Below are 72,089 nucleotides of genomic sequence, written 5' to 3'. Positions count from 1 at the left end.
CATGTATTCATTTGTGTCCAGGTATATATATTTACCTCTATATATTATATATACTTATATACATGTATACATTATATTTATATGATATTATAGAGAAAAACCTGGAAAGATGCACATCAAATTAACTTCTTTTCAGGGGCGCCTGAGAGGCTCAGTGGGTTAAGTGTCTGACTCTTGGTTCCGGCTCAGGTTATGATCTCACGGTTCCTGAGATTTAGCCCAGAGCGTTTGGGCCCTGCTTTGACAGTGTGGAGTCTGCTTGGGATTCTCTCAATCTTCGTCTCTCTGCCCCTCCCCTGTTTACTCACACACTCTCTCTTTCTCCTACTCTCTCAAAATAAATAAATAAAAACTCTAAAAAAAATTAACTTCTTTTATTTTTCTTTGTTGATTCTTTAAGATATATTCTTTCAAAACCATAGAGAAACAATAACTACTAACCATAAATGCACTTTTTTTAGTTTTTAAATGTTTGTTTATTTATTTTGAAAGAGAGAGAGACAGCACGAGCAAAAGAGCAGAGAAAGGGAGGGAGAGTGAGAATCCCAAGCAGGCACTGAGCTCTCAGCACAGAGCCTGATGTTGGGCTCAGTTTCACAGTTTGTGAGATTGTGACCTTAACCCAAATCGAGAGTCAGACACTTAACCCACTGAGCCACCCAGGTGTCCCTATATATGCATTTTTAAATGTAGATATATAAATACCACCCCGTCCATAGTGGAAGCATGTATTGGGAAGAAACTAAAGGTGAGGGACCATTTAGTACACTCTCCACATGACAAATAATGGTAACCTGAATTAAGTCCCATTAGGGGAGTTGAAAAGGAGAAAGAAGTAAAAGGTGTGGGAAGACAGTGCCTTAAAAATAAGTTTAATTTAAAATTGGTAATAGTGTTGCACGGGGGTAGACTGTAGCTACACCTGTGGGGAGCACAGCATTATGCATAGAGTTGTTGAATCACTACGGCATTCACTTAAAACTAATGTAACATTGTGTGTCAAAAATACTCAAATTTAAAAAGAAGCGTAAGATATGAAATAAGTTAGCAACTTAAGAATTGAGAAAAATCACAAAATTGCTTTAAGTTGTAGGCCACTGGAACAAAGACTTTTCCATCCAGTTTTGTCTAAGTATGGTATTACATGACTCCTATACCTCAGCTCACTTTTGGTCTCGACACCTCAATTTCCATTTTGGCTAAATGGTGGCCTTTGTCATTGCTGGCAATACCTTAGTTTTCACTGGCTTTGTCCTTATGCCTGAGAACATGTCGTTGAATCAGGGGGTTCAGACCAGTTCATGCCAGTGGTGTATTCTCAGGCTCTTACCCTGTTCCTGTTGGGCCAAACTTAATAAACCTTCATATGCTTTGTTTCCGAAAACTTTTACCTGCATGGTATGGGTTGCATTGTATCTCCCCAAAAGAAATGTTCGAATCACATGAAGGTGACCTCTTTTGGAAATATGGTCTTCGCAGATGTATTCAAGTTGAGAAGAGGCTTAGCCTAGTCCAATGTGACTGGTGTCCTTATAAGGAGAGAGCACTGTGTGAGGACAGAGAAAGGTTTTATTATGACAGAGGCAGAGATCAAGAAGGACCCAGCTGTGCTAATGACTTGATTTTGGATTTCTACCCTCCTGCGCTGGGAGAAAAGACACTTCTGTTGTTTTAAGTTACCCTGTTTGTGGTAATCTGTTGAGGCAGCTTTGGAAAACCAATTCTGCACTATCTAAATTCTAAAGTTATAGAACAAAGGAAAACTAAACACCCCAAATTCCATGAGGAAAAGAATGGTATCTACCTTGTTTATTGCTATTCTTCACACCTGTCATACAATCTATGCTAAATAAAGGTATTTAGGGAGAAAACTGTGCATATCTGTTCTGTATATTCCTTCTATAATAGCTGAGTGGTAGAGAAAAGAGAAGGTTTCCTGAAAACGCTGACATATGTAAACAAAGTGAAGATGAGATAGCGAAATATATGTGATAATGCTAATAATTATTTTATAAAATAGTCAGCATGTTGGGTCAGAGGAAGCATCGTGGAAGCTAATTAATCTTCAACGTTGTATTGAAGAAGTTTCATTTGTTTATGTTTTAGCAGATTATTTATTTGTTCTTTCTGTGTCATATAAAGCTAAACACGGCTACAGAGCAGACAAGGCAAATTCAGCATGAAGTAAAAATTGGATACAGGACAAATAATATAGCTAATGAGAGCAATATAAAACCCAACACAATTACAATAGAAGGTTCTGGAAGGGAATTTTTGAATGTAACAAGCTGCTATTGGCCTTGAATACGAAATCAGAAGTAAGAAAACAAGAAGGACATTTTAGCAAATATAGTCATTTGTGTTCTTTGTTCCAAAATATTGGAGTAGGGAATATGAAGTGAACAATGCTAACATAATTAAAGAAAAAGAATCTCCAGAGTCTGTCACTAGAAACACAAATGAAAGAGAAAACACGAATATAACTGAAAGAGTAGTGCCATTCATAAGGCCAAGAATTATCAATGGGACCTCTGAGAAGGTTGTTGCTTTAAAGTGTGGTAAATGAAAGGGCAGGTGCTAAATTTGGTTTTACATGGTCGAGTGCATGAACTAACAAGTTAAAGGTGTAAAGGAGCCTATATCAGGTTCCCATGGCTGCTTACAAATTACCACTAATTTAATAGATTAAAACAACACACATTTATGCTGTTCCAGGTCTGAAGGTCAGAAGTCTTAATGAGTCTTATGGGGAAAACCAAGCCTCCTTCTGGAGGCTTTTGGGAGAGAATCTGCCTCGTGTCCCTGTCAGCTGCTAAAGGACACTTATGTTCCATGGCCCTTGACCTTTCCTGGCATCACTCCAATCTTTTGCTTCTATGTCAAAGCACATCTCAACTACTGACTGAAATCTCTTATAAGGAGACTTGTGATTATATTGGGCGCACTTGAACTAGATGAATCCTATGATCCTAAGTTCTTTAACTTAATCACATCTCCAAGGTCTCTTTTATCATGGAAGGTAATATGCTCACAGGTGCCAGGGATTGGGATATGGACATTTGGGGACCATTATTCAGCCTACCACAGAGCCCAGTAGATCATTCTAAGTATGAGACTCAAAGTAATTAAATAAGTAATTAAAATACGGTACTGGCTGAAAAAAACAAAGCAAAACACGTAGCTCCAAGAAATGCTAGAAAGCGTTAAAGTTGCAGCCTATAGAAGAAAATGCAGGAAAATGTTTACTTCCTGCTTGTGATTAAATAGAAACATATATTATATTTAAATCCCATTTAGACCACTGACTAGTTGCATTACCTGTAAGAAGTCACCGGTATACATTTCAAATTCCAAAGCTAGAGTTCCCACCTTTTATTTCTAATCACCTCTTTGATGTAACTGGTATTTCTTGAACTATGACAGATTGTAAGGCATCGTGCAGCACACAGGTGAATGACCCGAATCTCAATATACACAGAGGCACAACCTTAAGAAAATTGGATTTCAATGATCACTGACTGGATGGGCACACGTGCCCTGATGCACAAAGGAGGAACTAATTTACCTCTGCTCTCATCGTCCCTCCCCATGCCCTGTAATAATGAATGACATTCGTCATGATGAGGACCGGGGAGGACTCGGTTCCACCACTTACTGTCTTCTGATATCTACTCTCAGACCAAGTCCTGTAAAAGTCACTTACTCTTTATTTCTAGAAGTTCTCTGCATGCATGCATGTGAACTTCCACTATGCTCGTCCAATTGCCGTATTTACCGCTGGAGAGTGGAAAACACTCACACATCCATTTTCGGCCCTGTCCGTCTAAGCTTCTGCAAGTTCAAATCTTATCAAGTGCCTCCTTGCTTAATCACTTCCTTTGCTCTTAAAGACCCAAATGTTGAACACATCCTGCCTGGCCCTCAAGAATCTGACCCTGACCTACATTAGTGGCGTCATGATGTGCAAAATTGTCCTCACTCTCTGTGCTCCAACCACAGAAGATGTTTTCAAGTCCTTGCCCTTCTGGCCCTGCTTCCTCTTCCTGGAATGACTTTCCCCCCTCTTTCTCTAATAAATGCCTCTTCTTCTTTTATAATTCAGTTAAATTATCTCTCCTCAGGGATCTAGTCCTTGACCTCCCCAGAGGAGAATACATAGCCTCAGAGTACCTTTTATCTCTCGTTCGTGGCATTATTGATGACTGCACTTAAATAAATCTATTGTGTCATGAATGGTTTAAGTAATTACACAAATCGTAGACCGTTGGCTCCATTATTCAATGATTGGTAAATATTTTTTTTGGATGACTGAATAGCTTAAAGGATAATTAAAGCCTTTCCAAGTTGATAGATAAGTAAACCATTTCTAGTCAGAGAGGGAACTGTCGGTTGAAGCTTAAGTGTGAAGTCAATAACTCTAGTTAAAAATAACAAAAGGAGAAATGTTGCTCATACACAGAGATATCCCACAGTGGGAAAGTGTGGTCCGAAGAGTATAGTGAAGGAAAAAAAAAGGTCAGGAAGTATGAATTTTACTCAGGATTGTCAATGCACACAAATGTGGCTTTGAGTTCTCCATCTTGGAAAATCACCTGACGAAAGAAATCTTACTCTCTCCAGAGATTTCATTCTTTATTAGCACAGCCGATTCTAGTGAAATTCAAAAGGACTCAAAATACAAACAAAAATAATAAATTTCTTTCATTCAAGGTAAAGGATTAAGAACTAAAAACCTGACATGAAGGAAAGTAACAGAGGCGGGACCAGATGCAGCATAAATGTGCTGTTAACACCTCTTTAAAATCTTTGAGCATCTTGTAAGACTTGATTGAAATATAAAATTAATGGTTTATAAACCTATTATTGAGTTAAATGAAACATCTACTAGCACATTTAAAGCAGTTATTTCCTGATCTCTTCTGAGCTTATTCACCAAAGGAACAGTTGAATGCATTTCTAATCAACTACAAATTCAAATGTGAAATGATCATTTGGTTCATTAAAAAAAAAAAAAAAAAAGTAGTGGGCTTTCCAATTGCATCATTATTGTTACACTTAGATTCCAGGGAGGAAAATACTAGTAACACTCGTTATTCAGTTTCCTTTGCTTATATTTTTGATGGTTGTATTTAAAGGTATAAAATCAAATATGTTTGTATGTTTCACGGAGCTCTGTCTTTGAAAAAGAATAATAGTTTCTCTAAATCTTAGCAGATCAGGTTGATGGAAGATTAAAGACAAACTTCACTTTTTCTGTATTAGTTTTTTTCTTAATATATTTCCAGAGACAATTTGGAAGGAGCGTTGAATAGTAAGTTAGTCATTATACCCATTCTGCAGTAAATGTAGAGAAGGGTATGAGAATACTTATAATAAAGAAGTTTCTAAGAATAATTTCAAAAGGTCAACCGTCAATTTTTTTTGAGGCTGCCTGCTATTATCTACAAAGAAATCACTGAAAGAAAGAAGAAAGAAACAAAGAAAAAGAAAGAAAGAGAATATCGACCAAATTTAAAGCTGTAATTAGCATAAATTATGAAGAATTAAAAATATCAAAAGAAAAAAATAAAATATAATAGTAGGGTTTCTGTATTAAAATGTATAGTCTTGGGGCACCTGGGTGGCTCAGTCAGTTGAGTGTCCAACTTCAGCTCAGGTCATGATCTCTCAGTCTGTGAGTTCAAGCCCCGTATCAGGCAATGTGCTGACCGCTCAGAGCCTGGAGCCTGCATTGGATTCTGTGTCTCCCTCTCTCTCTGACACTCCCAAGCTCATGCTCTGTCTCTCTCTGTCTGTCAAAAATAAATAAACATTAAAAAAATTTTTTTTAAACATATAGTCTTAGGAGAAAATGTATAATTTTATGATTTGAACTATAATCTCAAACTGTGATCACAGATTTTATGATAATAACGGTAATAATTGCTATGTTTTTTCATAACTTTTATGAAAAATTAAGTTATGGTATTTTTATTATGGTATTTTTATTTTTATGTTTCTAAGATAATATATGAATCAATAAATTTAAATCAAAAATATAAATCAATTATACATATATATAATTATATATAAATCAAAATATAAATCAAGATAAATATATGAATCAATAAATTTAAATCAAAAATATAAATCAATCAATCAATAAATCTAAGATAATAAATATATGAATAAATATATGAAGCAAATATTCAGAAAATAAAAATTAAAAACAATGAAATGCAGAAAATAAAAATCAAAAACAGATGAGAAATAAATATATTAAATTAGTAAAAATTTAAAAACTCATTTTGTGTACCTTATGTTTTATTTGCAATGAAAAGCCAAACGTTGCAGAGCCAGCACACGGAGTTGCTAATTCTTGTGTAAGCTCACATGGACAGCGTGCATATTATAAATGACATATACACATATAGTTGCAACTTAAGTTTTAGAGCTGGTACATTTTGACATGAAAAATGTGCACACCAAGGTTGATAACATACACCCCCTATTAAATCAGAACAAAGTATGTTAAACTGAAGAGATTTATCCTTAGAGAAGGAGACTTCAATTCAGTAATTAAAAAGGATAAATCATTTGCATAAGATATTCATTCCATGTAATGTGTAAAAACAGACAGCCTCCAGTAAAACTGTCAAATGAAGCAGGTTTGAAAGTCCTGTGATCTCTGCGTATGTTTAATGCACTCATAATTACTACATAGCAAGGTGTGTGTTAAATATAATAAATGTAAGTCCTGAAAGTGGGCTTGATTTTAGAATTTTATCATAAACTTGGCTCCGTATCACTTAATTTCTTTCTTAAACCAGTCTGGCCTTGACAATCTGTCTCTCTCTCTCTCTGTATATGTATAGCATATGTACAACAACTGTCTATATACACATATACATACATATACATATACATATACATATACATATACATATACATGTATGTATATGAAAGGAGAGGATTCGCAGGATTTAAAGTGTTACCCAACTAGAAAGGATGAAGTGTGTCTAAGATAAAAATCTGTATTGATAATTATTTGTTAAGAGACAACTAGCTTTCACTTAGTCTTGGGATTTTCTATACATCAGATCATGTACTTATCCGTGCTGTGAGTATATAATATTTTTATAATTTTTACTTTACCTCTCCCAATATTCTGTGGGTCCTTTTTAAGCAGTAATTGTCTGCCTCCCAGAGCTAAGCACAAAACCTGGCATATGTTGGATGCATTAAAATGTGTATTAAATTAAATTGAATTAAGTCAAATGAAATCAAATTAAATTGAGTTGAATTAAAGGTACTGGTAACTTTAAAAGTATTATCCGAACAGAAAACTGCATAAAGCTCTAGGACGAGGGACAGAGAGTGAATATAAAAAAGGAGTTGGGTATCAGAACTGGCAAAGTAGAAAAATGTGTGGGGTTAGAAGATTTGTATCAGAAACATGAAAGAAGTAAAATGAAGTTGAAATCGAACTAGGACTTGACACAGAAGTAAGTGTCCTTAGTCTTAAAGTAGACTATTTCAATCTTTGAACCCTGGACAGTATCGATACCAAACTCTGTAGATCCATTGAGCCTGAGTTAAAATTTATATGGCTCCATCTTGCTGTAGGACACAAAGTGGGATAAAAAAGTCTGATGAACATGGGAGGAAACATGTTTTTCTAGCTTAGCCCTTTGATTTCACTTCTGGGAGGTCAACATGATCAGAGAATAAACAAGAAAAGAAAACTCCTCTTGGGGCGCCTGGGTGATTCCGTTGGTTAAGCGCCAGGTCATGATCTCACTCTTTGTGAGTTTGAGCCCCATGTCAGGCAGGCTCTGAGCTGACAGCCCAGAGCCTGGAGCCTGCTTCAAATTCTCTCTCTCTCTCTTTCTCTCTCTCAAAAATAAAATAAACATAGAAAAATTAAAAATAATAAAACAAGGAAAAGAAAACTACTCTAAATTTTCAAGCAGAAGGATTTCAGTAAAGGGTATGGCTTAGATCAGTCATGGGCGAGCTAAAACTCCAAATTAAGGACGAGGTAACCTAAAGATTAACAAACGCAAAAAGCTGCTGCTGATTCTGGGCTGAAAAAACACAGTGACTGGAACTAAGGGAGTAGTTTCAGCATTACTAGAACCAGGAAATGGAATCAGGGCACTTCTGTTCATCAGGACCTGGATATGACAGCTGGCAGAGATGTCATCCAGAACCAAGTGGGAGCTGGTCTTTTCCTGCTTTCTTATAGCCTTCTGTTGTTGCCTTTGACTGTACCTCGCTTTGGAAACCTGGGAAGCACAGCTGCTAAGCTTCAGCCCTCCTGCAATCCAATGATAATGATAATGATAATGATAATGATAATGATAATGATAATGATAATAATACATTTTTGGGGCGTCTGGGTGGCTCAGTCGGTGGAGTGTCCAACTTCAGCTCAGGTCATGATCTCGCAGTTTGTGAGTTCAAGCCCCGCGTCGGGCTCTGTGCTGACAGCTTAGAGCCTGGAGCCTACTTCGGATTCTGTGTCTCTCCATCTCTCGGTCCCTCCCCTGCTCATGCTCTGTCTCTCAATAATAAATAACTGTTAAAAATAATGTTTAAAAAAGCCAGGTAATTTTGGGGCGCCTGGGTGGCTCAGTCGATTAAGCATCTGAATTTGGTTCAGGTCATTATCTCATGGTTTGTGGGTTTGAGCCCTGCATCGGGCTCTGTGCTGATGGCTCATAGCCTAGAGCCTGCTTTGGATTCTGTGTCTCCCTAGCTCTCTGCCCCTCCCCCACTCATGCTCCGTCTCTCTCTCTCTCTGTCAAAAATAAATAAACATTAAGAAAATTAAAAAATAATAATACATTTTTAAAAATAGGGAAAAGGAAAAGATTAGATCTGGGAACACAAAAGCCAAGATTGTGCACGGCCATTTCATATTTTCTCCTTAGCTTCTCTTCTCACTCTTCTCTACATATAAACTCTTATATAAGAGCCTGATACTTCATCTCTCATGATACAGTTATCAATTCAACAGGGAATGTGAACAACCTTTGAACAAATGGGGCTGAGACAATGGGATAGTCACAAGCAAAATAATTAATATGGACCCCTATTTCATATGCACATGAAAATTAACTCCGAATGGATCACTGATTTGAAGATAAGTTCTAAAGTTGTACCATTCTTAGAAAAAAAGTGGAGGAGTAAATCTTTGGGGCCTTGAGTTAGATGTGGATTTCTTAGAAACAATACCAAAAAGCAGAGGCAACCAAAGAAAAAAGTAGATAATTTGGCTTCATCAAAATCAAATACTTTTTTGCTTCAAAGAATACCATCAAGAAAGCATAGTAAAGGCCCATGGAACGAGAGAAAATATTTGTATATCTGAAAAGGGACTCATATTTAGAATACATAAGGGGCTCTTACAACTCAGAAACAGAAAGACAAAAAATGGGCAAAACATTTGAAGATGTAGTCACCTGAAGAAATTATACAAATAAACACAATATACAATGTATAAGCGTGGTATATAGGAAGTACATGGAAAGATGCTCAATATTATTAGTCATTCGGGAAATTCACGTTAAAGCCACAAGGAGATACCACTTCATACCCACTACGATGGCTAAAATCCAAGACCGTCAATAACTAACGTTGGCGAGGATGTGGAAAAATGGGATCCCTCCCATGTTGCTGTTGAAAATATAAAATGGTGCAGAGACTTTTGCAAAAAAAAAAAAAAAAAAAAGGCATTTCCTCAAAGTTTTAAACTAGAGTCACCATAAGATCCACCAGTTCAACTCCTAGTTATACACCCAGGACAATTGGGAACGTATGTCCAGGAGTGGCTGGGTGGTCAGTTAAGAGTCTGACCTCAGCTCAGGTCACGATCTCACAGTTTGTGAGTTCGAGCCTGGAGTTGCTGGTGAGGAGCCTGCCTGGGATTCTCTCTCTCCCTCTCTCTCTCTGCCCCTCCCTCACTTGTGTGCATGCTGTATCTCTTTCTGTCTCTCTCTCTCTCAAAATAAATAAATAAACTTGAAACGTATGTCCACAGAAACGCCTGTACCCTAATGTTCATAGCTGTACTATTATAATAGCCAAAACTGCCTATCAGCTAAGGAATAGATACAATTTGATTTATCCCTACAATGGAACATTATTCAGCCGCAAAAATAAGTGAGGCATTGATACATGCTCTAACATGGATAAACCTTAAAAGTATGCCAAATGATAAAAGTTAGTCAAAAACACAGCAACATTGTATGATTCCATCTATATGCAGTATCTAAAATAGACACATCTATAGAACAGAAACTATACGGTTGCTCCTCTGAAGCAGGGAGGGGAGGGGCACCTGGGGGACTCAGTCAGTTAAGTGTGAGACTCTTGGTTTAGACTCAGGTCATGATCTCACAGTTCATGAGTTCGAGCCCCGTGTAGGGCTCTGTGCTGTCTGTGCTTGGGATTCTCTCTTTCCCCCCATTCTCTCTGACCCTCCCCTGATTTCTCTCTCTCTCTGTCTCTCAAAATAAATAAATGAACTTAAAAAAAAATTAAACGTGGGAAGGGAGAAGTGTTGAGTGGCCATAGGGGCACGTACTACTAACGGGAACAAGGTTTCTTTTGGGGTGTTGACAGACGATAATGATGTTTTATAACACCGCGGATATAAAACCACTAAAAAATGCTGGGCACCTTAAATAGTGAATTTTACAGTAAATGACTCCTACCTCACCAATGCTGTTAAAAAGAGGGCATTTGACTTTGCCTCACAAACAAAACAAATCCTTTTGCATCCCTTACATCAAAAACGGTATGGTTCATGCTTTAGTAACCTAAAATAGTTAAGATCATATTTTGAAAATGTGGAAGAAGCAGATTAAAACAAAATATTGGAGTTTCAGAGTACATACCGCATACAGTGATCAACACGCTCAGGAGAGGTTTGTTTAAATTGTTACCTGTGAGGCTGCTATGAAAATCAGCTAACTTGGGGCATCTGGGTGGCTCAGTCAGTTGGGTGTCTCACTTCAGCTCGGGTCATGATCTCACGGTTCATGAGTTCAAGACCCGCATCGGGCTCTGTGCTGATAGCTCAGAGCCTGGAGCCTGCTTTGGATTCTGTGTCTCCCTCTCTCTCTGCCCCTCCCTCACTCACACTCTGGCCCTATCTCTCCAAAATGGATAAACATTTAAAAAAAAATTTAGAAAATCAGCCAAGTTTGGGGGCGAGGGGGATGTTTACTTGTGTCTGACTCAACATGCAGCACGGCACTGTCCCTTAATCAGATGCCTTTTACCATTTATTGTTATAACCCTTCTCTTCATTTTCTTCATGGTTAAATTGTATGATATGTGTTGTTCTGCTTCATGAAGAACCGTCTGTTGTGTAATTATCACCAGGGGCTAACCATTATCTCAAGGTGCAGAAATTCAGCACTATAGGTAATATGAATGCATAATTTATTATGCCTAGGTACCTAATTGAAAACTCAAATGTATCCAGTAAGAATTATATTGGATCGAGAATTCTCTGCCTTGAGAAATGGCATGTTTCTCTCAAACCTGTGAACAAAACAACTTTTAAACCTCAAAATTTACTGAGATTTTTTTTTTAAATGGCAAATTTTTTGGCTTTGAAACAGTTGCACTCATTTCAGAATAATTAACAACGGGAAAATAATGTCTGTGAAAAAAGAGGAAATATTATATTCATGGGCAAGTAGTCACATGTGACTTTGAAGCTTCATTACTGTCTGGAAAATAGAAAGGGAAATTATAATAATATGTGCCAATGCCAATCAAAACATAGGCAGCAATCCTCACCACAATAGTTTCCTTTTTTCTCTTTCTGAACTGGATAAGCTGGAGGGAAGAAAAAATAATAAAGATAATAGTTAACTACTGAGGATATATTCTGTTATATCGTGCCCCGATTTTAGTTCCTAGACACAGATTTCTGTGCCATAAGCAGATTATGTGTCGATATAAATGTTGTTTTCATTAGGGAATCTCAGATAGATATATGAGCTTTTATTTACAAAATATAAAAGTGATAATAACAGCATATATATTTCCATCTGGTGCATTGTCTTTAAATATTCCTGCTCCCCCAATAATGCAGTGTCCAAAATTCATAAGATCTGTAAAATTAACACTTGAGCATGCTGGCTCCAACTTCTCTTAAAGGTAATGAAACCTACCCTAAATAACAAATTATTCTAAAGTTTTATATTATGGTATTTAATGTACCCAGTAGGAGCCTGGTGTGCTTTTTTTCCTCCTGAATTCTGAAAGCCTCTGTCCAATTGGACCCATCTGGTTCAGGTAGACACCGTCAGCATTCCTTGAAAGACTTCTCTAACCCCAGAGTGCCCACAGATGATAATAGGTTTAAGTGAAAAATGATGCATGATCCACATCATGCCATCCAGGAGGTGCAAATGAAAACAACGATGATGTTGGCATTTGAGTAAATGGCATTTACTCAAAGGTGAAAACTTAAGTCATACAGAAGCCTGCGAGTGGATGTTTATTGCAATTTTATTCATCATTGTCAAACTGAAGATGTCTTTCAGTAGGTGAATGGATAAGTAAACTTTGGTACCACCAGACGGTGGAATATTATTCAGCACTAAAATATGTGAGCTGGCAAGTCACGAAAAGATATGGAGGAAATTTAAATGCATGTTACTAAGTGAAATGAGTCCATCTGGAAAGGCTGCCTACTGTATGACTGTAAAAAGATCATTGGTTGTTGTGGTAGGATTGTGGGGAAATAAACAGGTGGAGCACAGGGGATTTTTAGGGCAGTGAAACTACTATGCACGATACTATAATGATGGATACATGTCATTATACATTTGTCAAAACCCATAGAATATGCAACACCAAGAGCGAACCTTAAGGTAAACTACTGCCTTTGGGTGACAATGATGTATCAATGTGGGTTTATCCACTGTAACAAACATGCCAGTATGGTGACAGATGTTGATAATGGGGAGCCGGGGGGGGGGGGGGGCGCAGGGGTTTGCATGTATGGAGGAATGGGTAGTTGGAAAATCTCTGTACTTTTCTCTCAATTTTGCTGTGAGTCTAGAACTGCTCTAAAAATTGTCCTGAAAAAAAAATGCATACTTTTAAGTATATTCATTTTAAAAATATAAAATTACCAATAACTCACATTGTGCTTTTTTATTATGGACTTTCAATTCAACTTTAAGACTAATTTGTGTAAATGTTAACCAGCTAGAACTGAAGGAGATATTTGTGATCTAGAGGTCCAGTGGTTCTCAGAATATTGTCCTGGGATTATCATCAAGGTCCCCGGGAGTTTGTTGGAACTGTAGAATCTCCCTCACTTCCCCATCCTCTGAAGCAGAAGCTGTGGGTTGGGGTTGAGCAATCTGTGTTTTTATCTTTAAGTTTATTTATTTATTTTAAGATAGAGAGAGACAACACTAGTGAGGAGGGGCAGAGAGCGATGGAGAGAGAGAATCCCGAGCAGGCTTTGCGCTATCAGTGTGGAGACTGACATGGGACCGGATCCCACAAACAGTGAGATCATGACCTGAGCCCAAATCAAGAGTCAAATGCTTAACCAACTGAGCCACTGAGGTGCCCCATGAGCAATGTGTCTTTTCACAAGCCCTCGTGGAATTTCCATGCACAGTGAAGTCTGAGGACCGCTAGTCTAGTTTACGTTGACTTCTCTCTTGTTCACAGCTAGGTTGACTTCTGTCCACTTGGTGCCCCTTTATGGACACCTTTCACAAGAATGAACGTTTGCCTGTGTCAGGAACAAGGAAGCCATATGTTATACTTGACTCTCCACTTACGTCCAGCATTCGTTGAACCTTCACTCAATCTTTTGTTTCATACATTGTATGTGCCACCCTCTCAAAGTGGACACCCAAATACTAAATTTCCACACTTCCTTATTGGTAGTGAGAAGGTACGTTACCTAGTTGTACCAATTAGATTCACTCAAATGGCAACTGGGTATGAGGAGGGGTGGCAGGAGGTGATGGCCACAGACAGGTCGATTGATAGGTGCACAAGCACAATGGTACAATGCCTGGTTCTTTGGGAGCTAGTCTGTAGCCTTGTCAATGCCAAGTGAGAGTGACAGCGTTTTGTTAGAACAGCCTCACAATGTGCTTGGGCACAGATTTTTGACTCCACTGTTCTGGACTGAGTAGCAATGAGCCTGGTTCCCTGCCTTTTCTGGAAATTCTGCAAGCTCACCAATTGCCTTTGGCAAAAACTCGCCTTTCAATCTTGCTAGAGTAGATTTTGTTGTTCCTACTAAGAATACCAAATGAGGAGAATATTTGCTGTCATTTATAGAAAATTCTGTCTTTGGCTGTAAGTGGCGGGTTCGCTTTACAATTGGTATCGGCTGTTTTGTTTCTTTTTTTCTTTTCTGTTTTTTATTGAGGGGTAATGGACGTCAAATATTATATTAGTTTCAGGTGTACAGCATAGTGATTCAACATCCGCTGTATTTTTAAGTTCTGAGTGCTTCTCTTCTCTAAAGCACAACGTAAGTGGCATTCTCACACTGTAGTGATTGCTGTCAGTTGCTCATAACCAAGGAATAGCTTCTGTGTACTTGGAGTGCACTTTGAATTTCTGCTCTTTATCTTCCTCAGCAGTCTGTCATCTCCCTGAACACCACGATTTGTTTCTTCGCATTGTTTATTGTCTTCGCTTCAGTTACTTCCCAATTGTCCTTGAGTGGTACTTCCTTGGTGGGATGGTTTTATGGTTCCTGGTTTTCTGTCAGGAACAGCTTCTAAAATGGGCCTGACCTTGACTCTGCATGAAGTCCATGCACTCTGGATTCTTTCCTACCTATCTAAATGACTCACCCCCCACCCCCCTCCATCCTTGCCTGAAGGTACTGGGAATGCATTGTTTGATCATTTGACATCCATTCTGTGATAACGTGCGATCCCTGGATCTATTGAAAAAACAGGAAGATATGGCAGTTGGAAGGATGTATTATGATTTAAAGTTTAGAAATGTTAAATTTTGTGTTAGAAAATAATTGCCTAGTTTTCTTTTTTGACCCAGATTTTGAGAACATGAGGATGAAAATATTAAGCAATCAAACAAAATAATAAAGGGATGGATAGGACAAGATCAGGGAGAGGTGGTTTCACATTACTCAAGAAAGACAGGAGAATTAAAATGACTTAATTTAATACAACACAGCCATTTTACAAGAGTGTTGGAAGATAAATTTATATTTCAAAGTCTTACTGCATAGATGCAGAAAAAGACGGTCAGTGGATATACAACACTGACTTTAAGAATTTTTGTGAGTGTGTGTGAACGAATAAATAGAAATAGAATGATGATCTTAAGGCATTTGAGTAAAATACAAGACCTAAAAATCTAAATATACATCTGACATTGAGGCAGCCATTAATATTATAAAAGATCCATCTTCAAAGTCAGTTGAAATTACTCTTTACAACAAATCACAACCAAAATACAACAAATAGAACAAAATGCAACAAATAAACCATAATTTATTTACCATCCATTAATCTTCCTGTGGTGAAGGCTAACCATTTTTTGTCTTCACTACTGTATGCTATGGTAAAGAGTTACGAAAGCTTGTTTTTTACCAAAAAAAAAAAAAATGCTCTATTTACTAAATAAATAAATATTATTTAATGTAGAAAAATAAAAACAAGATAAATATTGCTAGTTCTAAGGGAATATTGCATTAAAAATTTTGGAAGCCCTGTGTCTCCCTAATGAGGAATGCTATCCGACCAGCCAAGCTTGCCTCCTGACTTACTAAATAAACAATTAATATGGAATGATTTCCAGTAGTTGAATCTGTCATACTTCTTTTTTCAAAATTGCCAAGTAATAGAAGGTCACCAAACCTTATAAAGTGCTAACTTTTTTAAAGTTTATTTATTTATTTGTTTTGAGAAAGAGGGGAAAAGAGAGGCAGAGAGAGAGAGAGAGAAAATCCCACGCTGTCAGCACAGAGCCCGGTACAGGGCTCGATCCCATGAAAGGTGAGATCATGACCTGAGCCAAAGTTGAGAGGCAGATGCTCAACCGACTGAGCCACCCAGGCCCCCCCTAAGGTGCCAACGTTAATTATTAATTAACTCTACATCATTGTAGATGCATGTGGCCGTATCTTCCTTTTCTTAGGACTCTTTTTTCTTTTACTAAATTATGTATTTCTTTAGGATAAAATTGCACATTTTCAAAGCAGGTATGAGGCTCTTGGCCTAGACTACATAAGGGATAATAGAAGCATGAGCTAGAGCAGCGACATAGAGAGCAGAGATTACTTTTAGAAAGAGGTGGCAGGGGCGTCTGGGTGGCTCAGTTGGTTAAGCACCCGACTTCAGCTCAGGTCATGATCTCACAGTTTGTTAGTTCACGTCTTGGGTCCATCTCTGTGCTGACAGCTCTGAGCCTGGAGTTTGCTTTGGATTCTATGTCTCCCTCTCTCTCTGACCCTTCCCTGCTCATGCTGTGTCTCTCTATCTCTCAGAAATACATAGACATTATTATTATTATTATTTTTAAAGGAAAGAAATTGGTGGTAAAATTGGTAGGACTTTGTGGTCGATTAGGTGAAGCCAGTAAATGCAAAGTCTTCATAAACTTAGATGGGAATAAAAACTACAACAACAACAACAACAATGGCAGTGTCCAAATGAGAAAGAAAAAGCAAAGTGATACCATTTTTACGGTGGAAGAAACTCTATGCTTACATGTTCAGGTTATGGATCTGTTAGAGAGGGAAAGGTCAAGGACAGAGTGATGGCCAATATTTATTGAATATCTTTCTAAGTGCTTTATAAGTCTCTCATTTAATGCTCACCAAATGCCGTATCAGTGAAGTTATATTTTTATCATATTTTACAACTGAAGAAACAGAATTGCAAATAACATGCCCAAGTTCACACAGCTAGTCGTGGTGACGGAATTTGATCTGGATTCTTAACAAACTCACTACTGTGTCCCACTAGAGAAAGAGGAAATAACCAATGAAATCCTAGAGATGTAATTGAGCAAGAACACAGATAATGATTTGTCCTGAAAGGAAGATGCTCTGGGACCAGAGGAAACAGTGCAAAGATAGGACAGATGCAGGTAGGGTCTTAAGAGAGGTTAGACAGGAAGCTAAAGTACTTTGCTGCTAGCTTTCTTTTACTTGATAAAGGAGACAGGAAAGCTGTCCCGCAATTCTAAGTCAGGGTAAATATTGAGGAGATACTCTTTTTTTAAAATGTTTATTTCTTTTTAAGATAGAGAGACAGAGTATGAGTAGGGAGGGGCAGAGAGAGAGGGAGACATAGAATCCGAAGCAGGCTCCAGCTCTGAGCTGTCAGCACAGAGCCCGATGCAGGGCTCGAACCCATGAACCATGAGATCATGACCTGCTGGAAGACTGATGCTTAACCAACTGAGCCACCCAGGCACCCTGATAGGATACTCTTAAAACACGTGCTGAAGAAATAAACTACTTGAGGGGAACCTGGGTGGCTCAGTCGGTTAAGCACGTCTGAATCTTGATTTCAACTCAGGTCATGATCTCATGGTTAGTGGGTTCAAGCCCTGAGTCAGGCTTCATGCTGGCAGTGCGGAATCTGCTTGGGATTCTTTCTTTCCTTATCTCTCCCCCTATCCCGCTTACTCCTGTGTTCTCTCTCTCTCTCTCTCTCTCTCTCTCTCTTTCTCTTTCTCTTTCTCTCTCAATAAAGACTTAAAAAAATAAACTACTCGATCTCTGAGGACAGAACAGAGACTATCATCATATTTCAACTGATTTCATTTTGCAAGAAACCTGAGGAAATCATTACAAAATGACCATATGATAGCATGACTCTATACAAAAAGTAGGAAAAAGGAGGACGCTGATTTATTATTATTATTATTATTATTATTATTATTATTATTATTCAGGCTAGCTCCAAATAACACTGAATGGATGGATTACCTACTTCTGAGCTACATTATGTAAATCTGATTTTTTAAATTTCATAAAACAAAAATCATGTTTTAAAGAATACAAAAAAATAAGAATTAAATTATACCTTCTTATTCTAAGAAGCAAATATAAGTAACTACCGAGAAATATGTTATTTATTACTAATAAATATAATTCCATAAAACTGAAAGGGACTTTGGCATCAGGTGACCCAAATGGTTCACTTCTCAGAAGAGAAAAACTTAAGATCCTATGAAATATATGACTTGACAAAATTGATACAGTTCACTGAGAAAGCCAGGACTTCAATTTCCAGTATCCCTTTTGTATTCAGGGTACAATATCTCTTTTGAATGTGGTCAGAAGAAACGTTATCTCATATTCTCTTTTACTCATACATTCTTAATCTACTGACATAGATGTATAAACTATGCATTGATTCTAAGGGGTGTGTGATAAAGGACGAACATTTACAAAATGCGCCCAGTTTGCCAAGATCATTGCTAAGCGCTTCTATTTGTACTTTACCTTACATAATTACCTTAAGTATTTATCGAGAGATCCATTTATTTTCATGGTTGACAAAACTGTAGCTGAGAGAGGGTAATAACTCACTCTGGGTCATAGATGGTCATTTTCCCCTGACTGCACTGTGAAATACCAGAATGTTTGTATCTTTTAAGTATCTGAATGTTCTTTTTCCCTGTGAGACCTCAGATATTTTTTTTTCACTCTTAAATAATATCATCATGGTTCCAGAAATTTTAACCTTTGATTTGGATAGTGTGGACTGCATACAGTAGTCCTAATGTAACTGTTAAAAAGAAACTCAGTTTAGGGGCACCTGAGTGGCTCAGTTGGTTGAGGGTCCGACCCTTGATTTCCCAGCCCAGGTTGTGAACTCATGGTTTGTGGGTTCGAGCCCCGCTTCTGGCTCTGTGCTGGCAGTGTGGAGCCTGCTTGGGATTCTCTGCCTTTTCTCTCTGCCCCTCATCCCTGTCCCACTCCTGTGTGCCCTCTCTCTCAGTATAAGTAAATAAAAATTTAAAAAAGAAAAGAAAGGAAATTAAGCTTAGTTTCTCTTACTCCTGAGTGCTTCTGGAAGGGCCAGTGGAAGCACAATCTATGGGAAGGAAGCACAGAGGGGAATGTGGTTCTACCGCCTTCTCACAGGACCCCGCTGCCCCTGAACCCACTCACACCAGAAGGATGCCTCTCGCCGTATTTCCTCATAAACTTGCTAGGAAATATAACGTTCCTAGGGAACGTTTGGCATTTCCTGAGTCACTTGTGTAAACTCTAGAATATGTTGTTTCCCAAGTTCTCTGCAAGATGTGTATGGAAACCTCAAAACCCAAGGAAGGATTTCAACATACGTTAGGCAGCCCACATTTGAAAATGTTTGCGATAGTCTACCATAAATTTTCCACTATAAACAAACATCCTTTCATACTCAAACAATGGAAATAACAGGCTCCAGTCCCCCATCCTAGGAAAATATAATTTCCTTTACAAGAATGAAAACAAGTGCATTTTATTACCAAAATGAAGAGCCTCACATCTCTTCAGCCTCTGGATCTGCTTCAAGTTCTGATCTCTAGTAATTATTTCTCCTTCATCTAGTTCAGTCATATTAACACTTTGATACTCTATATCACGAAAGAAATTTGGGATTTAACCACTCCACAAATGTCCTTCATATAATAATTAGGAGACGACAGTGGAAGGATATTAGCTGACATGCATCTATACATATAACACACAGCAAAGAAATGAGAAGAAAAATGGGCAGGAAGTGCCACTGGTATTTCTCCAATAGGTTTATCGGAAAATCATATTTGTTATTAGTAATTTAATTCTTCCACCAACCATCCCATGTTTCCACTTCCTGGACTCTTTTTTTTTTTTTAATTTTTAAATGTTTTATTATTTGTTTTTGAGAGAGAGAGACAGAGTGTGAGCAGGAGAGGGGCAGAGAGAGGAGAGACACAGAATCCAAAGCAGCTCCAGGCTCTGAGCCATCAGCACAGAGCCCAATGCGGGGCTCAAACCCATGAACCGTGAGATCATAACCTGTGCTGAAGTCGGAAGCTCAACTGCCAGAGCCACCCAGGCACCCCTCAACTTCCTGGATTCTTTATCCCTACTGTATCTGAGTGCACTATTTTCCTGTCTGCAGTGGTTGCTGAACTCTTACATTAACTACTAGCATCAAAGATGACAAAAATAAGAGGCATTCCTAGGAATCTCTGATTTCAGGACATAATCCTTTCCAGACCTACTGCACAGCAGCAAACCTATTACTTTGTCACGGGTTGCTTATAGCATGGTGAACAGCTACGGACACCCCAAGAAACAGTGGATCTGGAATAAGTAGACCACGTGTCCAAACTACTTGCAAAACAGTCTGGACTAGCTAAACAGCCTTCTCTTTCTCTTGCCATCACTCAGAGGTAAGCCTTTCTAAATGCCTTGATAAATGGCTTGAAGCAGCACGTCTCAATGGAGATATAATGTTTCTCCAAGATTTAGTGAGATCTGCCAATCTTCATGCATCATTATAAACAGTAAGGATTACGAGAATTTGCATCCTGTCTTTAACTGTGGAGGGTAGACCCGAACAGGTTCCTGAAACTTCAGGTTTTATGCACTCTGGGCCAAGATGGTATACTATAGTGGATCAGTGTAAGATCCTGTAGGGTGCTGAGAAAATCAGAATCCCCGCAGACTCAATTACAGCATGGCCAGCAAGGCACGTCCGCTTTCTACAGGAGCAAAATCGCTACCAAACTGACCTAAGGAACATGTTATTTCTTTACTGAAGACATCAGAGTATCAACAAGCATTTTGAAACTGATGATCAGTTTTAGCTATTGGCTTTTCATATTTTCAAAACTCATTCTCTTTTTTTTTTCCAGATAAGAATATGGCAGATCAAAAGAGCTGTAAAAATGTTTTCATCAAAAACATTTTAGATCAATGCTCTCCATATTATTATTGCAAGATTAGGTTTTTACAAATTCTACCTTCCGTTCAAATTCTATAAAGTATGTATTGTGTATTTAAATAGTCCATGCTCCACTTAATTTTGATATTCATAATTGAACAATTAGGATTATAACAGTGAACCATTATTAAAAAGTACAGTTGATTAAATAAACAATTTGTATGCAATAAAATTATGTATTTTAAACATAAAACTGGCTAATCTGCTTTCCAAAGATAGTTTTCAAAATAAATCTGTTATGGAATTCAAAACTGGCCATATTTTCTTATTCAACCAATTTAATTCTTATTGAAATATTGCTAATGCAATATAAAAGCCATTTGGCAATATTGAAACATCAGAAAACAATCAGTAATTCCATATTCAAGGTTGGGTAGTGTTATAATGGACATTTCAATAATAATATATAATATAATATATATACATCTCATAATATAATATGTAATATATATATATATCGTAATATATAACCTAATTTATATTGTTTGGTATCCGTGATTGAATGTTTAGGACAATTTAATCCAAAGTCTGTTCCGTTTAACAGTGAAAAATATTCAGTCAGATTGTTAGTTTAAATTAATGAGTCAATTTAGTCAAAGTTAGTGAGGCTTATCTAGAATAAAATTAGAATATTCAGTTTCCCATGAAACTTTATAGGTGTTTTTTATCAAGTGATTCAGCACTCACGTCCTGTAGCTTCAAACATGGGTCATTTTATACTTCAGCCTGATGCCAGGCACATGAGGCAAATGCACAATTGATACTGATCGAAATGATGGCTAATAAATCTACCTCTTACTTTAATATTCCATAGATGGAGAAATTTCACAGAGCATCCAATAACATTTGGCTATATTTTTTATGGGTAGAAAAAGTCCATATTTTTTAAACGCATTATAAAACTTTAAAACAGATATAAGGAAGATTCTCTAGGAAAACAGGCTTTTCTAATATATGCATTGTCGTTTACCCTTAGACATGATGAATGACAATGAATCTGAAAGATTTATGTACAAACAAAAGCACTTAACACTTATCTTGAAGATATAAATTAAGAATAAATATTAAAATTTTACTGTTTCCTTCTATTTTAAATTTCTGTGGAAACTGAATGCAGAAAACCCTCTGCCAGGAAGATTAAAATTGTAAACTGTGTTATAGTTAAAGAGAGACAAGGTAGAAATGTTATCTAGGGACAGCAGCTGGCTGTGGGCTGTGGTCCTCAGTCCTGTTCTCAGCTTTGCAGATCCAGAGAACCAATGTACCAGAAGACAGAATTCAGGAAAATTGAATTATACACTCTTTCAGGAATTTTGGTAAGATACACGCAGGCACACACACACACACACACACACACACACAGGCGCACGGAATGTACTCCACCCTGACAATTTATTCAGCAATAGCTATGCTAATTTAATTTTTAAAGTCCAGATATTTGAGGCATAAAAACTAATTTATTAACATTTTATAAGCAATGACATTAAATACATATATTTAAATGCTTGAGAATCCATAACTTCTTATCTGTCTTTAGCACACAGTAGGAGAGGGGTGGGGATTGAGGCCGTGGAAAGAAAGAGACACAAGATAGAAAAACAGATTCCTGAACAAGAATCTCTTTTTCTGCCAATGTCAACAGGGGACTGATGACCTTCATGTTTCCACAGCTTGATGCATTTTGTAGGGAACAAGTAACAGAGCGGCTGCCCAATAACTGAGTAAACAAACAAACAAAGCAGCTTTCGGTAATATTTACCATCCTGTTCAGATCCGCTATTGAGGAATTTCCAAGAATTTGCCACCGATGTACATGAATTTTCACACCGATGGTACTGAATTAGTCCTCCCAAGGAAGTTTTTCTCTCCCAGGCCTCCACCTAAGGGTTCCACAAAGTTCCTGGGTGCAATGCAGTACATTCTTCTCAAGAATGCATTTTATCTATTTTAATTATCTTACACACAAATATATTCAAGATGTTAAAAAAAAACTTTTCCCAAAGTAACAAAAAAAAATAGAAAGACAAAGAGAATGAATGCTATTTTTATATAAATATAGATAGCAAATCTAGATATTTTATGTATTCTTTGAAATTATAGAAATATTTGAACAAGCATGGTATATATATGTATATACGTGATTCTTTTTTAAATTTTTTTTAATGTTTACTTTTTTTTTTTTTTTTGAGAGAGACAGAGTGCAATCAGGGGAGGAGCAGAGAGAGAGGGAGACACAGAATCCGAAGCAGGCTCCAGGCTCTGAGCTGTCAGCACAGAGCTCAACACGAGGCTTGATCTCAAAAAAACATGACATCATGACCTGAGCTGAAATCAAGAGTTGGATGTTTAACCTGCTGAGCCATCCAGGGGCCCCTACATGATTCTTATTTTGTAAATTTAATTTTAGATTATTTTCTTTTTAAGTTCTTTATGTGGGCAAAGTTGAGGACCATAGTCACAGAATGTCAGCCAAGTGGTGAAGTTATATGAAAGAACTTAAAAAAAATAATGTTTATTTATTGTTGAGAGAGACACAGACAGAAGAGACAGAGCATGGGTTGGGGAGGGACAGAGAGAGAGAGAAAGAGAATCTGAAGCAAGCTCCAGGTTTAGAGCCTGATGCGGGTCTCAGACTCACGGATGGTGAGATCATGACCTGAGGCGAAGTTAGAGACTTAACTGACTGAGCCACCCAAGCACCCCGGGGAAGCACTTTTTAAAAACTAAATCTATTTCAGGAAGTTCTTTCCTTTACCTCTAAGTAGTCTATGCAGTTTCGGCATAAGAAAAGTAGTCTTAAAAGTAAAGACTTATATTTAATTTTAAAAAGAAAATATATATGTATGGGTGAGGTTTTCTTCAAGGGTGTCTGAAGAATTATTTGATTTGTTGCTAATACACTTGACTTTTTTCAATATATTTAATTCCATTGATATCCCAAACTCTGAGATCTTCACAAAAAGTGTTTATAATTAAATCAACAATGTATAGATCATGTATTCAGTTAGAGTACAAATTAACTAGTATTTTATATAGAAAAACAAGAATATATGTTTAGAAAATGAGGAAATTATGGTTGTTTCTTTCTTTACTTTGATTATACAATGCAAAGGCTTTAAAATTTTAAATGGTAACTTAAAAAAACTGGGATGAAATATGTGAAGCCATTGAACTATAGCGGGTTTCATGCTTTAAAAAATAATACACACTTAGGTGGCAAAAATGAGTCTGAATTAAATGGGCATTGCATAATACTATTCATAGCACAAGTATGAAATGCAAAGATAACGGAATTGGGAAAGAATAATAGGAATTAATTAAACGAATAAAAAAAAAGAAACCCTCTGCATCCATTTTTAAATTCTCTAAGACTTGCACTTTAAATTGTATATTTGAGAAGTTTTGAATTACTGAATTTAATTACTTTGTAACACAGAAGAACAATTCAAAGGTAGAAGGACAAGCACACATCTTCAAGAAGCGCATTGCTTTTCATGAGACGTAGGAATTCTGTAACTAACATCGTAGTTCAAAAGAAATGGTTCCCCATTAGTGTAAAGTTCTTGCCATGGTAAATGTTCTTTGTACTTCCACAAAAATAGATAAATAAATAAGTAAATAAGTAAATAAGTAAATAAATAAGAGAAGGTTTGTAACTTTCCAAAAGGAGAATACAAACAAGAGGTAAGTGAAAAATGATTTCAAAATTTAGAGTTGACACATGACCTTTCGTTTCTCCTGTTGACCTCGGCACGGAGATGTTCTCCTTAGCATGCTCTCTAAATCAGGATCCTGATCGGCTCTCAGAACATGAGATACTAGGTTCTGGCAGTGACTCTAATGATAACTTACTGCATAGCAAGGCCAATACTTTTCCACAAGTTAAGAGAACTTTGGTGGTCTTCAAATCTTTCTCTTGAATTGGTATTCCTATCCCTTGGTGTGGTATACTTACTAATGACAGAAGAGTCAATAACATATGCACAAATCCTATAAATGCTGACTTTAAATGATGTTAAAGTATTAAAATTATAAAGTATTAAAATTGATTTTAAGGAAAACAATAAAAGCTAATCCACATGAAGTTGAACTTCCTTTCTTATAAGTAACATTATTTATGGAACAAAAACAGTTACTAAACCTAATGTTTATCTCTTCTTTAGAGAAAACAGAGTTGAATTCACTTTTTGATGTTCTGAGTCTAATGTTTGGCTAATGTTTGTAACATTCTTTATCCAGGATTCTTTTACATAGGGGCACCTGGGTGGTTCAGAGGGTTAAGTGTCCAACTTCAGCTCAGGTCATGATCTCATGGTTCATGGCTGATAGCACAGAGCCTGCTGGGGATTCTGTCTCTCCCTCTCTCTGCCCCTCCCCCGCTCATTCTCTGTCTCTCCCTGTGTCACAAAAATAAATAAAAGTTAAAAAAAAAGAAAGATTCTGTTCCATAGGATTTTTTTTCCTTTTTCAAGAAAAAAGAACCCTAAAATTTAATCTAATTTAAATATACTACGTGAAAAAAAGATTAGCAAATGTACTTAATAAAACAGTAACATAACTGGAATTATTTTTAACCTGTGACTCAGCTCTTAGTATCTAAGTAAATGGTCCCAACTCTGTCTCTTCTTCCTCCCAGGGAAGTGTATGTTATAAACAGCCGGCGCTACTCATATCTCAACATCGCACATCATTTAAATCTCTCCTCTATTTTGCTCACTTTTGAAATGCCATTGCTGAGTATGCCTCTGATCTCTTGGCACAATTTCACATAAAATCTATCATTGGTTCTATGATTATACCTCCTGTTCTTGAAAAACACCTTTCCCTGTGAAATCGTGCTATTCAGTTCTATTGCATTCTTTCCTTCCTCTTGTCTTCAAGGACCTCTCATCTGTGGAATAGTCAAGCCCAATCCCTGCACACAACCACATGAGTGAAACTTCCATGGTCTCTCTGCTCCTTGCACGCCACATTCCAGTGAAATCCCCTTCTGATTTCTACCTATCATCATGCTTGGGACCTTTCCATCACAACAAAAGTACTAACTTCTATATCCTGCTGTGGTTTTCCTGGTGTCGATCTTGTTTCACCATAGCTTATTCTCTGTCAGAGAAATTCTTTGGAAACACAGTTCAGGTCTTTTCCATTTCTGCTCAAAATACCCTCATGGCTTCCCATCACACCAAGAATATAATCCCGTGTCCTTCCCAGGGACCACAAGCCATGTTGGGTAGTGCTTGGCTACGTCTGCAGATCTCCATGTCTCACATTTCCCAGTGTAGCACAGCACAGGCTTCCTTGCTGTCTCTCATGACACTCAGCATTCCTCTGTCCCTGGGCCAGTGCACTCGCTGATCCCTTGGCCTGAAATTCTCTTGCTTTGTTCTGTAGTTTCTTTTGGTCTCTGCTCAAATATCACCCCTTAGAGAGGTCTCTAAATTAGCATTCCAGGGCTCCTGCTACCCCTCTCCTTAATCGGCTTTATTTTCTTCTTAGCATTTCTTACTACATAACATTGTATGCTTATTTGTATGTGTGTTTCTTGTACCATTTGAAGGTACAATAAGCCTCCGTGGGGACAAGGGCTTTATTTGTTTGGTTGCCTCATCTACCTTGAGCAATGAACCTAGCTAGAATGAATAAAAAATGTCAATCCAAAAAGAAAAAGAAGAAAGAGGAGAAAGAGGCAGAGGTGGTGGAGGACGAGGAGGAGAAGAGAAAAGGAAAGAATATTGTTTTCTGGAAACACTTCCTCTTCTTCCAGCTTGGGTGTATAGCTATTTCTCCAAGGCCATTTTTTTTTTTATCCACACCAGATCATCAGTATAGAAGTTTATCACAGTCATAGTTCCTTTCGTATGCAGCTCAGTTAATGATGTACGAATCATTTGGTGGCGTTGCCATAAATACTTGTATAGTCTCCTTGTGCTGTGTTCAAGGCACAAAAAACATTTGATTACCTTGACCTGGCTGTATAAATGTGGGAAAGAAACAATCTATGGATTTCTTTTAAAGACAGAATCATGTACACAATTGTATGGGTGGGAAGGAAAGAGTAAGAAGAGTGGGTGGTCCAGGAGCTTGAAGGACGTCAGCATATAACAGCTGCTAAAGAGGTAGAAGGGAAAAAGAGGAAAGATGTCGGTGTAAGTGATGATTCCAAGAAGAGAGAGTGAACAACAACAAAAGCTGCTGAGAGGTCAAGTAAGATGTGGCCTGGAAACAGTCTGTTGGATTTAGTGACATAAGTATTATTGGTGTCCTCAGAAAGGAGCCCTTTCAGGAAAAGGCAAGAGAAGAAACCAGAATGGATTGGGTAACCAGCGAGCGACAGGTGTCAAAACCAAGACATTAAGTGCTGTGTCAGGAGAAAGGCTAATTTACAGGATCCCAATCAGAAGTGGATTTATTGGCTTTGAGTAAAAGGAGTGATACCTCCCATGGTATAATCTGAGAAGAGAGGCTTCGTATAGCTCTAAGGAGACTTGCAGATCTTCTCGCTAAACAATGGAGTTCTGGTGCACTGGTTTTAATTTTCAAGGAGAAGGGAGTCACTTCTGCTGAGGGTAAGGAGGAAGATGCCTGAAACTGGCAGTGGGGTCCCCGTCTAGGAGAGAATGAGCAAGTCGTGTATGGGTCATAGAAACAGAAAAGACCAGTTGACCAGAGCTTCAAGAAGGACTGCAAGGCAGAGGTGACAGCCCATGTCTTCTGTCCATCTTCACTGCCACTAGTCTAGCTCGAGCTTCCATAGGTAGCCCGAACCACAGCAAGAGACTCACTGTCTCCCTCTTCGCTCTATGACCCCTTGCTAACTTAATCTACTCGGTATGGTCAGAGAAATATGTGCAAAACACAAATCTGATATTCATGTTACTCTATGTTCAAAAATCTCAGTGGCTTCCTATCATTATTCAGATACAGACCAAAATCTTTAACACACATAGTGTGATCATAAAATGTATCACCCAGTGAGGAGCCTTTCAAGATTGATAGCGAGCACTATTCATAATTATGCTGAGGAAGTTAGTGTAAACCAGGATAGCCCTGGGCAAAATGGGATTGAGTATCACCCTATATATTAATTTTTTTTAACGTTTATTTATTTTTGAGACAGAGAGAGACAGAGCATGAATGGGGGGAGGGTCAGAGAGAAGGAGACACAGAATCCGAAGCAGGTTCCAGGCTCTGAGCTGTCAGCACAGAGCCCGACGCGGGGTTCAAACTCATGGAGCTTGAGATCATGACCTGAGCCAAAGTCAGACACTTAACCAACTGAGCCACCCAGGCGCCCCAGTATCACCTTATGCATTAGATCCTACTTGGTTTTTCTGCTTTATACATTTCCGCGCTTCCTTCCTATCACATTGTCCTAAGCTTTCTCCTATCCAGATAAATGATTCTTTTTGTTTTCCTTATATGCCCGCTTCCTTCCTACTACAGACATTCACGCTTGCTATTTCATCCACAAGAAACACAACCTTTTCCCCATTCATTGCTGTGGAAACACACCACAGAGTCAGTGTTTTTTTTTAAACAGACTTTGTCCCGTAGTTGCAGTGATGGAAGGTACAAATGAGTCCCTGTCCAGGGATCGGCCTGCCAGTGCTTAGTACACTGAGCCCATAGAAATGACAGGCTTTCCGGAACGTGTAAGCTTAACAGGATTTCCCACATTCTCTCTGTGGCCAGCAGGGGAGCACACGCCCCATAACGCTCAGTAAGCAAAAGTGAGAAATTCTGATAATATACTGAAAAAGCCATCGTGTTTGTCTCCTAAAATCTTAAATTTATCAAAGTTATAAATGGGACAAGGGAATAAAATGCTGGAGATCTTCAAAAGGGTGATATTATTTTTCTGAGACAGTAAACCACTGAGGATGTGTTTGTTCGTTGAGATTACTTAACTATCAAAATACATGATGTAAAGTTCAACCAATTATGGGGGTTCTGATTTCCTCATCGCTTTCACAACTCATTGTTCAGATTCTGGCTCAAAGGCCAGTTGCCATTTTCTCCAGAAAGACTTCTGTAAGGATTGTTCTATATTTTTTGTCCACTTTCACCTTAGCAGGAAATTTTTCATTGTAATTTAACTTTAAATTTGATACACATTAATCCTAATCTTTCAATGGAACTTTTTCTCCTGAACCAGAACATAAACTCCGTGAGTACCGGTACTCTTGTTAACTCGTATGTACCGAATGCTTACCACAGGGCCTGGCACGTAATAGGAGGTCTATTAAGACCTGTTGAATGAATGAATAAACATGAAGATATGCTTAGGAAAATCATTTTACATAATGATTTTATATAATCACCATCCATAGTGTTATTCTAGAGTTTACTTTATGATTGCATAAGAAAATTATAAAAGGAGATGACCTTTTTTTCTTTTCTGCAACCACGACTTTTATATCCCCAAAAAAAGAAAAAAAAAAAAAAAGGAATTGCAATACTCATCAAACGCATAACTCCTTGCCTCTCTCATTCTTGAATCGTTTCTCCTGGCTTCCATGTTGTTAAGAAAATCAAGCCCCCTTGTGGAGAAGTCCATGCAATGGGGAGCTGAGACCTCCTGCCATTTGCCATTTTAGGGACTGAAACTTGACATGGCCAATGGCCATGTGGGTGAGCCTACCCAAAAGCGGCCCCTCTGGCCCCCTTCAAGTCCTTAGAAGACTATCAGCCCCGGCCCACCGTAATAGCATTGTAAAAACGCTGTCTTGAGCAAGTTTTGGGGTCCTGGCTAGAAGCCAATCTGTCCCTTTCTCGAGCAGCCCATTACGTCTACATCTCAACTACCCCCCTATCTAAATCTCACTCACTGGAACACTATACACCCACCTTGAATACACCAGAGCCAGGTACCAGAAAACCAGGGACAGCCCCGATGCCCGCAACCCAGTGAAATAACTCAAACTGGTCAATCTTAAACTTGCTAAACCTGCCTCACTCATCCCTTCCCTCGAAAAGCACAGTGAAGGGCCTCACCCTCAGTTCTTTCTCCTTCAGCCCTGGGACTCACCTTCCCTGAGTGGCCCTGCACGGCACACTGTGTTCTCCCCAGGGAGCTGGGAGTAACAAAAATCCAAAACCCTTTCCAGTTCCTCTCTCTTGATCTGAGCTGGGCCCCACCATGCCTCATGCAACATAATGCAGTTAAAACACAGCCATGGTGACTGCACCTTTGAGAAACCCTGGCTGGAACCATCTCGTCAAACTGTTCCTGGTTATTAATCCTCAGAAATTGTCTGAGAAAAGAATCGTTTGTTTTCAGCTGCCAAGTTTTAGGATAATTTGTTAGGCAGCAGTGGATAACAATATCCAAACTAACGTTTTTCAAAATTGGTCTGATATTTGGGCTTTACCCCCGTCTCTGTTAAACCGGATTCCATTTCCCTAAAGGCAAATTTTCCCCAATCTCTCTCTATCTCATATGTGTTCTCCAGAAAGAGAAATATATCTGGCAAGAGAATTATGCTTCTAATTCAGATAAAATTTTATAAATGATATCTTTGGAAATGATTCATCCATACATGTGCTTCACAGATTTTTATATAATCAAAACATTTTGCCATAATTTGATTTCACCATAGTGCAATTCAATAAGAGTTAACTGAGTGAAAAGTGCCTGCCTAAAATTCTGGCTGGAACAGATGGGAATACAAAAAAAAAAAAAAAAAAAAAAAAAAAAAAAAAAAAAAAAAAGCAGAAGAAGAAGGAGAAAGAAAAAATACACAATTTCTGGTCTCAAGGACATTATAGTTTAATCAGCTAGTTCTCAAACTTTATTGGGAAACTTGATAAAAATGCAAATTCTCACGCCCCACCAAGATTCTGATTCAAAAAGAATCTCTAATGGACACAGAAATCTAGGTTTTTAAAAGGTTTCTGAAAGAATTTTGGTACAAACGTGGACCACATAATTCCTTGAAATACCGCTTTATTTTAAGAAGCATATTAGGATAGTTTTTTTTTTTTTTTCTTTTTTGGGGAGTTAATTTAATATCAGCAGGAACAAATCTAAAATATGTATCATAGGATTTCCTTAAAGAGAAATCACATCTTCAACGAAGCAATGACAAGGCTGCAGACGTGCATGAAGAAGCCCGAATTCCGATCCGGGTTGTGGTTGCTCTGTCTCCCTCTCACACTGAACGGATTATTTTCCTTTGCAGGCCCTCGGCTGCTTTACCTGTAAAATGAGAGGAGTGGATTAGCTGTGTCCTTAAAATCTCCTCAGTCTTTAAAATTAGATAAATCCAGAAAGCAAGTTGCCAGAAACCGGTACTATTTTTGTCCCATTATCCTAAGATACGATGATTTTCTATCCTGAATTTTTCTTCCTCAGTTTTTATCTTATTTTATTTTTTTTTAAATTTATTTATTTTTGAGACAGAGAGAGGCAGAGCGTGGATGGGGAAGGGTCAGAGGGAGAGGGAGACACAGAATCCGAAGCAGGCTCCAGGCTGTGAGCTGTCAGCACAGAGCCCGACGCGGGGCTCGAACTCACGGACCGCGAGATCATGACCTGAGCCGAAGTCTGACGCTCAGTTTTTTTTAATACAGGCATTACCTCAGAGATACGGAGGGCTTGAGTCCAGACCACCTTGAGAAAGCAAGTATCTTGGTAAAGTGAATCAAGTGAATTGGTTTGGTCTCTCAGTGCATATAAGCTTCCATTATACTGTAGTCTAGCCAGTGTGCAAAGCATGGTGTCTAAAAAATTGCGTGCATGCCTTAAGTAAAAAATACTGCATTACTACCAAATGCTAAACATCACCTGTGCTTTCAGAGAGTCCTAATCTTTTCACTGATGAAGGGTCTGGCCCCTCACGGCTGCTGACTCAGGGTAGCGGTGGCAGAAGTTGGAGATGGCCGTGGCAATTTCTTAAAGTAAGACGACAGCGGCTTTTGCCCCATCGACTGGCCCTCCCTTTTATGAAAATGTCTCTGCCACCTGCGATGCTGAGAGCATTTTACCCCCAGTAGGACTTAGACAATTGGGGTCGACCCTCTCAAACCCTGGCTCTGCTTCATCAACTAAGTTTTTAGAATATTCTAAATCCTCTGTTGCCATTTCAACAAACTTCACACAATCGGAGCCGATTCCATCCCAAGAAACGACTTTTGTTGTTCATCCATGAGAAGCAACGTCCTCATCTGTCCAAGCTTCGTCCTGAGCTCACAGCAATTCGGTCCCATCGGCAGGCTCCTCCCTGGATTCTCTTGCTGTTTCCACCACATCCGAAGTTACTTTCTCCACCAAGTCGTGACCCTTAAGTTTGCACCAAATGCAGTATTCGTGAAGCACAATAAAGCCAAGAGTAACGAAATTAGGTATGCTTGTCTACAAAAGCGAGTTAACTGTACATCATTCACAGGAGCATTAGAAGAATTAAACGAGACGCATTACGTATGATTGCTTTTTAGCCACAAAGAGCTTTCCCTGCCTCATCCCCAGAGCTCTGTACTAAGGGCTGCCTGTTTCTTCTCAGTTAAGCTTCCCAACTGTCCTTTGCAGTTAGAAAATTTCCCACCCCATTTTTAAAGGTGAGGGCATCCATAGTCAGAGAAGTTACATAACCAGCCCAACGTCTCACAACAATTTACAACAGAGACTTGGAACGTGGATTCCAACTGAGGACCACATCGCTCAAAAGTCGAGGCATGTAAACAAGCTAGCTAACACGCCACCAGTTGGTTTGGGAGGAAGGCTGTGACCGGCAGAGAATCACTCTTTACCCTAGTTTTCCGGTGATAATAATCACTCGCTGTACGGACGAGGAACACCGGATTTCTGATTTCCTCTCAGCCTCTGAATCTGCATTTCCAGCACAGGGAATTTTCGAGTGCCTCTGGTGCTTCTTGTCATCAAGGACTTAGAGGAAAACACTGTTCTGTCCATCTCTCTCTCTCTCTTTTTTTTTTTTTATGTTTAAAATGATTACTAATAAGAGACATGATTTTTATCTTGCTTTTTTGGGTTTGACCGAATCCTCTGATAAAAAGGTCTGGCCCAGGGTGAGGCCTGGGTCCACGGCCTGGCCCTGTTCTTTCCTCCTGAGCCTTCTCAGTGGCCTGTGTTGGGGCCAGCTGCCGGAAAACGGCTCGGTCTCATCCCCAGAGGTCCCCAGATAAATAGCTGAGCTGCCAGATTCGTGGTTTTTGAATTCCCTCATTGTCTATAGGAAATCTCTGGCTAGCTGTGCTGGAAAGTCTGGAAACAGGTCAGCAAGAGAGGATCCAGAATTCCTTTCTGCAGTAGTCAGCCAGCTTGCCTGGTGCCTGGCTGGACTCCAGGTATTCTAACAGAAGGGGTGCAGCTCTGAAAAAAATGCAAACATCCTAGAGATTTCTCATGACGTTTAGATTTTTATCCATTTTCTCAGTTCCCGAGTCACTCCTAATCCTTCCATCCTCATCAGTGCAAATGTGCTTTCGAAAATAACAGGCAGTGAGATATGGAGTATCCTTCAAAGATATTTAAACCTTATGAAGTAATGCTCCAAATACAGAAAACAACTGAAGCAATAATTCATAAGTACGATGCCTTTTCATTATGCCTTTTCTGTCCATAAGATTAGATAAGCTCCATTTGGCTGGTAATTTTTTTTTTTTTTTTCCCCATAGAGGTTTCCCAATGAGTTCCTGGCATGGTACATTTTGGAGCACTTAGTGAATGTTTATTGAATAGGTGAAGAAAGAAGTATCACGCATTTCTGCAGATATAAGTATTCTTATTTGAATACATCTCAATCTTTGTTCCAGACCGAGAGAGGTTGTAATAGTAGATAATTTAATAGAAAGAACGGCACTTTTCTCTCCAGTATTAAAATGAAAGTGGAATTCCTGGGATAGAATTGGTCTAACAAAGATAAAAATCAGGAAATTAATTTTCAGTGCGTCCAGCTTCTAAATCAAAAGTCAAAACCTTCCATTTTATGATCTGAATTCATCTTGCAGTCGTATTTTATTTGGCCTTCGCAGTGTTTTCCAAAAAAAAAAAAAAAAAAAAAAAAAAAAATGAAGCCATTAAAAAATCACTTTATTTCATGTCATAACCCAGATTTCTGGCTTTCTTTGCAAAAATCAGACTATCTGGCTATATGGGGCCCCAAATTACACAACAGCAATCAACTTGCTATCTGCACCCACGTACATTACCCAGCGAGACCCTGTGGTACCATCGTCAGTGTTTAGGTTGTTTAGAGGGTGATACAATACACCCTCAAGAAGTGCCATTGTTCTCGTCAACATCAGCACGTCAACATCATCTTCCCTGTTATGATAAGCACGTATCCACTCCGCATAGGAGTATGGCTGGGGACTTCTGCCGTAAATACTATAATATCATTCTCCCTCCTCGCTCCTTTCTCTGTAGTGTTGTCCAATAGAACTTTCTGCTGCAAAGGGAGTGCTCTAATCTGTGCTATTCAGCATTACAGCCACTAATCACAAGTGTTGCTGAATGTCGGACAGGGCAAGTAAGAAACCAAATTTTTCGTTTTATTTAGCCTTAGTGAATTTTAATGTAAGTAACACAGGGGGTGACTGGCTACCGAGGACAACGCGGCTCTCTAACTTCACTCCCATTTGCCTTTTATCCTCAGTCAAACTGCTCTCTGGCTCTGAAACCAATTTATGCTCTATTATGAGTGGCTGGCAATATTTTAAAAAGGTTATCTCTCTAAGGGTAATTTGCCCATTTTGCATGATCAAAATGACATTTAAAAATATGAATCCCTTGCATCCCCCTTCCCCACCATAATTCGAAGGTGGGATTTCACATTGTGTATTTTTAGGGAGCATTCCTAGGTGATTTTTATGACCAGACAAATTTAATAAATCCTACCAAAGAAATAATTTTCAAAGAGGGCTAAGAAAGAGGAGTCAGCCTACATTATGCAGCGTGTGGACATTTTTGAAGAGCGTATATGCCAACCTCCTACCCTACCTTCTGCTATTCCCACCCCCACCTCAACTTCTAGCACCTTTCTTACCCACCATTAAATCCACTGCATTCCTTATGCCTCTCGGGGAAAGCATGGCCCTCCGATATACCGTTCTACTGTAGCTACTTCTCAGATATGAGCCAACTCTGTTCTCTGATGATGATTGATACCCCAAACCCACAATAACCATAACCATGCCGTGCAATCAGCTTTTCTTCCCGGAGACGTTGAACTCGGATTTCAAAACGGATGATTTCTTTCTGCCTGATGGCGGAATCAAGTAAAGCTTGATCTTCAAAAGTTGAAGAATGAAGCAAAGGCTCAAAAGCGAAGAGAGGACTCTCCTGGCCTTGGATGGGTGGAGCGTGGAGATGTCCTTTCTAGTGGCTTCCCAGTGAGAACGCCTACTGGGGAATATGGGGGCTGGATCTGACAAGGTGACAGCTAGGAGGGAAGGTTACTGGATGACATTACAGAAGAACAGACTGTCTTCTGCCCACAGCTAAACTCTCACTCTTTTCTGGGGAATTTGTAAAGAATTGCAAGTTGGCCACCCAGGGACCCAGGACAAACTTCTCTGCTACCTTTCATTTAATCAGTGTGCCCCCAAAAGGGGCAACATGAGTTTCACTCTTCCCAGGTTGTCTTAATTTTTTTCTCTCTTCTCCATCTTCTACATTTTATTTACCTCACACTCTAGGGCATGAACAAACAATTAGCAGGTTAAAAAATCAAGCTAGGTGCAGAACAGCTCCCCACATGTCTCCGGGCGGTTACGCAACACCAACTCCTACCCCTAGTTAGGCTCTGTGCTTCTGTCAGCCTGGGGATGTGGCCATCACAACCCAACCAAAGGCTCAGAGACATGGCCCCCAGGTGTGCGGAGAGGAAAAGAAGGAGAAGCCTCGTCTCAGAACAGTGACTCAGATTTGGGGCGCACCTCGGGAGCATTTGAAAAGTGCAGATCACAGGGTCACACACCCAGAGATTTTTAACCCATAGGCTGGGACAGATTTGAAAGATTGGCATTTTATTTAAAAAAAAAAATTTTTTTTAATGTTATTTATTTTTGAGACAGAGACAGAGCATGAACGGGGGAGGGTCAGAGAGAGAGGGAGGCACAGAATCTGAAGCAGGCTCCAGGCTCTGAGCTGTTAGCACAGAGCCCGATGTGGGGCTCGAACTCACGGACCGTGAGATCATGACCTGAGCCGAAGTCGGACGCTTAACCGACTGAGCCACCCAGGCGCCCCGAAAGATTGGCATTTTAAACAACACCCTGGTCTTTCTGATCTTGGGAGGTTCAAGAATTCACTATCTTAGAGGACAAAGTTCAGATAATAATAAAGGTGCCTGGGGTATGCACATACGTGTGTACGTATGCCTGTGTGTGGGATTTTTCATCAGAAGAGCATTTCTCATAACCGTAAAGTCACATCTTCCCCTTATTGTTTAGTAGCAACTGACTAATTGCCAGTTGTGCCTGGAAATCTGCCCAGGCTTTTATTCGAGGTGACGTAGCTGGGCTTAGGGGGTTTTTGGTCAAACAAAGAGAAACAGACGCATATCTGGTAAACAGAAAGGCATGTGTGAACCAACTGGGTAACAGCTGGCTTTGGAGCCACTGCCAAAAGGTGATAGAAAGTCCAGGGGATACTTCAAGACTCGATTTGAACAACCACCACAAACACGCACATACCTTTTAGAGTCAGTAGGCCAGGACGAGCTTCCTCAAGTTCAGCAGTATCGACATTCCGGGCTGGCTAAGGCTTCGGGGTTAGGTGCAGGGGTGTTCTGTGCATTGTAGGATGTCTAACAGCATCCCTGGCCTCTACGCTCTGGATGCCAGCAGTCCCGCATCCCCCAGCTGGGACATCAAAAATTTCTCCAGACGTTGCCAAATTAGTCCCAGTGAGAACCACCAGTATGAGACCGGGGTGCGGACGGGTGGGGGGGAGGGGGAGGTGAAGAGGGTGGGGGTCCGGCGGCAGGGGACGCAGGGAGAGAGGAATAGCCCCATTGTGGGCTCCCCTTGTAAGTTTCACCTTGCTTAAAATTTTTCTTTTCACAGTGAAAGCGAAAGTGCATGTTCGCAGATGCAGTAGCAAGGAAGCTTCCCATTTCTGAATACGGGGTTTTAGTGGACTTACGGGGAAACTTCTTTCCTCAGAATTTGGCTGTGGTATTTTTAAATTTTTATAAATCCAGTTACTGTCATGCAGACCCTTGTACAGCCGGATAAACAAACTCAGGGCACACTCAGCCACATCTTCATTAGCAACTCTGCAGGCAAATTTCCTGTCATTTTGAGACGTTTTGTATTCAAAGCGATTGCAGAAAGATTATTTCTAGATTCTACTGCCTGCTTTAAATCTGTGGTTTTGTCTTTATTATTGGTGTGGCCTATTACCGCTGGCCAATTGTGCAATAAAATTTGCAGCTTAAGTTTTGTGTCTGTTTCTGCACAATCGCAGCTGCTATCTCCCCAAACTCTGGGGAAAACACTCGTTCTCACAGTGTTCATGGATCAATATAATATACATCTGGCCTTGGTAAGTGGTTCAGGAAATCTGCATCTGAGCTCTCACAGCCAAAACCATCTCAAGGAAGGGTTATGCTAAAGAAAATCAACAAAGTCACCCCCAGATTCAAAAGTCTGCTCTCTGCACAAGCCCATACACTGGGGATCTGGGTGTGGTCAGTTGCTGAACGCACAGCAATTAGTTCTTACGTATCTTTGCCCCAATTATTAAGAGTCCACCAGAATAATAGATGATGAACAAATAAGATTTCAGCCGAGGAACTTTATGTAGTGTCTTGGCTTGTTTTATGGCTTGCGTTTTATCTATCTGTAAGGCGATGCAGTATTTACCTTATGTTCTAAGGCTCAGAACTTGGAATTTACCTATCTTAAGACATGAAATTCTTGCAGAAATTCTCCTTAAAATGTTGGCCAACTTCCCAGTTGTAGTTTTCATTTGAATTAAGTCACCCCAAGACAAAGCTCCAACTATGATTGTGCGGTAACAAGCTTCTCAGCACAGCTGGAGAAAAAGAGTTTCTGATTCTGCTCAGCATTCAGCAGCCCACCTTAGACATTTATGACTTTTTCCTCTTCTGCCATAAAATGAGGGTGATAATTCATGTTCGACGTTCAACACACACTCAAGATAAAGTGCTGGGCTCTGGGTTAGGTGATGAGAATTAAAAAAAAAGAAAGAAAGAAAAGAAAAGAAAAGAAGGAAAAGAAGGAAGGAAGGAGGGTAAGTGGGCAGGCAGGCTCCCGCCTTGGGGAATCTAGTCCAGAAAGCATCATCTCTGCTGTAAGTAGGGTGGCTGGGGATAGGGGTGGAAGATATTCAAATAAAGCAAACACATTCTCATAAATTCTTTGAAATCCCAAGCGAAAGCTGGTGTAGATTTAAGAACCTTGTATATAGGGGGAAATTCAAGCGATAGATTGTACTGTTCTCCACTTATATTAAAATAAGATACGGCTCTAGGATTCTGAATTTAACAGCTGTTGGCATATGTGTCTCTTGCCACACTCATAAAAGTTTTTAATGTGCAATAACATGACATACAGCTCATCCCTTGTATGGTTGAATGCATTATTTATAATTAACTAACTTTGTACCTTCTCCACATGTGGAAGAAGCAGCAATAGTTATCCATTTTTAGTTCCCAGGAAATAAGACTCTATTTATTTTTCATAGTGCCACTTACCTACCACCCTTTCTGCCAACGATTTGAATTGTTTCGCAGTAGCTCTTATTTATTGCAAAGCACGCACAACATGGGGGATGATGCCTGTTCAAAGTGAATTAGCCTGAAAGTTCGTCGGAAAATACTGAGAAGTTAGGTGCATCCTGCTTCACTGCAGATGCGTGGGGGGGGGGGGGGGGGGACCAAAGACCACACTGTACCTAAATGCTTTCTTCTGTAAAATGAAAATGATCGTATTAAGGTGGATAAACCTGAAAAAAACACCGGATGGAAGTTAGAACGTTAGAACGTTTGCCTGTCAGATTTTAGAGCTCATAATGATGATTTGCCATGAGTCACTGTGCCCTAGCATCACGGGGGGAATTTGGATCCGCAGAATGAAAGAACCCCATCCACACATTTTGCCCTAGGAAATGGTCTGCAGTTTTATGCACTATATCGCATTTGGCAACGCTAACTCCCAGGCAGTTTCCAAAGCTCCCTTTCACGGCCAATTACAGGGATCTCTGCATTCGGGATCCTCTTTCCCCCATCTCTTACTCTCTCCCATAAATGAGGCTGGAAGCCACTGTGGGTCACATAGGGGACCATCCCGACCTTTGCAGGAAGTTCTGTTCTTAGAGTTCAGAGGAGAATCCTTGTTTCCGGATGAACCTCAGTGGCAGAGACAATGCTCTATGGGAGCCCAGCTTTTAAAGGTTCGACTCATTTCAGGCACAGATGCAGTGCTCACAGAAGGAATTGAGAGACTGCTGATGACCTGAAGAACTTTGAATACACCGCAGGAGTCCGGTGAAATATTAGGCACAAAACAAATGATCTAAGGGCTGGAAATAGATACAAATCATAGAGTGCCAGAGTAATTTATTCTAACTAGGGAAACCTAAGAGGCGTTCACAGAGGAATTTAAGCATCTGAGCTAAGACAACGATGATAAAAGAACTCCAGTAGTCAGAAAAATGTCAACTGGTCTCTGGGGTTAGCTGGGCAAGAGGACACCACGGAGAAAGGAATGAGGTAAGCATAGTTAGGGGGTTGCTAAAGCCAAAGCAAATTTGGCCTTTTGGAGTGGGGTAGAGTTCCCAAGAGGACAAAATTGAAGAGTAATGAGGTAAAGGCACCTTTCATCTTCAAGATAAATTATTTTCGAAGTTTATTCTGCTAGTAATGGTCTACCATTTAGTTGTACCAAGAAGTGATCTAAGCAAGGGACACATTTTTAAATGGACACGTCTGTCCGTTTCACCAAAATGGAATGGAGTTGGAGGAAAGTGAAGGTATCATCAATCCCCAGCTGGGGGTTGGGCTTGTTCATTTGTGAGGCTTGGTCCTTCACTGGATTCCGATGATTACTACGTTATTTGTACAGTTTAGGTCAGACCCTGGTTTGGTTCAGGCCCAGGTGTAACCTCAGACAGCTGTGAGAAATTCTGTATGTCAAGTGCAACAGAATTCGCAGCTCTAGGACGTCCTGGAATCGCACACAGGTGTCATACGAAATGAGGCACACTCTCTTCTGCTTGATTTTCGGTTTTCATTTCTTTAATGAGAAAGAGATTCGTTCCACTTGTTTGTCCCACACCGTCTCATATTTATACTGCCGGATAAATGATTTCAATCGATAAAACCGATTAGCCTTTTTGTTTTCCTCCGATCTTTAGCATCTGTGCTCCCGAAGTCATTCTCGTATTAATCTGGCGTATTGATTTTGCTTTTCTAAATGACAGCAACCTCAGGCTGGCTGCCTCTCATTCCTTCCCTCCTCAGTCACTGCTCTTCCTAAGGCTAATTCCTGACATCCTACAGCGTTGTCCCGCCGGTCCCGCTTCTCCTAGGTCATTTGTAATCCTGCCCAGAAAGTCCTGTCTCCCTCCCACCCGCAGCCCGGTTACAGCAGTCCTCCCCCCGAAAACCAGAGGGTAAATATCAGCAGGACCCAGTCAGCACGACGAGGTCTTCAGACACTGGCACTTCTAAATGTCCCCCTCCTCGGCTCAGATTGCCCGCCGCAGCCGGGAATTCTCGCGCCCCGAGAACCCACCAACTCGGCGAAGGGTACCGGGGAATGGGGCGTTCAGCTCCGCCCGGGCCCCGCCCCCGCCCCGCCCCAGCCTTGTTCCCGCCACGCCCCCCGCCCCGCAGACTCGGTCGCCATCTCCTCCCTACGGCTCCACTGGCTCTAAGGCCCCGCCCCGTCCCGTTCCCGCCCCGCCCCCGGCTCCCGTCGCATTCCCTCACCCGCCCCGGTCCCGAGGCCCCTCCTCCGGCCCCGCCTCCGTCTCGCTCCCGCCCCGCCCAGCGCTCACCTCCCCATCGCACGCCCTCCCCGGGCCTGAGGCCCCGCCCCGACCCCGCCCCCGTCTCGCTTCCGCCCCGCCCCCGGCCCGCGTCGCCGTCTCTCGCCTTCCCCGGGCCGCGCGGCCGGAGCTGGCACGGAGGAACGGCGGCCGCGGCTGCATGGCGGCCTGGGGACGCCGGCGCTCCGCTGAACTCGGGGTCCGCGAGAGTGCCCGTCGCGCGTGGATCTGCCTTCCGCGGTGCGGGGCTGCCCGGGGCGTCCGGCGTTCCCCGAGGGCGGGCGTGTCCTCGCGGCGCTGGGCGGGGGACCAGCGCGGGGCCGCAGCCTGTTGGAGCGCGGGGGGCCCCGTGCCCGGGGCGCGGGGAGCCCTGCGGGGGGACGGCGCGGCCGGGCCCCCTGTGCGGAGCAGTTTTCTCGAACTCTCCACCTCCTCGTTGGGGCCCAGCGCTGCCGGGAGACCCCGTCCACATCTGCCGAAGGTAAGCGGACCTGGCCATTTAAGGGTCGCTTATCCCCAAACCACAGCCAGAGGTCGAGGGTGGGGAGCGGAGGGTGGGGGCGGGCGGCACGTTGGTAGGAGGCGAATGAAAAATATGCAACAGGCGGGGCGGTTCAGGAAACTCTAGCGTTAATGTTTCCTACGGAGAGGAGACTTGTCCAAGACTGAAACTTGCTTCGGTTCTTCCAAAGCCGAGCCGGGCAGAGGCGAAGCTGCACCTTAAGTCTGGGTGCGAGCTCCCTCTGGTGGCCTCTTGTAAGGATGGAAGGCGAGGCTACAGGTGCGATTGAAGCAGGACTGCCGTTCTTGCTCCCACTCACGGGCATGTGATTTCTCCTTGGAGAAACGTGATCATCTTGGTAGTTTCCCATACAAAGGCACCTTTTGATCCCGTCAAAGCTCCCCCCTCAACCGGAACCAAAAAGGTCCTTTCAACTTTCGCTTTTTGTCCAGGGACAAAGTCCCTTGTGACCCAAAGGACAAGAATGATTGCGGGACTCATCTTTGTGTTAACTGCACTTGAATTAAAACGTGTTCAATGAGTACAGCAAGCCACGGCTAAAATACTGCAGGAAAGTTACATCCCGTAGGTGCTTGACACCTGCCACCATTCATTGTTAGCCTAATACGTGCATTTGAAAGTGTAAAGGGGGGGGGGGGGAAGAAAAGAATCACTTGAGCTGAGATTGTATTCAAGGACAGATTTTATGGCTTTGCTACAATTTCTGTCAAGGGGTTGTAGAACATTTAAATCATCAGTTCATGTCCACTCCTAGCCTATCTGTAGCCTCAGAGCATTTTTTTGTGTTTTTCCCCCAGAAAGGAGTGTCATGAAAAAGGAGCAGAAAAGAACCGTCACTCTCGGTGAAAGGGGAGTTTTCTTTCCCAGTAGGTGGTTACTTCATGATTGGAAAAGAAGCACCTAGGTGGCTGAAGCGGTTAGATTTTTATAATTGTACGGATGAAGCTGATAAAAGAAGATATGAGAATACTTTCTCTGGGTCCTAATAGGCGATGAGCAAGCCTGAACAGGACAGATTTGAAATGAGGGCAGAAAGTTTGAGCTTTTCAAAGCCAAGTGGGACTTTGCACACTTGTTGAGGATGTTCTTTTCCCAAAAATGGAAGAAGAAAAAAATCTCAAAGCAAAAGTGTAAAAAGCGGAAGGGAATAACAACCAAGTCGACTCCAAGAATTTCAGCAGTTCATCGACTCCTTTGGGCAAACACCCCTCACCCGCATCGTACACGTGGGTGATGTGATCGCTAGTGTTGGTTTCCCTTCCTAGGAACGACTTCTTGATTTGGATTTTGGAGTGATTATTCTTTTTTTTTTTTCCCCCTACAATGTGTGTTTTGACTCCTCATGTTAGATTTACGGAAAGGAAGTAAATCCTGAATTCATGGTATGTTTGACTATACCACTGCTTGGTGTGCGATATGGAAACATTAGAGGTTGTAACATTCCTTGAAGTTGTATTGGAAGCCGAGCTCTGCCAGGCAGACAGATAGTGTACGTTTTCTCTTCTTGGCAACCCTGCTTGCTTTGAATGAACCGAATGTCAGCTGGATCTCACAGCATATATGATTTACAGTCTTTGTTTTTTCGGGGCCTTAAATGTATGTTTTATACTGAGCAGATGGGAAACACATTGAGCACTGTGTGTGACCTGTATGCCTAAGGAAGGGAGCTCCCCGATGGATCATGGCGTTGATGTTTACAGGACATGTCTTGTTTTTAGCATTAGTGATGTTTGCTTTCTCTACTTTTGAGGAATCTGTGAGCAATTACTCTGACTGGGCAGTTTTCGCAGATGATGTAGATCAGTTTAAGACACAGAAAGTACAAGACTTCAAGCCCAATCAAAAGCTGAAGAAAAGTATGCTTCATCCAAGTTTGTATTTCGATGCTGGAGAAATCCAGGCCATGAGACAGAAGTCTCGTACAAGCCATTTGCATCTGTTTAGAGCTATCAGAAGTGCAGTAACAGTTATGCTGTCCAACCCCACATACTACCTACCTCCACCCAAGCATGCCGATTTTGCTGCCAAGTGGAATGAAATTTACGGTAACAATCTGCCTCCTTTAGCATTGTACTGTTTGTTGTGCCCAGAAGACAAAGTTGCCTTTGAGTTTGCCTTGGAATACATGGACAGAATGGTTGGCTACAAAGACTGGCTCGTGGAGAATGCACCAGGGGATGAGGTGCCTGTCGGCCATTCCTTAACGGGTTTTGCCACTGCCTTTGACTTTTTATATAACTTATTGGATGACCATCGAAGACAAAAATACCTGGAAAAAATAGGGGCTGTTACCGAGGAGATGTATGAGTATTCCAAGGTCCGTTCGTGGGGCAAACAACTTCTCCATAATCACCAAGCTACTAATATGATAGCATTACTCACCGGGGCTTTGGTGACCGGGGTAGAGAAAGGATCTAAAGCAAACATATGGAAACAGGTCGTCGTAGATGTGATGGAAAAGACGATGTTCCTTTTGAATCATATTGTCGACGGTTCTTTGGATGAAGGTGTGGCCTATGGAAGCTACACGGCTAAATCAGTCACGCAGTACGTTTTTCTAGCTCAGCGCCATTTCAGTATCAACAACTTGGATAATAACTGGTTGAAAATGCACTTTTGGTTCTATTATGCCACCCTCTTACCAGGCTTCCAAAGAACTGTGGGTATTGCAGATTCCAATTATAATTGGTTTTATGGTCCAGAGAGCCAGTTAGTTTTTTTGGATAAGTTTATCTTAAAGAATGGAGCTGGAAATTGGTTAGCTCAGCAAATTAGAAGGCACCGACCTAAAGATGGACCAATGGTCCCCTCCACTGCCCAGAGGTGGAGTACTCTTCACACCGAATACATCTGGTATGATCCCCAGCTCACCCCACAGCCTCCTGCTGAGTATGGTACTGCGAAAATGCACACGTTCCCTAACTGGGGTGTTGTCACTTATGGGGCTGGCTTGCCAAACACACAGGCCAATACCTTTGTGTCCTTTAAGTCCGGGAAGCTGGGGGGCCGAGCCGTATACGACATAGTTCACTTTCAGCCATACTCCTGGATTGACGGGTGGAGAAGCTTTAACCCAGGGCATGAACATCCAGATCAGAACTCATTCACTTTTGCCCCAAATGGACAAGTGTTTGTTTCGGAAGCTCTCTACGGACCCAAGCTGAGCCACCTCAACAATGTGCTGGTATTCGCTCCATCACCTACGAGCCAGTGTAACCAGCCCTGGGAGGGTCAGCTGGGAGAGTGTGGCCAGTGGCTCAGGTGGACCGGTGAGGAGGTTGGTGACGCAGCGGGGGAAATCATTACTGCCTCCCAACATGGAGAAATGATATTTGTGAGTGGGGAAGCAGTGTCTGCTTACTCTTCAGCAATGAAGCTGAAGAGCGTGTATCGTGCTCTGCTTCTCTTAAATTCTCAAACGTTGCTCGTCGTTGATCACGTCGAGAGGCAGGACGGTTCCCCAATAAACTCTGTCAGTGCCTTCTTTCATAATCTGGACATTGATTTTAAGTACATCCCCTATAGGTTTATGAACAGGTATAATGGCGCCATGATGGATGTATGGGATGCACACTACAGAATGTTCTGGTTTGATCATCATGGCAATAGTCCCATTGCTAGTATACAAGAAGCAGAACAAGCTGCTGAATTTAAGAAACGGTGGACTCAATTTGTTAATGTTACGTTTCAGATGGAATCCACAATCACAAGAATCGCATATGTCTTTTATGGGCCATATGTCAATGTTTCCAGCTGCAGATTTGTTGATAATTCCAATTCTGGACTTCAGATCTCTCTCAATGTCAATAATACCGAACATGTTGTGTCCATTGTAACCGACTACCATAACCTGAAGACAAGATTTGATTACCTGGGTTTTGGTGGCTTTGCCAATGTGGCTGATCAGGGCCAAATAACCCGATTTGGTTTGGGCACCCAAGCGATAGCAAAGCCCATAAAACAAGATAGGGTTATTTTCCCCTTTGGATTTAAATTTAATATAGCAGTTGGGTTGATTTTGTGCATTAGCTTGGTGATTTTAACCTTTCAGTGGCGGTTTTACCTTTCTTTTAGAAAGCTAATGCGGTGGATCCTAGTCCTTGTTGTTGCCTTGTGGTTTATTGAGCTGCTGGATGTGTGGAGCACCTGCACGCAGCCCATCTGTGCAAAATGGGCAAGGACGGAGGCCGAGGCCAGCCCGAAGCCTTTGTCTTCAGAAGGGCCCCACGCTGACCTTCCCAGTGTTGTCGTTACCTCACTTCCTGGTTCAGGAGCTGAAATCCTCAAACAACTTTTTTTCAACAGTAGTGATTTTCTCTACATCAGAGTTCCTACAACCTACATTGATATTCCTGAAACTGAATTTGAAATCGACTCGTTTGTAGATGCCTGTGAATGGAAGGCATCAGATATCCACAGTGTGCGTTTCCGTTTACTCCGCGGCTGGTTGCAGTCCTTAGTTCAAGACACAAAACTGCATTTGCAAAACATCCATCTGCATGAGCCCAGTCGGGGTAAACTGGCCCCATACTTCACAGCAAATAAGGACAAAAAAAGAAAACTGAAAAGGAGGGAGTCTCTGCCCGAACAAAGAAGTAGAATGAAAGGCACCTTTGATAGAGATGCTGAATATATTAGGGCTTTAAGGAGACACCTGGTCTATTACCCAAGTGCACGTCCTGTGCTCAGCTTAAGCAGCGGGAGCTGGACCTTAAAGCTCCATTTTTTTCAAGAAGTCTTAGGAGCTTCTATGAGGGCATTGTACATAGTGAGGGACCCTCGGGCATGGATCTATTCAATGTTGTACAGCAGCAAACCCAGTCTCTACTCTTTGAAGAATGTACCAGAGCACTTAGCTAAACTGTTTAAGATAGAGAGAGGTAAAGGCAAATGTAACTTGAATTCAGGCTACGCTCTCGAATACGAGTCATTGAGGAAAGAATTATCAAAATCCCAGTCAAGTGCAGTCTCCCTGTTGTCTCATTTGTGGCTCGCAAACACAGCAGCAGCACTCAGAATAAATACGGATTTGCTGCCCGCCAGCTACCAGCTGATCAAGTTTGAAGATATTGTACATTTTCCTCAGAAAACCACAGAAAGGATTTTTGCCTTTCTTGGAATACCTTTGTCTCCTGCTAGTTTAAACCAAATATTGTTTGCCACCTCCACAAACCTTTTCTATCTTCCCTATGAAGGGGAAATATCACCAACTAACACCAATGTTTGGAAACAAAACTTGCCTAGAGATGAAATTAGACTGATTGAGAACATCTGCTGGACACTGATGGAGCGTCTAGGATATCCAAAGTTTACGGACTGAACGCTGCAGGTCAGCAGACATTTGCACTAACACTTGCCAACGCGGTTTGTGGACGTGAACTAGAAGAGTTTGTTTATTCTTGTACTACGTGTGTGCGTGCGCGCGCGTGTTCCGTTCGTTACTTGCACAAAGATTGTTTTAAAAATAGGCACCATGTTTGGCCTCGCGGGATTTATTTTTACGTCACTGCTTTCCTTGCCTGTGTTTCTGAAGTTTTCTTTTTTTTTTTTTTTCTTTTTTTTTTTCTGTTGCAATGTTCCAGCTACAGAGGCACAGAGGAAGTTAGGGGATGATGGGCAGGGGAGGTAGGAAGATTTTCCGGGCTTTCGTCGAACTCTCTCCCTCACCTGTAACTTTGCTGATCTATATGGGAACCTCAAACACTGCAAAAGGCCTTTCAATTGCTGCTTTGCCCAAGCATCTCTTGCTTTCAAGATGGACTACAAAAGCTCCTTATCTTTTTTAAAAGATCTTCTAACACATTTATCTTGCACCAAAAAAAAAAAATTAACTGTGTATAATGTTCAGTGCTATCACTGGGGAAATGGTGAAACTTCCTATCATAACTGTAGGATTCCTTCTGGAAAATACAGATGGAAATACAGAATGAGCATTTTTTTTTTCTTTTTGGAGGTCAGACACAGTGACCTGAAAAGCCTCCTTTAAGTTTTTTATTCAGAAGTAATAAGGAGTCAGTCTTCAAACAACCTGGGTACCAAGGGCTGGGAGAGTATTTTAGACTTGCTTGTCTGTTTAAAACTCTCTTTTCTCTTCTTTGCCTCCTTGGAGCTACAGCTGTTCCCATCCCACCACTCCCACTATCCTTTCTGTCACTGTCATGCAAACCAGTCGATGGTTATTAATTGTGGAAGTCCAGACGTTTGTGGGGATTCCCCCCACCCCCACCCCCTGACGATGCACTTTGCATTAAAGCCCGACACAGACTTAGAATCAGATTTCTTTTTGTGGAACGATCACCGTACGACTCAAAGCCATGCCCATGCTGCCAGTGTTTTTTTTTAGGCTGGAAATGAGTTGGAAACCTGCCTGACTTTCTTGCATCCCTTTGAATGAGTTTACAGACTGCCAGTGTCTGCAAAAGTTGAAGGCAAATGGGAGATGATGTCAGAGGCATCTGTTTCCTTTACCAGCTGCATCTTATTATAAATGTAGTCGTCATGAGATGTGGTTCATTTTATTTTGGTAGGCCCTGAAATCAAAACGCCATGCCATTATAAGCCCGTGGAGTGATTACAACGCGTTGGATGAAAACCATTAGGCAGCGCCCAGCCCTGATGAAAGAAAATCTCTGTGCAGATTGCTGTCTTCCTGACGTTTCAGACTGTGGTTCCCCCAAGCTCTGGAGCACTCGGGGGTCTGTCATTCTGACCTAGATAAAAGCGGTTCCTTCTCAGTCGTTTGTTATTATGTCAGAATGTGCCTCCAGAGTGATGAGGCTGTGGATATGTTACAGCCCAGCCAACCCTAAGTGGCCTGTCAGTTTTCTTCCATTAGAGTGTGAACACAGACCGCTCCTCCCCCCTCCCCATGTACTTCCTTCCCATCGCTCTCTGCTTTCTCGCTCCAATGTCAAAGTGAACGAAAATCATATTAATGTAAGTGGAGAGGGCAGCCAAAGACCTGAGTCTGCACAGGTATTCTCCAGGGAGGTTACTCTTCCTAGCTCAGGACCAGCAACAAGCACGTAACACTGCTGCGCGGGTGACAGCACTCGTTCCGTCGGTCGTAGTCTGTGTGTCTCCTGTCAGTTCCCGGGACGTGTGATGTCAGATCAGATCCAGGGAAAAGGCTTTGGGTGGCCAGTAATAGCAGGTCTGATCAGGGTAAGAATTACAAATGCGTGCAGGTCACAGAAGAAAGCAGAAGCTGTACCACTGCCTCTGAACTTGGTGGAAACATCCCCATGGGCAGCAGGGGGAACCAGGTTGAAGAACCAGGTTGAAGATGTGGGGGGAATCGGGAGAGATGGGGAAAATGAAAAAGACTGGTTCTGTGAATGAATATGGGAACGTGTTCTTGATAGCTAAAGAAAGGGACATATTTTATTTTATTTTTTTTCCCCAATGTTTGTTTATATTTCAGAGAGACAGAGTGTGCGTGGGGAGGGGCAGAGAGAAGAAGGAGACAGAATCCGAAGCAGGCTCCAGGCTCCGAGCTGTCAGCACAGAGCCCGATGCGGGGCTCGAACTCACGGACTGTGAGATCAGAGATCATGACCTGAGCCAAAGTCCGACACTTGGCTGACTGAGCCACCCAGGCGCCCCAGAAAGGGACATACTTACTACAATGATCTTTACAGTGTCCTGACTATCACCGCCACCTAGCAATGCCAAGGTGAACTTTTCCTGTCACTGTTCTCACCCACTCCCACCCCAAGGAAGAGTTTGCCGGAGGAGATTTCTATTTGTGGATTCCCCTGTGAGGAGTGTGAGGGGTGAGGGATGACCCGGCCATTGGACGTGCACACATGTGTTCGTGCTTGGGGCCCCCCGCCGTATAATCGCAATTCCTAAGGTGGTTAACTCCCAGGACGTGCTGGTCTTGAATCCTTAGGGTGTTAGCCTCAGATAAATCCGGATAGCCTCCACATGTAATTTTATTCTTACCATCTGGAAAATAATTACGGGGATGATTGTCACTACGTGACACTTCTAAAAGAAATACCTGTCCTCTCGGTAAGATTAACCCCTTTCTTTGTTAACTTCTGGAAACATAGGCCTAATTGGGATAACAGCTGTTATTAACATGAAATTTAAGTCTTGAAATTAAAAAAAAAAGACTTAATTTTGCTAGCAAAAGTAACAAACCCAGTGGTAATAATAGGGTTCTGGAGAGTTTGAAATGCAGATTAGTCACTTAGGATGAAAAAGGCCATGTCCGGAATTGAGCTTATTGTAATCAAAGTCTGGCGAGGCTAGGAAGTGGGAGACTCTTCAAGAAAAGGAAGATAAATTTGTGACTATGCTTAAAATTAATTGATAGAAACCTAGAGAGGTGCAAGTTGAAAGCAAATGACAAGAATGCATGCACATTAGGTCTAGACCCCAAATATTAGACATTTGATCGGCTGTCTCTTTAAACCAACAGGGAATTAGTAAATGCCTGGCGAGAACAGGGTGTTAAACTCTGAGTCACGGCCGGGGACTTGCCACAGAGCCCTCACCAAGTGTATTTGTAGAAGAACCTCCCCTCCACACACACCAGTGCATCTTAAACATGTTACCCCTGTACCACTGACTGGATTAGCGTTCTTTACCAGCCCTTTCGGGGGCCTCGCCAAAGATCCTAGCCATTCTCGATAACGTGAAGTCTATCCAATTATCTGGGAGTAGACGTTAGCAATGGTTTTAACATCACTACGTTCCACTGGCTTGATTGATGATAATTAGTAAAATATTCACTGATTTCTTTAGCAAAAATGTAAATAGGAGGCAATATGTGACACCATGTTCAGAGGTAAGGATGCCTAACAGGATACATCAAGGAATTTCATATGTGGGCTGTTTACTGCTTATGTAAATGTTGACTAAAGCATGTCTAAGACATCAAAAAATGGCTGCTGTAGCAGTTTTTTCCATTACGTCACTAGTATCTTGATTTCCCTTCATGTTGGCAGAAAACTCCGAATAATATTGCAAGAACTAAATGACTGATGTTTGCACAAAGGATGATAGGAACTTGACACAGCAGATCCTAACATTCGCTACTTCACGTGTAGATGCTTGAGCTGTAATTTATAGGAGTTTAGGTTCTATGTGGTCCAAGTAACGTATACATGTTTAATTCTGTTTCCAAAGACAGGTTCAGCTAAGGCTTCCAGACCTTTTGTTTGGTTTTGTTTTGTTTTTCTTTCACACTTACCCAGTTCCTCGGTGAAGAAAAGATAGACTGAAGATCATAAACAGAATTATTGAAACAGTATGTATAACAGGACTCCACTGCTAATAAATAAAAAGCTAAAAGCAACTTGGCTCTGGTTGGGATAATTTTGCAATAGCTCTCTTGAGGTCTTTGGGGAACCGTGAGGATTTTATGTGGGGCTGAGAAGGCAGGGGCTGGGAAACGGGAGACGCGTTGAATAGGGACACGCAGCCTCATTATTTCAGCTGCGAAACTTGCACCCTTCAGTGACACGCTTGTCCCCTCTCCCCTAACTCAATCCCGGCCCTGTCTCTGGCTTGGACTCGTGTCACTCGGCTGCATACGTCATCCCACTTGCTGAATGGCAAGGTATCTCGGTACTATGCACCTGTGCCCTGCATCCGCCCCCACTGCCGTGGCTGAGATCTTCGTGCTTTGTGATACCGCTCATAAGAAGGTTGCTCGAGACATTCTCGAGTCTGTGGTGCACAGAACTGGCACGGAAGGGAAGGCTCTATAGTGAATTAGTCTCTGATGTGCTACACACTGGACCGTAAGGTTTTCACATGTCTTGTTAAAATCCTCGCAACTGTATACGATACTTATTTTACAGGTAAATTCGAAACCCCTATTATCTCCGTGGGAAATACATTTTTGTAAAGGAGTTTTCAGTGGACTTACGATTCATCAGTTCATTTATTCACCCTATTTTTGGGTATCTACGGTCGAGATATTGACTAGCGTGAGGTAAGAATACAAAACTCGGTTGACTATGGCCCTGCTGTGTGAGGAATGAGCAGTGTTTCCAGACTGCAAAGCTAATAGGAATTCATCGGGAAGAAAAAGCCGTAGAGGGGCATGTGCCAGGTAGGGATTGTCACCGGAGGAAAGACACCAAACAGTGTTGTCTGTCCTGGCATGGACACGATTGGTTTATTTCTGCAGTGGTGGATGTGAGGAGAGGGAGCCGTTTACTGAGTCAGAGGAAGTTGTGGTTGGTAAACTTGGAGAGAGATCAGCCCCCGTTTTTTTCCGAACTAGGTTTTGGCTCTAGGTGTCACAAATCCCATTAAAGAGCAGCCTTTTCCAAAAAAGTAACGCAAATAAAACCAACACTTGTGCTCTCTCCGCTCTCACGCGCTCAACTACCCCAACACGTTTAGGACAAAGTAGTTTGGTCTACAGGTGAATATCACCAGCAACTCTGAAGGAGAAAGGATGTGGGAGTGTGGTCTGACCGGTTGTGTGTGTGTGTGTGTGTGTGTGTGTGTGTGTGTGCATGTGCTTCTGCAGATCGTTGCTAGTCATGACAGGAAGAAAGATAGGGCTGTGTGTTCCACGCAGAGTCCCGCTGGCCAGTAGCATTTTTCCTCTCCCTCCTCTCGAGAACCTCCAGACCCACGTTGCCAGGCACAGCTGTCAGTACTGGGAATGCGGTGGTGAACGAGACCTATGGAGCTGGCAGTCTAGCGGGGACTAGAAAGAAACGCATTCTTATTTTGCATTTCACAGCGATTCCAGTTCAAAGGCGCCTGCACCAAGTGGAAGTGAAACCTCTTGTCAAATCTGTGACTAACAATCAAATGTATTCAAGTAGAATTCAGTTTAGGAAAAAGAAAAAAAAAATCTGGTCTTTTCTCCACCGTGTAAATAATACCAGCAGGAAGGGAGGGAAAGAGGGGAGGGAAGGGAGGGAAGAAGGGAGGGAGGGAGCCAAAGAGGGACGGAGGGGTGGGAGGAAGTTGGAACACAGAAAGCAAGGTGCCCAAGGAGAGTGGCTCCTGTAACAATTGCGTTAATCATTCTCTGAACGATTGAAAACTCTCTTTGAAATCTTATTGTGGTTAAAACTTGAGAAAAAAAAAATATAAATTGTAATTTGAGCAGATCTTTTCTGTAGTACATTGCATTTGCTCTTTCTGTTTTGTTTAAACTATTTTTGTATTGCACTTTCTTAAGATCAAATGTAATTTTTCTTGGAAGTGTATTAACACTGACATTGAATTTTACTTGTGTGTTTTGGGTTTTCAAATGTCTGAGATATGTGATGTTCTCCCATATGTTGTCTTCCTCTCTATTTCCAAACTTGGGATTATGCATTGTTCTTAGTGGTTTCAGGGAGCAGACTTTCACACACATGTGACATCTGTGATGCTCTACATTCTTTTTTTTTTTTTTTTTTTTGGAAACTAGTTTAGCTCCCAATCACTGTCACTGGTCTCATTTAGAACATGAGCAGTATAAACACTCCAGGCTCTGCATAAAATCTGGCCTCCCTCTACGAACAATGCATAACACGCTCCTTACCTTATTTATTGCAGGATGCAAATACGCTCTAAACCCTTATTGCACTACGGTGAAAGACTACAGCCTGGTTTTTCTAGCATTTATTTATTGTTGTAATTATGTATTCATTTATTCCTTCACCTTCTTCCGAAAGATTAGTTTTGTTGTAGATTTGTTTAAAGTACATGGGATTTTAAAATATGGCTATTTTAACCATATGAAGCCTTTTTAATTTGATGCCTTAACGTGGTGTTTCACAAAAAAAACTTTGAAGGGGGGGCGGTTATTTGGAGGTAGAGGCACGTGATACTCCAACCAAGACGTGATGAAATTGCTTTCATGAGATACCCAGAAAAAGATACATGCATGTAAAGGATACAGTTAACAGAAGTCAGGCCTACACAAAATAGGTGGTCTTAATCCTCATTTTAAGACATCAACCTGCTCCCTGTGGCTAATTCAGTGCTAACCGTGCACAGCACGCTCACAGGGGGCTTATGAGTACCGATGCAGGAGGTTCTTTCTTCACACTTCCCAAAATAAACCGAATTGTACATACATTCAGTTACTACTCTATCTTCTACCCAACACTGTTTATAGAACGATCTCTAAAGCTATCAAAAATCGCCCACTGTGGAACACACGAGTAGAAAGTGCATGCTTGCACACACACAACTTGGCCGAGTTTCCTCCCTACAAGAGGCATGAGGTTTTCTGGGAATAACTAACAGAAGACCCCTGTGGGACTTTCACCGGCCTTCTTTGTACCTTCCCCCCCCCCCCCCCCATTTCCTGGCTTCGTTTGAAGGGAGCCATTTCTGTTACCATGTTACATTTCTATAACACTTTCATGTATTAGACGAGCTTTGAAATGAAAACAAAATGGAACACAAAGCGCTAGGTCAGTAGATGCTGAACAGCTGTGAGGGCTTGGGCGCCTTTCTTCCTTTTAAGTCTCCATTTCCCTCTCTGTAAACCTCCCCAGCGTCGATGCATGGATTAAATAAAATCACATGTGAAAGCATAATAGAGCAGTACTCGTTTCCTCTTTGGGATCCCCTACAATTCTCTGGTCTTTTACATTGTGGTTTAGTATTTAAGGTGTCATCTATTTTAGTGCGGTAGTTTATAGATCAATCGAGTCGCACAAACGTGTACAGTGACGACTCTACAATTGACGTGTTAATTCTATATTGTAACCATTGTAGTTTTTCTATTTTGTTTTTTTCCACTTATTTATTATGAGATGAACGTGAAAGCTGTGGTGTGCAAGACTATGTGTGAACACTGCATTTACCCCACTAGCTACGGTGGAAGAAGTGGAAACCAGTTGGAGGTATAGCGTATCCAAATTACATATGTGACGATTACTCACCATAACACCAGACGTAGCAAAGATGACATCAATATACAACGATCAGATCTGTATAGAATCTTTTCTGTGAAATCACGTGTCATTCACACCTATTCTTTGAGTTGGAGTAAAATTCTACAGTGTCTTATCCTCTGGTTTCTGCTCTGTAGGTTTGGATGCTTTCTCTCTTCCATGACTGTGTATTAAAGACCCAGGAACAAATTCCAGCACCTCCAGCCAGAAACTCCACCTTCCTCAGCAATGAGTGCAAAAAAGAAAGTACCTCTGGGTTGGATCCAAGAGCCCTGGGTGACCTATGATAGTAGGGTTCATACCACTGATAGACAGGAAATCTAGTTTTGTGATGGGTTTTGTGATATGGTTCACTCTATGCAAATTAGAAGACACTATTGTGTTGATCCCTGAGTATGATGGCTCCATTTCTCCCATGGCTCAAATTGTAGGTATTGCGGATATGCAAATTAGGTTACACTAATATGTTGACACTGAAAAGTTGTGATGACCCTATGTGGAAGTCAGAGCTGTCCTCTATGATATTGATAAGTTTCTGTGGCCAGAGCTGGAGCTTAAGAGTGAGGAATTCTATATTCACATACTCTACAAAGCATATGTGATACAAGAAAATTTAATAACAGGCACCTGGGTAGCTCACGTGGTTAAGCATCCAATTCTGGATTTCAGCTCAGGTCATGATCCCATCGTTGGTGAGATCGAGTCCTGTGTCAGGCTCTGCACTGACAGTGTGGAACCTGCTTGGGATTCTCTCCCTCCCTCTCAGTCTTCCCTCCCTTGCCCGTGTACGTGCATGCTCTCTTTCGCTGTCTCTCTCAAAATAAGTAAACTTAAAAAAAAGAAATTAATAAAATGAGCAAGAGTATACCCATCATCCATAATTACTACTAGTAGTGAAGCCTTCCATCTAACCTTCCATTATTACATCCTCCTGCTCCCAACAATGATCCCAGAGGGAACATCTATCCTGGGTTTGTGTTTACTATTTCCTTGCTTTTCTTTACAGCTCCACACATGTGTTTATCCTTCAACATACTGTATATTTTTGCATGGTTTCAAACATTATCTAAACAATAACATACTGCGTATATTTTTGTGCAACTTGCTTTTCTTTACTCAAAATTTTGTTTATCTAATGCCTATGGATGTTTGTAGGTGGAGATCACTTATTTTCAACGTGGTCGTGTCCCATTGTATGAGGATACCATTATCTGAACTTGCCATGCTTTATCTTTTATCCTGCTGGATTTGGGAAATCTACCTAATTTGTGAAAATTCAAACATCGCATGTAAAAGTTGGATATGTTCTTTAAAGTCCCCATTGTAAGAATTTTGTTACTGTGTTTTGTTTGTACCTAGAACCTTTCCACACCCCCATTCCAACCTCCTTTCTGGTGTGTGTGTGTATGTGTGTGTGTGTGTGTGTGTGTGTAAGACTGAAAGCATATCCTCAACATCAAGATGATGCCAAGTTATTATTTTCTAGATTGTACAAATTGACCCTCTAGCCTTTATGGAAAAGTTTCTGTCGCTCCAAATTTTCCCCTAGACATGACATTTTCAGACTTTTAAAATAAAGTCTGGGGTAAGGGAGTCACATTTGTTTTTTTTTCCTGGATGTGGAAAGACAAAGATGGAAGTGAAGGGTGTCACATTTTTGTCTTTATCTGCAGGCTTTCGAATATTAAGGACATACAGCATATACACCCTGGTGTGTATGTGCACACACACACACACACACACACACACACACGTAGTACTCTTTACTATTTCCATTTGTGTTTCTTTTGTGAAATGAAATCCATATTCCTCTCTTTCATCCATTTTTGTATTGAGTTCTTTCTTTTTTTCCTATTGATTCATTGAAGTTTACCATATATTAATAATACTAACCCTTTTTTGGTCGTATGTGTTGTCAATAACTTTTCAGTGTATGTTTTCGTGGTCCTTGGACTGTCACTTTTGTGATGTATTTTGATACACAGGTGTTCCACATTTGAATGTAAGCGAATACGTCGGTGTTTTTTCCTTTGTTATTTATACTTTCTCTGAATCGTGTTAAAGAATCTTCTCCAAGGCCTTAGCACAGAAAATGTTCTGTATTTTATTTTGAGCATTTTACATTTTTTTTTGGTCACGATCTATTGCTGTAAAACAATACTCTCACAAACATAATGGCTTAAGACAGCACATTTTCATCTCACGGTTTCTGTGGGTCAGGAATCCAGGCGTGGCTTTACTGGGTCAGGAATCCAGGAATCGGGGTTTTTCAGAAAGCTGCCATCCAGGGGGGGCTGCCTAGGACTGGGCTGTCATCTGAGGCTCACCTGAGCTCCTGTGCTTCTGAGCAAGAGTCAGACTAAAAGCCTCAGTTCTTTTCTGCCTGTTGGCCGGAGACCATCCTCAACCATGTGCCAGATGGAGTTATCCATAAGTGAGTTCACCTCGGGAAGGACAGGATGAGACAGAATTAATAGGAAAAGTGCTAGCAATGTAGCCTAATCAAAGAAGAGACACCTAATCAGTTGTGGCTGAAGCAAGTCGCAGGCCCCACCCACAGCCAAAGGAAAGGGATTGCACAGAACGTGGACACCAGGAGTTGTGATAATTGGGCTCCATTTTAGAGTCCATTCGTCACAGATTTTGTCTTATTTCCAAGAATTGTTTTTTTTTTTTCCCTGTGTAAATAATCTGCTGTCCCAGACGGAAAAGATTGAATAACCTTTTCTTTCCCACCAACTTTCGATGCCTCTCTGCCACATACCGGGTCCTTGTGTTTTGTGTGAGTCTATATCTGAGCTCTCTTCTTTGTTCTGCTGGCAAATTTGATTACGCCGATGATAATACCACACTGTCTTAATTACTGTTGTCTTTTTGTTAGCCTTGAAGTCTGGCAAGACAAGTCTTTTTATTCTCTTTCCCCTCCATGTGCATTTTAGAATTAACTTGCACAGTTCCTCAAAGCAAACAAACAAAGAACAATACACGTTAATTGTCAGTGCGTTACGTCCATATTGGAGAATTCACCTCTGTATGTTAATTAGTCTCTTTCCGGAGCATGATATTTCTCCTTTATAGAATACATTTGTTAATCTTTTGATAGATTTAAGTCTGAGCACTTTATATATTATTATTAGAGCGGGTGATATTTATATTTTAATTATAAATTCTAACTGAGGCCAGTATATAGAAAAGCAGTTGATTTTTGTGTATTTATATTGTATCAGGGAACTTATCAAATCCTCCTATTAATTTAATAATTTACCTGTTAATCGTACTTACATAGGAGGTTGTATAATGTGTGACTGAGAATTATATTCCCTTCCTTCTAATCTTACGACTTTTTAATGTCCTTACTGCACATGTTAGGGCCTCCTAGAAAATATCGAACGGATTTAGTAGTGAGTGTTCTTGTACTTAGAGTGCTTTTACAGTTCACCACTGAGCAAATGGATGCTGTGTGTCTTCCAGTAGTTTCACCTTATCACTATGTGGTATTCCCTTCTGTTCCTGGTTTGAGAAACGACTTTTTATCACTAATGCCTGATGAGATTTATTCAATGCTTTCTCACCATTTATTGTGATAGCCACATGTTATTTTGCCTTTATCTTTTAATGTAGGACACATATGTGAACATGTTTTTTGTTGTTTGTTTCCTTTTGAGATTAAACCACACTTGACTTGCTGGAATAAAACCAGCCCAGGAATGATTCATTTTATTTCTGTATGTTGCTGAATTGAGTTGGATAATATTGAATTTAAGATGTTGACATCAACACTTGTAATTGTGATTTCCTTATAGTGTACTTGTCTAATTTTGAAGTCAACTTACTTGTCACAGAAAATAAATTGAGGATGTTCTATTTTTATATTCTCCAGAAGAGTTTGCATAAGATTCAAATGATCTAATACTAAGCATATTTGTTAAAACTCATTTGTAAAACCAACTGGTCATTGCGCTTTCTTTCTAGAAACATTTTAGCTATGTATACAATTGCATTTGATGTTATTGGCTTATTATATTTAGGTCATGTGTTTATTTTAAAGCCTATTTTGGACAAAAGACTTTGTCCTTTTCTTTTAAACCTTCACATGTATTGACCTAAATTTGCTCAAAACGTATTCTACTGCCTCTCTCTAATCATCCACCCCTCCCACAAATTTTTCTCATGCCTAGTGCGTGTGCCTTATTTCTTTTTGTTCCTTGATCAGGGTTTTCCTTTCATAAAAGTCTTTTAAAAGACTAACTTTTGGTTGTTATTGTTCTTCTGACTATTTTCTGTTTATTTGATATTGTATATTGGCTTTTGATTTACATATTTCCTTTATCCTATTTTATTTTTTTTCTCTAATTTGCTGTTGTTGTGTTTTGTATCTTTAATCGTACGGCCTGTTATTTTTTGGTCAATGCCCGCCACCCAAAAACCATCAGGAACAAACAAGATTTCGTGTTTATTACAGTAAAAAGGATAGAAATAGTGTTACTTGGCTCTAAATTAGCTGCTGTCAGGAAATAGGGTAATTCTATGATTGGGTATCTGGAGTAATCTTATCTAGAAGGAGGGAAAATTAGAGAGAGGCTAAATCTGTAATTGATAAAGGAGTGGCCATCACCCTTATACGATGAGAGGGATGCGTGTAGGATTCCGTAGCTGGAAAATATTCGTGTTTTTTTCTGGGTCCAGACACAGTTGTGGAGTTGTCCTGTTTTTGTCTTGACCCATCGTAGTCACAGCGTTGCTTTGTTCTTTGAAATGATTTATGGTCAACAGGAGGACACCACGCCTCACTGATGGCAACAGGCCAACTTCTGGATGTCAGGAGGTGTTGTTGTTTTGTTTTTTACGCTCATTTAAAAATATTTATTCTTTTTATTATGTTAATTTAAGGCCACCAGGTTAACTGTAAAATCATATTCATCGTATGCACGAGTTTAATATGTAGTTTTCCCCTTATGCCCTCTAAGTATTTTCTGAATTCCAATGTGATCTCTTATATGACCATGAGTATTCCTGTATTTACAGGGCTTCTCTAAATTATATCTTGCTGTCAGTTTTTATCTTCTGTACGTTGAAGTCAGAAACTAAAGCTGCGAGCTATATGGCGGCAATTTTGTCAAACATAAGGCCCTCTGGATGGATATGGGCTGGCGTCTGGGACATGTTTATAAATGCTCTGTGTGTTGTATAAACAGTGGATACTCTTCACTTGTTGGGTATGAGGTTCTGAAAATCTGCTGGCTCTAGCCTGATAATTCCCTTATTCAAAACATGTGTATCCATATGAGTTTTTCCTAATCTTTCAATTCCTGTAAAAGCTTTATGTCATTAAAGGGATATATGCATGTTATACACAGTACTTGTTGTAAATTTCATGAATAGAGCCTTCATGTAGTGACTGTCTTTTTTTGAGCATCGCTTTTGGCCAAACAATTTTTTTCGCTGATGGTAGATAACAAACTTCCTCTCGAAGTATTAGCCCATCATGTAATTTTCGCCTTGATGTTTTAAAACATTTTTGGCCTCATGTTTTCAAAATACATTGTAAACAGATTATAATTTATTTATTTGGAGAAAGAGAGAGAGAGAGAGAGAGAGAGCAGGGGAGGGGCAGAGAGAGAGAGAAACAGAGAGAGAATCCTAAGCAGGCTCCGCACTGTTAGTGCAGAGCTCGAAGTGGGGCTCAGCCTCACCACCCGTGAGATTGTGACCTGAGCCGAAATCAGGAGTCCGAAGCTTAACTGACCGAGCCACCCAGGTGCCCCTTCATTTTCTTCCTTCTTAAATTATTTTGAAATGTTTGTCCTTCCCTCCTTTTTACTGGTTTAGAAGCAATGCATCTTATTTGTATTATTTTGAGGCTTATAGAAAAATGAAAAGTAAATATTACTCTTTTCCATACCCAACATTTATTTACACTTATCCATGTATTTGCTTTTTTTGTTCTTCCTTTCTGTTCCATCAAACTGTCAAAGGTTTCTTTGTGTCTATGTTTTTTTTCTATTTAAGTTTACCTTAATATTTTCCCAATTCCTGTTGGCCTAAAATTTGTCTCTTTTTGACACTAACTCTTGTAAGTTTGCTGTGCGTACAGTCCTAGGTGAACAGCACTTGGAACCCATGATACAAGTTATCCGTAGCTCCTTCTGTTTTCTTTGTGAAATAGGTATCGATATGGATGGCTGAGAATGCATGGTGGGGGGCAAGTATTGGAGGTTGGAGGTGAGAGAAGAAGCCATAAAACAGTCATCCAGGAGATGAGAGGGTAAAGAGAGTGGGGGGTGGGCAGGGTTGCAATATCATCGGTAGCCCTCAGGACCCCCGTGGTGGGAATGACTCTGCATTTAGACACATAGTTTCTCCCAGCCTTGTTCAGCTGCACCCCTGCAAGTGTGGAAAACACTGGAAAACTGGATTGACCAGAATGTGGCCATTGCACCGTGAGGTGACACGATAAAATAATGTGAGGTGAGGTTGTGTGCAGGGGATAGATTGTAGGGAGAGAGGCTTAGGGGGATATGATACTTAGGACACAGCGTTACAGAGGACCCTAGGTTCTGGTGGTGCCATAGACTTTTGTCAGGGACCCACTCACCGTAAGGTAGGAAGCAAGGCTTTAAGAGATAGACCTTTGGAACCAAGATTCTTGAGACATTGAAATTACTGCTTATAGTAAAATCTAAGGCACCTTCCAACCAGGTGGGAGGAGACCAGAAGAAAGCATGGGCAACAGTTGAATCAAGTTCAAAAGAAGAAACACCCTCTGGGGTCAGCCGACGTAGAGTGGGGACAAGAGAGGAAAAGGCATGTGCCTTGGGGTTGTGGAGGATGTGGAGGCTTTGACTGGCTGAGGTCCTGAGATATCGGGAGCTGGAGAAAGGTTGGAAATAGTTCTGAACAATGTCGCTTGCTTTTAGAGTGTAGCCAAGAGGAGTGATGTCATTGTCTTGGCATTTGGGAAATAAGCAGCAGTTCATAAGGGGCATAATGAGGTTGACTGTGTAAGATCGATTATACTGGTCTCAAGGCAGGTGATGGTAAGGAAGCTATGAGTTAGAAGGCTGGGGAGAGTCTGGCTGTAGATAACAGAAATGGGCTTACGACGCACATCTTTCTTTTTCTCCTGTGGAAGAAAGGTCCATAGATAGAGAATCCAACAGCCGGTGAATGCAACCCTGAGGTAATAAGGGACACAGTTTCTTCCGCTCGTAGCATGCCAGTTCACCATCCTTAGCGGGTGCATGCCGTTTCCAAGATGGTGTCATGAGCCACGAAGGCCAGGAGAGCTCAGTTCAGAAATGAGGGGCCTTCCATCCAACACCTTCCACTTTTACGAGCTATAATTTTGGTAGAAAATACAAATTTCTGGAATTACTTGAGAACACTTAGAAACATATCCATGCAGAGGCTTTCACATCCCAGATTCTTTTTCTCTCGGCCTGGAATGGTTCAAGGTATCTGTATTGAAAAAATGTTCTCCCTCCAGGGGATTCCATTGGGTAGCCCAGATTGAGATCTACTGTATTAAGCAGACAATCACCATTATAATTACAGTAGTTTCTTGTTTATTTTATATATTTTATTTTCTAAACTCAACACAAACACTGAATTAGTGAATACGGCCCCGTTGCTCCTACGGGAAAATACAAGGTTATTTATGTTCCTTTGGTCTTCTGGTCCTTATGTTTTTACTAACCAATCAATCCATAACCTTGTGTTATGTGTATTTCTGTTTAAAGATACCTTATTTAATACACATCAATAATTCATTATCAACACTGAAGTCACAGTCAACAGCTCTGTAACAAAGTTGATCTGAACTCACTTTCTCTGAGAGGTACAACGTAGCCTTTTTGTGTCTCGAAACATGAGAGGGCACTTCTTTCACTATTCTTTAAAGGTCACCAACCCACAGCCCCACAGATGTGAAAACTATGTCATGAAACTGACCCTGAAGAGCACACTTGTTTACAGTAATGGAGCTGAAACAACAAGGCAGAACCCCCCCCACCCCCACCTTGTTGAACCTCCACTGGGCACACTTGAGGCAGGCAACTCGAATTTTTTGCCACTCTGTGCATATCTGCAAATGACATGTGTCATGATCATTGACTGGGGAGAGGGGTAACAAGTAAGTTTTAAGAGAGGCAAGTTTGCAAAGACCGAATCTGCAAATACCGAGGATCACCTGTATCTCAATTTCCTTTCTCCTTCTCATCTGACTCTGATCCTTAAGGGATCTCTGCCCTGAACGATAGCTTCCACAGCCACCCCACTTCTGTTCCACCTGATGCTGTCTGTCCCACCTTTACATATCAGAGTTTTTCTGCCTGGTTCTGTCTTTCTATAATTTATGAAAAATGTTTGTCTTTATCTCACCCTTGCCCTCATTTTCAGCACCTTTTAGGAGTGATATTCCTTATTCTTAACAAAGTATGATCACAGAGGAGGAGTTCTGATAAAACAGAATACATTTTTTAAAGAAAGTTTTGAGAACAGAAAAATTTAAAGAACACCCACGGGTATATATCTGGAAACAGCTGCTATTAACATTTAACTGTGTCCTTATACTTTCAGGTTTATAAAGGTAAAGTGATCTGAACTGGGATCAAATTGGAATTCGATTTTCAATTAATAAAGGTAAAGTTAGACCCAGTAATGTTAATTCCAGTTATTGACCTGGTTGCTGATTTCTTCGGTATATTTCAGTTTATCATGCACAGTGGCTTTCTAAAGTCCTTATTGTCAGTGTGTCCAAGTCAGTAATTAGAGGATGAGGCAAGCTGTGCATAATAGAAACAAATCCCTAAAAGATGTTTCGGACACATTAATGATACAAGTGGCAACACAGACATTTCAGATGACGAAGAGGAAATAATCGTTCATATAACATTTGCCTGAAGAGCGCAGGACTAACTAATCCCGATGCCAAAGCCAGAAACCAGATAAGACTGAGAGATTTGCTTGAGTATTTTTATTTATTCATTTATTTAAAAAACTTATGTTTATTTATTTTTGAGAGACAGAACAGAGTGTGAGCAGGGGAGGGGCAGAGAGAGAGGGAAACAGAAGCCACAGCAGGTGTCAGGCTCTGAGCTGTCAGCACAGAGCCTGAGGCAGGGCTGGAACCCACTGACCCTGAGATTGTGACCTGAGCCAAAGTCGGCCACTCAACCGACTGAGCCACCCAGGTGCCCCAGCTTGAGTATTTTTAAATCTTCTCTGTGTCAAAAAACAAACCAGTAACAGTAAGCACATTAAAGAGCACCAAATTAGAAAACATGATTTCACTATAGACAAGTAAAGATTTAAACTCTTTAATGTAGAAAAAGATCTGTTTATCTGTAGGCAAAAAATGAGTATTGCAACTTTAAAAGACAGAGACGTTAACAGTGATAAGACATGCATAAAGCAAATAAACGGTTTCACCAATTCCAAGTATAAATACTCTTACTTTCTTTTTATTTTACAACTCATGTCTTAAATTTCAAATTATTTCTCCTTAAGGCCTGTCCTCCCACTACTAAATAAATGGAGAAAAAAAGAAATACAAGGAAAAGAAGAATTACAGGAAAAATGTCTTAAAGTTTCTTGGGATTTAATCAAAAGGTTTCAAGACTTTCCAAACATAAAATGGAGAAAGGGCTATAATCCCATGTGGCCAAACTTTCCCTGCTTCTCACTGGTATATAGTGTCATTATAGATGACTGGTCCTGCCTAACTCAACAAATGATATTTGTTGACAGGGGCTAGAATCACATGCTTATACTGTTTCTGTGCAGCTCACATTGCTGGCCCAAGCACAAAAGGACAGTGTATTTTAGCCTTCCTCTCTACCACTCTCTCTCTCTCTCTTTTCTTAATTTTATTCTTACAAACACAACCTACTGGACCATTGTCATTGGGTCTAGAAAAAATGCCTATGTTAGGTACATATTATGCAGAAACCACCCATCCATCCCTCCCCAACCCCTCGGGGGGGGGGGGGGGAATTCTAGGCACTTCTGTTGAGCCTGAATTATCAGCCTAAATCCTCTCTCAAGGTAATCTTATTTCAGGTATTTTCTTGTCCTTTTCTGCACACACTGTAGTTTTGGGGATCATGCTGAACCAAATTTCAAGGTCTCTGTACTTTCAGGTTTGGAAAAAGAAGGATTGGTGTAGGGCACTTCGGTTTCACAAATGTCCTGGGTCGTTCAATAAAAAAATCAGCAGCCATCAGAGTGACTATCTTGGTGTCCCATATCATAGGTGAGGGACGTACTTTTCTCAGCCCACAGAAATTTCCTTGTCTCACGCCAAGAGGCACAAATTTATGTTAACACTATGGTTAGGTTAAAACTGTATTTCTTTTGTTTATTTCTTGATTTACACACTATGAGAATGGACTGCATCTTCTGCCTGAATAAAGAACTTGGAAAGTCAAAAACTACAACTGACCAAGAAATATTAACATCACCAACACCATTATGAATCATATAAAATCAAATTAAGAAGAATCAATATCATATCTTAGTTTATAAACCAACAAAAGGAAGACCAATTTGGGTGGATATAGCAAAAAGTGAATTATTGGCTACTGGTTTGGTAATATAAGCATATATTCTTTAGTGAAAGCAATTTGGCTGCTCACCAGATATTTTAAAGATCCTTTCTTCTGCCACCACACCGTGCCTTTTGGCCCAGAATTCCCATCTCAGACCTCTTATTCCATCAGAAAACAAAAAAGAAACAAATATAAAAGATGCATATATAAGGATATCTATTTCAAGCATTCCTTTATCATATCAAGACATGGAAACTTCCTAAAGGGGCCTGAAAAATCGATGGAGATGTATAGTCGCTTATTAGAAAAGTCTTTGTGGTCATCGTCTATTAATTAATTGCAAAACAACTTAAAGCAATCTTATTTTAATATTGGATACATTTATATCTACCTATTAGGCTAAACTGTTAAGTGGTCATTTTAATAAGTCAACAGAGATCAAGGATCAGTAATTTCAAATTATTCAATTTGATGTTTATATCCATCTGTGAGTGAATTATCTACTTATATAGTCATATTTTATATGCATGCACTTTTGGATTATTATGGGTCAAATGTTAGCAGCGGTTTTGAAATTTCAGACGAGTTTTTTTTTTCTAATGCTTATCTGTGCTATTATCAGAATAATTGTTCTAAAAATCTCAAAATAAACTGGTTGAGAACTTAGGAAAAACACAGCAAGACATTCTGAACAAAAAAAGTATTCTTAGACGATTAAATGCAAAATTTAGAAACTGAGTTAAAATGGCCATCAAGCCACTGAATAACTGTTTGATCTCAAAAATTATGCAAACAACTTGAAATCAGATGTTCTTTCCCCCAAACAATAAATTATCTATTTTAAAAATAGATGACTTTATTTTTTAATAACAAAGTCTTTTACATATTGCTGCTGTTCACAGAATTTTCATGAATAATAAATGGCAATAGATATTAAAGGCCTAAAAAATGTGAGTAGCCTTTCATTCAACACTTCCAGCTCAAATTCAGTTCCAAATAAATCTTCTTTATTAATTTAAAACATACATTTTGGAGGACATAATTTAAAGCTTAATTAGACTTATTTTGTGAAGCTCCCTTTTTATAATTTATAGAAATAGGAACACATTTAATTTCTTCTTTCCTGCTTTTAATTTTTTTTTTCTTTCCTTTTTCTTCGTCTCATCCTTAATGACCATTTATGAAATGACAACTATGGCTAGATAGAGTGAAAGATTCCTAAGGACACAATCCAGATTACTCCAAGAAATAGTTATAAAAGTAAAATGGCCAGAGAACAACCCAACCCAATTTCTAGCCCATCTAATGGTCAGTAGTAAGCAGAGTAAGCAGTCAGCACCAACCTTTGAAAATGAACTCAGTGGCTGTTGTTTCAAGGTTTTGTGAATAAAAAAGAAAGGAATAGACCAAAAACATAGTGGTCAACCATTGTCACTCCTGATTTGGTATTTCACATTCTGTTCTTAGGGTAGGGTTCTCCTAGTCTCTTTGCTTTCCTTTCATACTGGATGGTGATGACAATGACTGTGATGGTGGTGAAATCTCTTCAGATACACTTTTTAATTCTGGGTGTTTTATGTCCCTCTTGCTTTCAAGAGGGAGGGGGTACACTGCAGCAGACCCATACATGGCAAGAATAGAAGAAATTTTACCCTTTCCTCATTACTTATTATTTACTCATGGGATAGTTATGCGTGCATTTAATTTTCAAATATTTAGAAGTTTCTGCTATTTCTTTTATAGTTTTATTTCATTGTAGGTAGATAAGATGTCTGGTATCATTTCAAGTTTAGAATGTGGTCTGTCTTGATAAATGCACTTGATAAATGGGCAATTGCCCATTGCCCTAGTAACCTAGGTTACTTGTTTATTGTGATTATGATATCTCTTACAGTCACTGAAATGTTATTTTCTAAGGTGTTGCTGTAGGTAACTTACTTTCAAATATTAACATAAGGCTGTTAAAACCAGACTGAACTGCAACTGGCAGTAAAAGTATTCAGGGCTTTTTTTAAATATTTATTTATTTATTTTGAGAGCAAAACAGTGAGACAAGGAGTGTGTGTGTGTGTGTGCGTGCGTGTGTGTGCGTGCAAGCAGGGGAGGGGCAGATAGAGAGGGGGAGAGAGAGATTCCCAAGCAATCCCCATGCCGTCAGCACAGAGCCCAACTTGTGGCTCAATCTCATGAACCATGAGATCGTGACTTGAGCCAAAACTAAGAGCGAACGCTTAACTGCCTGAGCCATCCAGGCGCTCCATTTTTTCTTTTTTTTAATGGAATAAAATTGGTTTTGTACTCAAAGTTTGTAAGGGACCATGGTAACCTTTGGTGGTGGCTGCGAGGTTCTGGCTCTGGCCTCAGCCTTGGCTTTGCCAACACAGTTTCTCCCTCAGGGAATTCAGCTTCTTTTTACACTGGGCAGCTTCAGCCTGCAAGACAGCAGGCTGCTCAGGACAAGAAGAGCATCACCCAGATTTGTGTCCAGAATATCAGCCCTCAAGACACATGGTGACATAGGTCGTTCTTGATTTCAGTCCCTGTCACAAGAAGAACAACTAGCAATGACTCATGGACAAGATACCATTACGAAAATATCAGAGCCTGGAGAGGAAGCTGAAGGCCTCTCTGGACTCCAGAGACTGAGAAGAAAAACATTAGAAGTATAAGAGGAGGGGCTCCTGGGGGGCTCAGTCAGTTGAGCGTCCAACTTCAGATCAGGTCATGATCTCGCGGTTTGTGAGTTTGCACCCACATCTGGCTCTGTGCTGACAGTTCAGAGCCTGGAGCCTGATTCAGATTGTGTTTCTCCCTCTCTGTATTCCCCCCTGCTTGCTTTATCTCTCTCTCTCTCTCTCTCTCTCTCTCTGCCACTCTCTCTTTTTCTCTCAAAAATAAATAAATATTTGGGGCGCCTGGGTGGCTCAGTGGGTTGGGCCGCTGACTTCGGCTCAGGTCATGATCTCGCGGTCCGTGAGTTCGAGCCCCGCGTAGGGCTCTGTGCTGATGGCTCGGAGCCTGGAGCCTGTTTCCGATTCTGCGTCTCCCTCTCTCTCTGCCCCTCCCCTGTTCATGCTCTGTCTCTCTCTGTCTCAAAAATAAAATAAACATTAAAAAAAAAAATTTTTAAAGAAAAAAAAATAAATAAATATTTAAAGATTTTCTTTTATTATTTTTTAATTTTTTTTGTTTATTTCTGAGAGAGAGAGACAGAGCATGAGTGGGGGAGGGGCAGAAAGAGAGGGAGACACAGAATCAGAAGCAGGCTCCAGGGTCTGAGCTGTCAGCACAGAGCGGGATGCAGGGCTCGAACTCACAAACTGTGAGATCATGACCTGAGCCGAAGTTGGTCGCTCAACTGACTGAGCTACCCAGGTGCCCCCAAAATTTTCTTTTAAAAAGAAAAGTGTAACAAGAGAGACTATAGTCTGGCCACATCACCATCCCCAAGGCTGGCACACTGCCACACTTAGGGGGGCCCCTTAGGCCTGTGGGCTGTCCAGTGGAAAAAGACAACCCAAGATACATATCCAGCTTCCCCATCATTGTGGGATGCTTCCCAGGAGGCTCAGTTGGATCTCACCACATAGAGACCACAGATGAATCTCTGGAGCTCACTAAGTGGGAATCAGTGAGAGACAGAGAAAAAGGGTAGGACTTAAACCAGTATTCAAATCATGGTGGACCACATTTCTCCTGGGCAGTACCAGCCAATGGCTCTGCCATCTGTTGATTTCAATAGAAATCTGTAAGAGAAGGAAAGCTGGAAAATTCACAAATATATGGAAGTTAACACAATTCTAAAATACCAATTGATCAAAGAAGAGAAAAAAGGAAATAAAATATATCTTTAGACAAATGAAGAACAAATTACGCCCCGATTTAGTAGAAGGAAGCAAATAATAAAGATTTGTATAGAAATAGGAAACAATAGAAAAGGTTAACAATGCTAAGATACTAGTATACTAACACTAATGCTTTCTTTGAAAGATAAACAAAATTGACAAACCTTTAGCTTAACTTACCAAGAAAAAGGAGAGAGCTTGAGGCACCAGTTTAGCTCAGTCACATAAGCATCCAGACTCTTGATCTCAGCTCAGGTCATGATCTTGCAATTGGTGAGATAGAGCCCCTCATTGGGCTCTATGCTGACAGCATGGAACCTTCTTGGGACTCTCTGCCTCTCCTTTTCTATCCTTCTCTCTAAATAAATAAATAAATAAAATATTTTTAGAAAAAAGAAGTCTCAAATAAATAAAAGCAGATATGAATGAAATCACAATTGATCCCACAGAAATACAAAGGGTTGTAAGAGAGGCTACTGTCAAATGATATACCAACAACTTGGCCAACCTAGAAATAGCAGATATATTTCTAAAAATATACAACTTACCTCTTGAAGAAAAGTAAAATCTGAATAGACCAATAATAAGTGAGAAGATTGAATTAGTTATCAAAAACCTCCCAATAAGGAAAAGCCTGAGACCAGATGGTTTCACTGGTGAATTCCACCAAAATTTAAAGAATTAATACCAGTCCTTCTCAAGCTCTTCCAAAAAAAGCCAAACCAAACCAAAGCAAAACAAACAAACAAACAACAGAGAAAGAGGCAACACTCCCAAACTCATTTTACCAGAGCAGAATAACCCTGGTACCAAAGTCAGACAAGGATACCGTAAGAAAACTATAAGCCAATATTCTTAATATAGATGCAAAAATTCTCAACAAAGTACTGGCAAACCAAATTCAGCAGCATATTAAAAGGTTCACACACCATGATTGATTGGATTCACCCTTGGGAGACAAGGATGGTCAAATATGCAAAAATCAATAAATTGATACACTACCTTAATAGGATGAATAAAAATCATATGATTACCTCAATAGATGCAGAAGAAGCATTTGACAAAATTCAATTTCTTTCATGATAAAAACACTGAACAAATTAGGTGTAGAAGGAATGTACATCAACTAATCAAGTCTGTAAATGATGAGCCCACAGCTAAGATCAAACTCAGTGGTGAACAATTGAGAGCTTTACTTCCAAGTCCGGGAACAAGACAAGGTTGCTCTTTGTCACCGCTCCTTATTCATCATAGTAGTAGTCAGAAGCAATCAGGCGAAAATAAGTGAAAGGAAGGAGTAAAATTGTCTCTGTTGCAGGTGACATGACCTTACATATAGAAAACCTTAAAGACTCCAGCAAAAACTGTTGGAAATAATCAATGAATTCAGTAAAGTTGCAGGATACAAAATCAACAAACAGAAATCCATTGCATTTCTGTACACTAACTATAAAATTTCTGAAAAAGAAATAAAGAAAACAATTCCCTCCAAATAGCATTGGAAATTATAAAATACTTAGGAATAAATTTAACCAAAGAGGTGAAAGATCTGTACACCAAAAACTATAAAACACTTATGAAAGAAATTGAAGGAGACATACATGAATGGTAAGATTTATCATGTTCATGGGGTGATACCGTTAAAATGTCCATGCTACCCAATGTCAGTTATATCTCAATAAATCTGGGGAAAAAATAAAAGCATAAAGTGTAAATTATTAAAAAATGAAAAAGGCAATGAAAGCTTGGAGAAAATAAATATATGACAGAGCATTAGGATAAATCTAGTGAGAATGATCTGACTACTTTGAAATCCTGTCATTATCCTGGGTATCGATGCTTGAGTTCACTTCTGGTAAAAGTCAAGTAAGCCCAGGTCTTATAAACCCATTCACAGATAGTAACTATAAATCCCAGAAAAAACTAAAAAACTAAATGATAAGTAAACAAACACACAACTGCTGAAAGACACTAGAAAATGATCCAAAGTTAGCAGAGCCTTGAGTTCCTCATTGGACGAAGAGAATGGCCCCAGTGAGTTGATTGTTCCTACCACTTCTAAACTGAGGGCAGGCCTTGCCTGCATCTCACATGGCAGATACAAGGCCAAGAGAACACTTCACTGGAAAGCAAACAAGGAAACTGGCAAAAGGGAGTGTAAGAGATTGGGCCACAAATTCTATGCATTAACTCTGCCTAGATATCTGGTCAACCCTAAACACAAATCCTAAGGACAGAGTCCTAGCAGTATACACAAAGATACAATAGCTGAATAAAGCTGACCTGCTCCTCAAAAGTCTGACTTTTCAATATGAGAACAACTAAATTAATCACCTCCTAAAAACTAAACAAAATAGAAAGTCTCATTGGGGTAACATAACGGGATCCAGGTTCCCACAAAATAATTTTCCCAGAGTGCAGGGCACAATCTAAAATTGCATAATACGTGAAGAAATAGGGAGATGAAACCTATATTCAGTATTAAAGACAATTATTTGAGACTGACTATGAGAAGATCCAGGTTTTGGAATTACGAGAGCAGGATTTTAAAGCAGCTATTATAATCATGCTTCGTGACATAAGGAAAAATTATTCTGCAATATCTAAAAAGTAGAAAATTTCAATCAATACATAAAAACAAACAAAAAAAGCAGTATTTGAAATTTAAAAAGATCAAACAAAATTGTTTGATGTCATTAAAGCAGAAGAGAGACAGCAAAAGACTGTGAACCTGAAGACAGATATCTAGAAATGATTGGAAAACTAGACAGTGTTAGTGATATTTGGGCGCAATGACATACACCCATTTGGAATCCCAGAGGAAAAGAAAAGATGAATGAGACCGGAAAGATATTAGAAAAATAGTAACTGAAATTTTCTCAAGTTGACTATAAGTTAAATTTTTATTCAATGACTTTAGCAAACCTCAAACAGGTTAAGTAGGAAGAAAACTGTGACTAGACCCACCATAGTCAAAACACTGTAGATCCAAAATAAAGAGAAGATGTAAAAGCAGTGAAAGGAGAATGGCACTACATATAAATGGAACAATATTTCAAAGGATTCATGGTTTCAAAAATAATGGATTTTAGAGGATATTGAACCAAGATCTTTACAGTGGTGAATGAAACACACACACACACACACACACACACACACACACACATACGCACACACAACCCCCAAAAAACCCAAGCTGTCAACCCAGAATTCTATAAACCACTTCTAGCCTGAGGGTTGTTTCAGGAGAAAGAAAACAGTTGTCTCAAGAAAAAAGAGACAAAGACACTGTGTTATCAACAAAACCTGAGAAAATATTTATCAACTTATTTGAGCTAAAGAAATTCTAAACGATGCACTTTAG

At 40.4% G+C, this 72,089-nt stretch overlaps 1 protein-coding gene across 1 annotated transcript; it reads left to right on the top strand.

Annotated features, from left to right (window-relative positions):
• The first annotated feature begins 41,323 nt into the window (after positions 1–41,323).
• Positions 41,324–48,899, top strand: DSEL (dermatan sulfate epimerase like). Its single transcript, XM_042910981.1, has 2 exons — positions 41,324–41,416; positions 42,256–48,899. Exon 2 carries the CDS (start codon positions 43,140–43,142, stop codon positions 46,776–46,778), a length of 3,639 nt encoding a protein of 1,212 aa, XP_042766915.1. The 5' UTR covers positions 41,324–41,416; positions 42,256–43,139; the 3' UTR covers positions 46,779–48,899.
• The last annotated feature ends 23,190 nt before the right edge of the window (positions 48,900–72,089 follow it).

This window comes from Panthera leo, chromosome D3 (genome assembly GCF_018350215.1).
Source record: "Panthera leo isolate Ple1 chromosome D3, P.leo_Ple1_pat1.1, whole genome shotgun sequence".
NCBI lineage: Eukaryota > Metazoa > Chordata > Mammalia > Carnivora > Felidae > Panthera > Panthera leo.
The sequence above is the reverse complement of the archived record's forward strand: the minus strand, read 5'-3'. Positions and strand labels throughout refer to the sequence as shown.

Coding starts and splice junctions, on each gene's coding strand:
- DSEL (XM_042910981.1), top strand. CDS start 43,140: ATGGCGTTGATGTTTACAGGACATGTCTTGTTTTTAGCATTAGTGATG.